This window comes from Telopea speciosissima, chromosome 1 (assembly GCF_018873765.1).
Source record: "Telopea speciosissima isolate NSW1024214 ecotype Mountain lineage chromosome 1, Tspe_v1, whole genome shotgun sequence".
NCBI classification, from domain to species: Eukaryota; Viridiplantae; Streptophyta; class Magnoliopsida; order Proteales; family Proteaceae; genus Telopea; species Telopea speciosissima.
The window spans coordinates 41,785,979-41,858,067 of NC_057916.1; the positions used below are offsets into that span (position 1 = coordinate 41,785,979).

Genomic DNA, 72,089 nt, shown 5'->3' on the forward strand with positions numbered 1-72,089 from the left:
AAGCACCCACCCACTTTTTCTTTCTCTTATTTTTTATTCCATTCGTTTTTTTTTTTCATTCAATTTTTCTATTTAATTCATTTTTTATTCATCAATTCATCCTCATCATTCTTCTTCGAACAGATCAATGGTTCTGAGTATCAGTATTGTATCGCCCGTATTGGACAATACATACCGGTTATGCTAGTCATCGATACCGATACTGTGTCGATACCGTATTGGTAGCATGGTACAAACAAGGGGTAAAATGGTCAGGAAACTCATTTTTTAAAGAAGATGAATGGGTAATTTTGTCCGATGCAGCCAATCTAAGCAGATACCGTAACGGTATTGTATCGGTTTTGTAGGTTATCGATACCCATTCCAATACCGTGCACTAAAACCATGGAGCAGATCGACTCTCTTCAAAGCACCCGACTTCTTCTCTCTCTTCCTCTTTTTATTCAATTTACCTTTCCGTGTTTTTTATTTTTTATTAACCTATAGTGCGATTCTTGAGTCATCACTCTTCTTCTCCCTCTTCATATTTGCAGAAGTAGAAGGCAACCCTGCCTCTCCATTACAATTGATCTCTACACAACCATCTTTATCTCTCCTCAACCTCGCAGCCATGAGATAGAACGGCACAAGATCAATCATCGAATTGTCTTTGCCTTCTTGGCGATTTCAGTTGAGAATCCATGAAAGATGGATTGGTTTCAGAGAAGGGAACACACTTGTAATGGAGACGAAGGAGAAGAACTGGATCACGATGAGGATCAGGTCGATCTGTTAGAAGAAGAACGATGAGGATGAAATATTGAATAAAAAATTAATTAAATAGAAAAATTGAAGAAAAAAAAAAACCGAAAGCAGTAAAAAACGGGAGAGAGAAGAAGCGGGTGGATGCTTTCGTTTTTTTATTATTTTAATGACAAAAATAGTGAAAAAAAAAAGAAAGAAGAATGGTAGGTTAAATAGATTTGCAGGTTACTAAGTGAAAATGAAGGGTAATCTGGGTATTTAAAGACATGAGGGTATAGGAAAAGATGTAAAAGTTTAAAAGCAGAGTAGTTTCAGAAAAAAAGTTTAAGATAAGGTAGTTTTAGTAAATATAGACTAAGTGTAGGATAATGATAGTACTTGTCCCTTTTTTTAAAGCTAAAAAGTTTCATGCATGACCGTGCATGGTCTACGGTCATACTGCAAAACCCTTGGGACAAAGTCCCTTTGAAATACTAAAACCACCATCCCTATAATATGAAATCATGGATGATACAAAGCCGGTGGTGCATGAATCCCTTCCCTTTTTGTAAATTTTAAGCTTTAGTGCGTAATAGTTTTTAAAAGGGAAAAGGTTTCCTCAATGGCACTACAAGGTGGTACATCGGATGAGATTTTGTGGACGTGTAGACACTAATATCCCTTGCCTACATATTAAGTTTCACGCCAAACTGATATCATGAAGTAGTAACATAAAATAATATTCAGGGGTTCTAAGTACTACAAGAGGGTGTGTGGGCATGCACAAAAAACTAAAAAAATATGAGGATACATGTGAATACATGGGAGGATATTTGACTGCATTAAGTTTGGGAATTTAACACAGTTAATTCAATTAAACCTAGACCTATATATCCAATGGTCAGAATCACCACATCATTCTACCACAGGCTATAAATGATGGACCATTGAAATGAGTTATAAAGACAAAATGAATTTTTGCCTTATTAGAATCAGACTAAAGGATTAATGATTTTTTGGGTTTAACCACCGAGTTGGGTCAGGTTTTAAAACAATTGCTTGCACATAGTATTCGGCTCTCCTCCAGCCATGGTGGGAGTTGGAGGATCCAACCCAACATAAACAGGGGTGTTTGGGTCATTTCATAGGCAAACCCCCCTATAAAATGAACAATCCCTCCCCTTCCCCCCTTGTTTTTGCTGGGCTGGATCCCGCAGCTCCCACCACGGCTGGAGGAGAGCCAGGTCCTTGCACACACCAGCCCGATGATAAATGGGCTGGGCTTGAGCATGCCCATTTTAGAATGGGCTTATGGCTCGAGAAACCCTTGTCAACACGATCGAACCAACCAATTACTTGTGCTGACATGCATGAAAATTAATAAGAATTGTAATTGCATTTCCCAAAAACGAAAAAGAAAAACAATTGTAATGGCCACTATCAAAACTTAAAGGGTACCTTCGTTGATTGTTTTTTCTTCTGTTGGGGGTTTTCCTAATAACATCCGAATGAAACTGTATAATAATAACCAAGAAACTATTTTGCAGTGGCTGTTGTTGTGCCTGCTACTATTAATTAAGCAAGCTTCCACGGATTCGTAACTGTACAACATCAAGAAGGCAAATAAATTGTGAGAGGAACCAAAACAGCAATCTATGGAGATGATAAGGAGGTCCCAAGAGATGTTTGTTTTAGACTTTATAGAGGCATTCTGTATCTGAACAGGTAAGCATGGTGAGGGATAAAATATCAAAAATGTTAGCAGGATTTTTATTTTATGGTGTGACAATGTGGGTGCAACTTACCTCACAGTCAACACAATTTTTCATGCCTGAACTAAACACGTTGAAATTGATTTTCGTTTTGTTCGGAATAAAGTCTCCAAAGGTGATCTTGATGTTAGGTTCATCTCCACCAAAGATGGTTTGCATAATCTCAAATCCCACCAAGATGGAAAGAAGATAAACGATGAGTTGGGAAAAGAGATAAGATGAGGTGTAATTGATATCTCTTTTCTTTGCAATGGCTATTAAACTTTTCTTGTAACCATTTCCTTTGATTCGAGTTCGGTTCCTCTGCATGGACATGCAGTTGCAGTTACATGTGAGAGGCAACCACTTGTTCTATTTTTTCCATTTACAAGGGGAGGGTATTTATAGAAACAAAATAAACATGTGATTGGCTCTGAGATGTACGTTCAACTGCACGTACATGCAGATGATCCATTCTCCTTTGATTCCCCTCTATCCTTTAAAAGAGAGTCATTTATTTTGAATATAGTGAAAAATCCTTTGTTGTGTGGACATAGACTCAAAAACAACTGAACCATGTTAAGCCTAGTGTTCATCTTATCTCTCCTCTTCTAATTCTTTCACAAGGAATTAATCCTTCTAGTTCTAAAATTCGTCAGAACTGAGATTCTTGTTCTGTTCCGGACTCAATAAGAAGGATAATCTAAGACCAGTAGCGTTAACAGTGGTGTTGTGCCTCCTTTTGTGAGTGAGAGATGCCTTGTGGTGAGGGAAATAATAATTGTCAACCGGAGTCTTAAAGGAAGTGCCTCTTGGTGCAGGGTGATTGCTAGCGTAGTAGAGCATTGGCCTAAGTCCAGGGAGAGATTGATTGTTCGACTCCTCCCCCCCCCCCAAAACAATCAAATGTACCTGTTATTCCCCTACCCTTCTTTCCCCAAGACCCAAGTGGTCTATGAGCCCTCAATAGGATTTGTCCAAAAAAATAAAAAAAATAAAAAAAATAAAAATTAGACTCTTGAGTGTTATTGTTTAAGAAGACATCAGTTTCTTTAGTCAGGTTTTTAGGAAACTCTTCATATAAGGAAAGATATATTGGTCTAATTGAATGACGAATAGGGGGTTAATTATATGCCTTTGTAAGAGAGATGGAAAGGATGGTGGAGGGTTTGATTTGTGAATCCTTTGTCTCAAAGTGAACTTAAAAGAAGAATAAAAATAAAATAAAGATGAAATCATATGATGGGATACTGGACAAATTGAGAGCTTTATATACTCGATCCCAATGCTCCAAGATATGGTAGCTAGCTACAATTAATATATCCCAATTAAGCATTCAATCAATCCAATTAAATGTCACCAGAAAGAAAGAAAGTAAGCAGGTGAGAGACAATAGGATATAGATCAGGTAGAATTATTTCTTCTTAATTAAACCTTTTAAATGATTACTTGTTTGTCAAAAGGATATGATCCTTAAGAATTACGCTTCTCGAGGAATCACGGGCATTGAGCCCTTCATTTGGGTTCCTGGCCTTATATTTTATTTGTTTTATTGAACTGTTTCTATTAGCTTAACATTCCTTTGTTATTAATTAAAGCCAAAGATTATTAGACAATTAAAGCAGATAAAGTTATTGGTCAAGGGTAAAGGAACATATCTTTAGAGAGAACTGTATCAGCTATAAACTTGAAATGAAGGATTTCCATTGGAAGGTGACAATCTCTCTCTCTCTCTCTCTCTTGGAAATAATTATTCAAAACTAGACATGATATCACATGTAAATAAAGGGGATAAAGTTCTCATCTTAATTGTAGATAAATCAAGGTTGATGCACTCCAATAAGTGAATGTACGTAGTAACTATTGGAGGGGCTCCAATAAGCGAGTATAGTGACTATTGGAGGGGCCTACATAGTTGTTTTATTTTTCAGGATGATTCGCAAGAATTTAGCTTGCACCATAAAGATGTCTACAGTCTTAAGAAAATTGTCTAGTGGAACAACTTAGTCCCACTGATTCCTTAAGTTTCTCCATACAATTTCAAGTTTGTGACACTATATTTGGTGCTTGAATTTGTTGACATCAACCTTGGTTTGTCTGCAATTCAGATAAATACTTTGTCCCCTTTATTTACGTATGATATCATGTGTAATTTGGATAATTATGCCCAATTCTCTCTCTCTCTCTCTCTCTCTCTCTCTCTCTCTCTCTTTCTTGTGTGATATGCATTTATGTTTCTCGTTCTTGATCTTTCACACATAAACACAGAGAGAGATGTTACTGATGAAGCCTAATCTCAACTTAATCTAGGAAATACTAGTGATTCTTCCCCATATTTGCGGTTCCGCTCACCGCTAAGTGGGTTGAGGGATCGGGGGCAGTGTGTTAAGAAAATAACGCCCAAAATGGCAATTTGCAGAAGAAAATACGAAAAACAAAGAAGAACAAAAATATACAAACACATAGGATTTACGTGGTTCACCCTCAAGATGGGAAACTACGTCCACGACTGAGCAACAGAATGAATTTTACTATGTCTCTGAAAATGTTACAAATCCTCAGATTTCGCTCTCTCATCTCTCAAAGAGATAAGGACACTTTATAGGAAAGCCCTAATCCAAGAAAATACAGAAATACCCCTAGACCCAAAAATTGCCAAACCGGTCGGGGTCAGACCAAAACATAACATATGTTGAAATACATATTGTTTCGAAAATCTCAACAAGTCCAACACAACTCATTGCTCTTGGCAGTGAAGTATCCGCTTTTTGGGCCATCCGAGCTTGTTTTGAGGCTGAAATGGCCCTCCGAAGATCCTTTGAACCACTTTCTAGGCAGAAATCAGGCTTCACCAATAACACAGAGCCCTCAAATTGAAATTTTTGGTAGTTGTTTATATTGGGGCAATTTTGTGCTTTTGGGGATTAGGGTTTCTATATATTGTATTAGGCGAGACGCTATATATAAGGGTTATCTTGTAAGGAGGTGTGTGAGAGTTCTGTAATTTTTTCATCAGAATAGTGAAAGCTCTGGTTATCGCTCGAACATGAATATAACCCATCTTATGTGAATCATATAAATCTGTGTTGAGAGTATGTGTGCTTTTTTTTGGCAGATCGCTGTTCTGTAACATTGTTAATTCTTAACAACCGGTAGAGAGAGTGAAGAGGAATGGATTGGGTAGGGATGGGTTTGGGTCGTCTTCCAAAGGATGCCCCTTAATGTGACCATTCCATGAAAAGCACAAAAGCATACCTGATAATTCCCTCATACGCATCTCTCTAATTTCGAATAAGAAAAAAAAAAAAAAAAAAAAAAACCCTAAAAGGAGAGGCAGTGGGCCGCCCTCTGACTTCCACTACCATATTCTTGACATATAAACAAATCAAAAGTTTTTTGATCCCCCAATCAAATGACCTCCACACACTCACTGCTGTTCCTGAATTCAATTATTCCTCTGATATCTTTTCTCTCTTTGGTGATCCATCTCTTTTTCTTTTAAAATAAAGGTGGTACCATGCCAGCCCTTATACAACATATATATAATTTTAGAAACAGGAACAAAACCCCTTTATCCCATCCCTTCTCTGCTAAATTCAGCTGTTAACAACAAATCTCCACTCCCCCTCAAATTTAATCTAAACTTGCACCAAATTTAGCACCTGTTCCCATCCCTAATCCAACTTTACTTTTATATATATATCTAGTACTTTGATTATTACAACTCTTTATTCTCTTCCAAGGGTCCCTTATCTTTGGCCATCCTTCATCATTCTGCTTGTAGCTGCTCCAACTTTGCTAGTCCATGAAGGGTCACTTCCTTTTCTTTCTCTTTTTCTTCCTTTTCTGTAATCTTCTTCTTTCTTTCTCTTCCTCATTCTTTTACCAGCACAGTGATCAGATGGCAGCATCCGTTTATTCATTTATTCTTTCTTTCCTTCAATGATCTTATCATTCCCAACTGGACTTGGGCTTTGTTGTCATCGATCCTACTTGCAGAGACTTATAAAAAGAAAAAGGAAAAAAAAAAAAAATTCAGTTCCTCTCAAGGCAACCTTCTGTTGGCTTGTCTCCCTCTACCTGTAAGTTCCTCCAAACGTAGGTGTCCAGAAATCAGCTGCAGTTTCATTTGTAACTGGAAACGTACTTGAAAGTGGAACCAAACATAATCCACGGCTCCTAAGATCTTGTTTGTGTCCTTCACCTTCATTTGATTTATCAGAATTCTGCATGGCAAGTAAATGCTTCGATTGCTTAGAAAAAATGAAGTAGTGAAAACTTAAAAAAAAAACCCAAAATTTTCTCTCTTAGAAGGAAAACAATTTGTACCTGTTGTTGGGTTTGTGTGGGAGCTCCATTCTTCATATATGGCGTACTCAAAAGCTGATATTATGTAAGAAAATTTTGTATTAATATGTTAAGTACTTGACTGATATATACGTCAAAAGCTCTAGAACTGATGGAACACATTAAATCAACATCTTTAACATATCTCATACTAAACTGGTCCAATCTAACATCCACGGAACCCCCATTAAGGCACATAACAAGGCGAGAATGCAACTTACGCTGACTTGCTCATGGAGGAACTTGATATACTCAATAGCTTCGAAGAGCACAGATGCCGTATCAGTCTGTAAAAAAGAATTGATTCAAGGTGAACGACCAGAAAGATTTTACAATACAAAATTCCAAGAGAAAAGTATTTCCAAAAATTCACCTTTCCAAAAGGTGAAACAAGTTGTTGTAGAGCAGTGATTCGGTCCCCTAATTTCTCTTTACGAACCTGAGAACGAAATTAAGCCAGAAATTTCAATTTCCCCAATCCATCTCTAATTATATGAATCCAAGAGCTCAAATTAAGCTCCCTCCACTGAAAAAAGTTGTTAGATTTTTATGGTACCTTAAAAGTTGGTAATGGCGATGGTGTCTCAATCCGAGGCCTTTTGTAAACCGGTTCACTACTGCTTTTCTTTGCCACTGACCCTGACCCTGAATCACGAACTTCTTCCGTACTAGACTGCTGAAATCCAACAAATATCATAAAACCTAGTTCAGGTCACTTAGCCCAAAACCCTAGCTCAGCTGAACCAGAAAGGAATAGAAATTAAGAGTAAATCAAAGCATTGGTAATTAATTTACCTTTGAGGTAGTGAGGGCTGTGATGCTGCTGCAACTGGGTTTCTCCTCGAAGGTTTGCGAAAGAAATTGTGTATGTGAAGAAGGGAAGAAGCTAGAACGAGCATCATTCATGGGAGCTGCAGAGGCATTCCAGTAAGGAGTATTGTTGGAGAAGTGTAACTGAGGTTGGTGTTGCAGCTGCTGCTGCTGCTGCTGCTGCTTCGGTGGCGAAGCTTTCAGGAAAGCCGGAAATTTAGCCCAAGAAGGCGACGGTGACAGCAACGGCGAAGCGAATTCACCGGTGTTAATGCCGTAGTTTGGAGATGGATTGTTAATGGATGGATGGGTCTCTTGAGGGTCGAACAGGCCTTGCAATAACGAAGCTGAATTGCATGTGAAAGAGGGAAAACTTGAGGGTATGCCTTGGCTGCTCACAGTACAGTCGCCGGAACTGGGATTTAACCGCTGCTGCTGATGATGGTCCAAAGGGAAGACCTGATTTATTTGCTTATTAAATGGATTTAAAGAGGTGGAATCTTCACCACCATCGGAGAAACTACTCTTGGGGCTCCACTCCTTCTGGACTTGATGTGTTGGAGGAGATTCCATCCCCGTTTCTGGCTTAAATTTGGGTCTTGAACTCAACTCATCTTGAATCATGGAATGGAAATTAGTCTCTCCATTTCTTCCATTACCTCGACTGCAGAATTATGTAATAACAATAAGACTCCAATCCAATTTGAAATGGTCTATCTCTCTCTCTCTCTCTCTAACTTGATTTATAATAAGTAGGTAGCTATTAATTAAAGGCTGCCAGTGGTAGCTAATTTGCAAAATATTGTAATAAGATATCTAAGCTGAGAATGAAATGGTGATGACTTACAGTAAAGTTTGGTTCCAATCCATTGTGAGAGATGAAGGTCCAAAACCCATCATTTGCAACGTAGTAGAATCCATCAGGATGCCATCCCCACCCCCACTGCCGCCACCATCACCGCCACCGCCACCGCCACCGCCATCGCCACCGACAGAATCCGGACCTTGCGACTGCTTCTGGGTATGTTGAAATACCATGGAGCTATCAGAAACTGAAGCTGTCGTCTCCTCACAAGATGATCTGGTTTCACTTGCCCATCCAAAGCTCCCAATATCATTGAGTGCCGTAGAACATGGTGATGAACACGAACCCACGCTCAGTCCACTTCTACTTGAATTCCACCAGTTTCCACTACAAATTCCTGCCTGAAATTCGTCTCCCATCACAAAACACACACACACACACACAAACTCTCTTGGCTCTGAAGAAGGAGAGAGTTAATAAGAGTTGGTCTGAGCTGAAACTGAGAGAGATGAATTCAGTGCTTCTCAACTTGGAGGTTTATTTATATAAAACCGTTTGGGTGTACGGACAGTAGAAACAACCGGAATCCGGTTGACATTTTCTTGGATGATTAGACAGATTGGAATTTCTTTACTGTCTTTCTTATATTTCATTCTTTCTATATATGATTAGATATTATACCCTAGTATTAATATAAAATGTATTTAAAATTTCGTTTTATTATTTTTTTTTTCCCTAAGGATCAGCAAAAATCAGATGAAATGAAAATTTTTTTATGCCTTCAGAACAAAGCGATATGATTTGACCAGTGGGTATTGATAGAGATGACACGTTATCAATCTCTCAAAAGAATAATTTCCTTCCTGGGCAATCCCATGGGATGAAATTCTGCTTTTTTTATCTGAAGTCACTATCTGAATGTTTGTTTCTTTCTACCTTTCTTTTTCCTTTTTTCTTTGATATTGCAAAAGGACGATCGACCTTACTAGAACTCAAGAGTTGAGAGACACATTTAAGGTACCTAATTCTATGTGGGTAGGGAGGGAAGATGAGAACCAGGAGGTCTTCGGTTGGGTTTGCCCTTCCTTTTGCTTCTTACTTTCAATTTAATTACAAACAAGCTACCCTTTCTATGTTTAATTACAAAAATGCCAATCCCTTCCTGGCTTCCATGAATCCATTTCATCTTTTTAGGGTTTTCGCTCATGTACGTCATTATGTCTTAGATACAGATTTTCTTAGTTCTCTTTGATCTTGTTGGTTGCTTTGTTTTTTTGCCGATGACTTTGTCGAAGATGGAACATTAATTCAATGGTCTGTATCCTCTCATTCTTTTTTCTTTTTTTAATCCAATTCATTTATTGATCATTAGCTAAAAAATTAAAAAATTGCTAAGTGAACTAAAACATTTCATTGTTTGTCATATGACAGTATATGAGTTAATCCATGTCATAGGATTATGGAAACATGTCATTGATACAATTTCAACTTAAAATGAGTAGAGGAAGTAACTAAAATTACAAAAGATTCGGTTTTATATTTTATATTCATATCAGATGGCAATTTAATAATTTTACTAAGACTTGGAATGAGTTTGACCAACTTTCTTTTGAACAAAAATTTAGCCATTAAGATGTATGTGGGATCCTCTGTCACATGGACTAACCAATTTAATGTCAGGTTGAAAATAGTGAAGCGTTATATTTCACTATGCATAGAAAGACCCTTTTTTTTAGGGAGATTAGAAACTCAGTCTCATACTACCAGCGAGAAAAGCATAGGCACAGGGGAAAATGCTCTATCTTTCTTTCCTGACCTTCTCCACTCTTCACCTATTATGATGAAAAAAAAAAAAAGTAAGAGAAAGGAGAATTCAAAACAATGTAGGTAGACAACCAAACTTCTACTTATACAATAAAAGAAAGCTCTATGAGGGCTATACGCTGCACCCGTCCAAAGTAATACGATCTCATTAAGAAAGCTAGAGATCTATTTGTTTCTCTCTTGGCAATAAAAACAAAAATTGAAACATGTTCAATTCTACTCAACGATTGTTATTTGCATGGTTCCAGTCCAGATGCAATTGATGATTAAACAATGCAATTGGGTTTGGGTTCTCATTACCCACTCAATAACTACTTGATTATATTTATGCAACGAAACATTAATATTGATTAATTTGAAGAATGTGATTATTTCAAATGTTAAAACCTTTTGATCGAGGAGGATCAAAATATCATGGGTCATATTAGCTTTTGCCAAATACCTAACTTTTGGCTCTAGATAGGTCAATAATAACCTAGTTTTTAAAAGTATAAATTATTCAAAACTATTTTCTTGTTTATTATAGAAGCAAAGGAGTTCATAGAAACTAATTATTTGCATAAACAGTAAAGTTTTGCTGACTTTTTCCATGTTTCATTATCAAGAGTCTTGAAGAAGGCCACGTTAGGTCATTCCCATGAGTTTTATTTTTCCCGAAAATGTAACTAGGGTTTTTTTGGATGTATTTTGGAATGCTTTCTTAGAAACACATTCCTAACATAGAGTAGGGTTGTGCTTGGTATGTATTCTTGGAATGCATTCTAGGTCAATTTCATATTCTCGGACGATAAAAACAACTAAATTTATCTTCTCAGAATGCGAAATGGACTTAGAACGCATTACAAGAATGCAAACCAAGTACTGTTTAAGAATGTCATTTGGAATGGATTATTCTTCCTAGACAGAATGTGAAATGGGCTTGTAGCGTCTCCCAAAATGGATTGAATCTCTAACAACTATAAACAAGAATGCAAACCAAACACTTTTTTTTCCCGCCTCAGAACGTGTTCATGACATAGAATGCGTACCAAACACAACTAGACAACTACTTATACTTTTAACTCGATCTTGCTAGCAGTTGGGGACTTTAATCAAACTAGTTGATTACATGATTGAGAAACATATAATTTTTCTATAGTGCTAAAAATGTGTGAGAACCTGCAAGCAAAAGTGAACTACATCATCATCCACTACAAATCCTATCACATATTAATTTGTTTTTGGCTCATCCATCAGTATAAATGCTCATCCTCTATATATATCTTAACACATCTTAGGTTATAGAAAATGACCCTTCAGTCAAGACTAGGTTATATAAATTATAAACTATTTATCTTTAGAATAGTTAATCATAAATTTTAAGTATGGTATTATTTTTATAGTTACTCCAAAATCAAAATTTAAAAAATTAATATAAAAATTACAAATACACTATAAAAATGCAATGCTAAGATGCTATTATTTTAACAACATAAAAAAGAAAAAAAAAGTAATTATCTCTTGTAATAATTGGGATGTGGAAAAAAAGAAAAAAAAAAAAAAATTTAAATAAAAGCATTATACGTTTTGAAATCAGATGTACCTATAATTACAAAGAAGAGAAGATTTATAGGAAAAGAAAGGAGAATTTTCTTATCAGAAGGGAATGTGCACTATAATCAGTTCCATTGGAATTTAAGAGATTATGTGTTTGGATATATTAGTATTTTAAAACATGTGATAGCTATCGGATGTCCTAAAGCTTTGGGATGTAAAAAAGAAAAACTTTTAGTTATTAATCTACTATCTTGTAAATGAACTTATAATGGAATAATTAGGAAGAGGTGCTCATGATCTATAATCAATAACATTATGGTGAAAGTTTTTCTTCACTTGTAGATAGGGCTGTAAATGGATAACCGAAAATCCGAATTCGATCCGCATCCGTATCCATTTAGGGGCATCCGTATTCGATTAGAGATATCCTGAAAAAAATCCAAATGCTCCAATAAAAATCCGAATCCGAATACTTAATTTTAAAAAATTAAGTAAATAACGATCTTGAGGGTTTTTGAAGATTCAATAGGTTCTAGAATATGAGGAAAAGAGAATCATGATCTAAAACTATGGATTGAGAGTGAATTGTATCCACTAGGGGGAGGAAGGTTCGGGTTACACAAGGTAGAGGTGTAAACGGATGGTCAAAAATCCAAATTCAATCCGCATCCGAATCCATCCGAATCCGTTTAGAGGTATCCGTATTCGACCAGAAAATATCCGAATCCGATTACATCCGATCCGTATCCGAGTCGAATCCGATCCGTTTACAGGCCTACAGTTGTAGAGTATGGTTCATTATTCTCCCTCCTATTGTATAAAGGTGACAATATGCCACACTATTCCCCGATCTCCACACCATCCAAATTCCTCAGTCAAGGGAGTCTCCCTTTACCGTAGGGTGGGAAAACTCAGTCCAACATTAGTTGAGTTTCACACTTTGCATTATATTGAATATGTTTCTAGAAACTTTCAATGACAATCCTTATACAAGAGAAAATCACTATATTGATTTCAATTTAACAAGATATGGTTTTCAATTGTTTCTAGAAACTTTCAATGGCACAATATCCTAAGGTTTTGGTATATGGTATTCTATTTCGGTTTGGTTTGGTTCGGTTTTGGTTTCATATCAAGACCCATCAGTTTGAACCGAAATCGAACCAAATAAACCACTTAATCTAAAGCCATATATCTTTTAAATTTTTTGGTAACCATATCTAACCAAATGACTTTAAATATTCCACTTTCCTATGTTTTCATTGTTTTTTTGGTAATTATCAAACGAAATGAAATTTATATGCCACTTTTCATAGGGGAAAATAAAAAACTCTATGAATTTTCTTTGTATTTTTGATAACCATCGAACCTGATGACTTTTCATATTCCACTTTCCAGGTTTTCTCTATTTCCCTTTGTCAGTTTCCCTTTTCAATTCTTCAGTGTGCAACCAAATTAGAACTGTAACCCGAAACTGAATTAGACCCGAATTGGAACCAATTTTGGAAATCGAATTAGAATCGTAACCAAACCAAATCGAGCAGATTCGGATTCGGTTGGTGGTCCCAGAACCGACTCGGTTTTTTGTTCGATTTCAAATCACATCCTCAAGTTATGAAACCAAGCCAAAACCGAACCGAATATTCAAAACCGAACCGTTTGACACCCTTACTATATTCATCTATTCCTATGTTGGTAAACTAATGCCAATTCAAAATTTTCTGCGAAATACCTTTCACATTGTTTAATTTGTGGAAAATGTTTCTCTTCATTCTTCATTCACGGTAAAGAGATTCCCTGTCAATTGATAGTCATAATCCTTCCTATTACGCAAAAGGCCAAAACTACGATTGTAAAAAATTTATGGGCGAAGAAATTATTATTAATTTTTTTGGATAAAAATGGGTGATAAAGAGAAATATTTTACATTGGAGGTCAAATGTCTTTCCGCCCAAGTTTCTAGTTAAATGGAAATCTTTGAGTTGTGGGCCATTGTCTTTCCGCCCCCAACTAAGAAGTATGAACGCAGAGAAAAATGGGGAGATAACCTCAAGGAAGGAAAGAGAGAAATAAAAAACACCGTCAATCTGTGACGAGGCGGCGCCAGGAGAGACTAGAGACAGAGAATGAGATGGTGGACGGAGTTGAGAGCCCTTAACGGCCAACGTCAAGCTTATGACCTTTGTAGAATTTGAATTGTAAAAGGTTTTTGAGTCAACGTTGGGTCCACGCGGCCTGCGCGCGTGCGGAAACACTTGGGCCTCTACCCTTCCATCGCAGAGATGAGTCGAAACCCGAAAGCGACAAGTTCTTCTTCTAAATCATTTGACGTACCATACACGTCCCAACCCCCCCCCCCCCCACCCCCACCTCCCCCTGCTTTTTTTTTTTGGGTTTCTTTTTCTCTCCTCCAACACTACAAATTTCCCAGTCCATCCTTTAATTTTGTGTTTTAGTTCCCCCGCCACCCCTTACACAGGGATCTTTATCACCTCCAGTTGGCTGCCGGGCTCAGTTTCCCAGTTCCTCTAACAAAGGGGGGCTGAAATGACCTCTCTACCCATGCCCAAACACCCTGCCCGGGTGGGATCCACCATCCCCCTATTAGAGGAACTGGGGAACTGGGCCGGTCAGCAAACTGGAGGTGATAATTTTCCCTTACACAGCCGTCAATCTTAGCATATATCCTTCCCCTATCTTCACCATGGTTTGATGCATCGGTGACCGATCCATCGGTTGATCTGTATCGGTTTCAGTACAAGCTAATCTCAAATCGATACAAACTCGAGGCAAAATTTAAAAAAAAATGCACATTTTTTAAAGAAAACTAAGGGCAAAATTATTTGATATTTTTGATATCGATATTACATTAATTTCCAAGATGGTCGATACCTAATTTGACACTGTTCCATGCTCCCATTCTCTCGTGTCGCTAGCTAGAAATTATTTTTTTGATAATAAAAATCTTTATTAAATTCAACATAAAACACACATGGAAGGAGAAGAGCACATCTCCTAAATTCATGGAATGAAATTAAGCTAAACTATCGTACATAATATCGTATTAATCTTTCATAGAACTTCAAGATTTAGGGTGTGGGATATATGTGCGTAAGAATGTCCTTGGGGATTAGAGTTGGTATCCATCTTAGAACCGACCACTAAATAAGCTGCTTCTGGAAATTGGCTTTGGGACAGATTTTCTAACGCAACAGGATGGGATGGTTTTGGAATGGGTTTTTTAATAGTCAAAACCAAAAGCCAAATAATGAACTGCTTGAAATTGAAAACGCTAGAACCCGTTTATGATGCTTATTTATTTATTTAAAATTAAATAATATATAATTAAAAATAATATTGTAATCACAAAGAAAAACTAATGGACATTTGTAAAAGAAATATTTTGAGTGTGAGACTTTGGGGGCTAGACCCATTACGAATTAAATAATGTCTTAATTACAAAAAGAATATTTGTATTTAAGTGTTGGCAGAAGTTTTGATATACGATTATGCATATACACGGCCTATATGAAGTACCGTTAAATGAATATAAATATTCATCCAAAATGATCATAAAACACCCTCATCCTCTATTAAATGCATTGATGCACGGAATCTACCGTATACCAATACCATCCGCTTAAGCGTTTTAGAGTATGAATTCCAAAACTGTTACAAGAAAGAGAGAGAGAGAGGTTAGCGTTTTTGAAGGGTAACGCAGGATTGTCGCTTTTGGTCACACCCAGGCCAAGACATCAGGTTACATCCCATCCACTCTCGTGTTTTTTCTGATTGTCTTCTTATGCTTCTGAAATGTTCTCCCCCTCAGTTGACAATTCTACCCCCTCTCTTGCCCATGTCATGCCTCATGACCGCTTGAGGTATGGTATGGTATGGTATGGTTACCAAAAAAGTATGGTTAGTTAAGCTGCTCAAAGCAATATGAATGTCAAAAAAGATTGAATATAAGAAGCTAGTCAAACCACACCCACCTCCCTCCTCCCTTAATAAGCTGGGATATCAATGCAATGGGGTTACCAAGTGATTCAAGCGTTGTTTACCGAAAAAAAAACACAAAAAACAAAAAACAAAAAGAGTGATGCAACCGAGGTTACAAGTCAAAATAAAAGTGATATAATTCTGGGTCAAAAGAGTAATACTACCACACCCAATCCTGACAAGTTAGAATACCAAGGTTGGCCAGATGGCAAATTGGTTTGCTGAAAAAATTTCACCATCTATCTATATTCGAGTTGGGCTCACGTTCACTTTCGTGAAGAACGGCTCCCAGTTGATTAGATGAAATTCACTCCATATGGGTCTCTTAAAGTGGATTTCATTTGAACAGTTGGGAACTATTCTTGTACGCTCACATATGTGAACTTGTGCTGAACTCTCTATATTCTAGGGGTTTCAAAATATAAAACCAAATCTTTGAAATCAGATTGAACCAGCCCGAACTAGCCCAAATCAAAACTTGTTGAATTGAGTTTCGGATTAGGATATTGTATATTGAAACTCAACCCCATCGAAATCAAGTGAAATCGAATTGAACATGGAAATTAAGCCGGACCAAAATTGAACCCAAACTGATATAAAATCGATAAGAAATTAATATCAACCCAAAAAATCATACTTTTATGTATGTATATATATGGCAAACCCAATTCAAATTAGACCAAATCCAATATCAAATTGATACGGAAAAATCGAAATAAATCAAATTTAAACCGAACCAAAACTGAAATCTAGTAAAAACGATTAAACCGAACCAACGAATTGACACAAACCACCAGGTCAGCTGATTGGTTTGGTCAGAGAATGACGAGGTTGGATGTCATGGTGATGCAAGTTCTGAGTTATGGAAGAAGACAAAACAGGGACACGAGAATGGTACCCTTTGTGAAAGGTAATAATGGGACAGACCGACAAAGAATAGTGCGAGCAGGGGTGAGTGACCAATCAATCCCCTACTCCTTAAGTCCTTATTATTCCTTAACCGGCCTAAATGAAAACCCCACCCGTTCCTCCGCGTAAATAGATAGAAGAGAAACTGAGAAAAGATCGACCACTTGTTTACGTGGAAGCTCAAAAGACACGTGGGGGAAGAGACACACAGAAAATAATAATAAAAGACAAAAATTGGGAATTGAACGGCCATGGAGTTGACCGAATGGGGGTTGATCGAATGAGAGATAATTTGAGTTACGATCCTTCTCCATACGAATGGACAAGAGGGGGAAAAAATCACGGAATGGATGAAATAATGAAAGTAAGTGTGGATGGAAAAATAAGATCGGATTAGATAGAAACGTTGTCGGCCACATAAAATTCATTATTATTTCTCATGTTGTGTTAGAATTTCTGTTGGAGAAATCCCTTGCTGTAAAACACAGTTCTCTATTTAGTATAGAAAATTAAAAGAAAATTGAGATCGAAAGAAAGAAGACAGAGAGAAGATAGCGAAGTAAAATCTTTTTTTTTATTGATTGTTGAATACAATCTGATCCCCTTACATGAGGGGCTAGTCCTATATTGAGATGGATCGAATCACCCATTCTTCGTCAGCCATGGTCTTTCCTAGCAGCATGGATTTTTAGCACTCCCATTCTTGATGTGGTCCCCTCTTTAATCCCGGGATTCTCGGTCCATGTGGGATTGATCGATCATGAGTGATTTTTTAACTGCCATGGGGGGAGTGAATTTTATAATTGTCGGGCACGTGAGATTCTCCAAACGTGTTTCTAAGCCTTATTTTTATATGAGTCTACCTGTACGATCATGATTTGAAGTAGAAATTATGGTGTATCACCTCACATAGATATAAATCCATTAATCCCTCCCTCCATCCCTCCCTGTCGTAGGTTTCACTCACTGCTTTAGTCAATAATCTCCCTTCTGTTTTTTCTATTTTAGAATTAATAAGTCAACCCAAAATTAGTAAAACAGGCACCTCTAACCGCCGCCCTTTATCCTTCACCCATTTATATCCATGCACCTATCTGTAGTTCTTGGTTGTGATGGATTTTTTTAGGCAGTATTTGGTATCCATTCTAAATCGATTTTGCATTTTTGGATAATAAAAATAATTGTTTTTATCCTCATAGAATGTGAAATTGACTTAGAATTCAAACTAAATTCTTAACATCTTATTTTATACCGAAAGCCTTAATGATCACTATATACAAAATTTAATGACTATCGGAACACAGACATCAGGAGGGAAATGACTGCCGCATCCCCTTAAAAAGATGGAAATGATCAGGAATGTGGTGGTCATTTCGTATACCCTTGTGTCTGGGTGCAAGGTGACGTACGTTGTGCAACCAAGTGGTGTTTTTTCTCCCTAAAATAGATCAAAGACTATTCTCTCTCTCTCTCTTTCTCATATATACACACATACATACGTGTACATTGCTAAACTAAACTGGCTCATTAAGGTAGATCGAGGTTAATTATTTTGGATAATTTTGATAGGTAGATGGCATTTGAGGTGGCTTGGCTTGCAGGCACGAAAGTGGTCCACATGTTCCTTGATTTATATCAACTCCATGTGGGAAGTTCTAATTCTATAATTTGCCGCCCCAAAAATAGAAGCACTGTTCAATCTTTTTTTCATACCGAGGAAATTCAGTAGTATTTACATACCCATTTGATGAGCAGAAATTCCATTTATAGAAAGTGATCATTATGGTGCTAATATTGACAATTAATCTGTGGGAAAACAGAAGCATACGCCGACAAAGTATAGATTTCAAAAAATAATTATATGCCCTCTTGTGGTTCACACTGACACTCTTATTTTTTATTATGTGGGTCTCATGGGAACCTTATATAAATTTTATCATTTTTGAGAGCATCATTAGTGTGGTATGCAGATTCCTTCTTATTATGCTGTTGTGGGAAACTCTCTCTTGCCATCTTTCTATCCTCGATCCAAAGAGTCTTCCATGATATAGATGGGCTTATTGTGATCTATCACGCAAGCTTTCATGTAGCATAAATTTTCATATCTTTGTTGTCACAAATTAGCAATCCACTTTGGAGCATGATTTTAGTAATCGGTACCGGTATTGATCACTCTCTACCAATAACAATACGTATTGGCATCAGCTTAGTATGGATTGAGCTATATCAGCTGATTTTGTCCCTTTTTTTTCAAAAAAATAAAAAATAAAAAATTAGACGAGTTTACCCTTGATTTGTACCATTTGGTATTAGCTACTACCTAGGAATCGGTATTGTTTTCTGCAGATACCGACACAGCTGATCCGATACCAATTACTTAAACCATGCTCTGAAGGCATTATCCTAACAAGGGTATTTAGTTTGGTTGTGCTAGTTGCTACAAAACTGAACACCTTCGATTCTAACCGCTAAATAAGCAAGAACCATTTTAATTTTAATCGATGTACTTTGAACACTGAAGCTAAGTAATTGTCTTAGTGTTGAGCATTATTATTCTTAGAACCTTAATTTACATGGTAACAACTGGACTTCAAATCTTCAAGGACTCAACACTGCAAACAGGGATGCACAGCAAGAAATAAACGGAGTGATTCAAAGAAGAGTTAAGAGTTTACTAAAATTTAAGCCTGATTCCAAAGGTGGAAAATGCTAATAAGGTGGGTCAGTTTCGGCCAATTTGGTTGGAAAATTTTTTCTTCAAATTAATCCTGAAATTCATGGCAACTCGTTTCTCTACTATTCATCACAAGTTGATCTCAGTTGAGCAAGAAACTTTCCGGAAGCGCAGAGTAATTTTTGAGAATATAGGTGGCCTTAGAATTAACTAATTCAATGTCTATAAAGTGCAGAGGCGGTGGATTAATGGGTATGAAGTTGGGCATTCAAAAAGCTTTTGATACTCTTGAATGGGATTTTCTTTTTGATGTCCTCAGTGCTTTCGGATTCTCCCAACTATGGATCTCTTGGGTGCATCAGATCCTACTATCTACGAGAATTCTATGTTGATAAATGGAGGACTAGTTTATTTTTTTGGGGTTGAAAGAGGTCTGAGCAAGGAGACCCACTGTCCCCTCTTTTATTTATTTTATCTGAAGAGGTTTTGTGCAGAGGTTTTAGTGTGCTGCGTGATAAGGGTTGGATCAATGCCTTACCAGGTCCTCAGCAGGTGAATACCCCCTCCAATCTTCTTTATGCTGATGATCTATTTATTTTTTATGAAGGCAGAGCTGAAATGTGTGAAGCGGGTAAAGCTTTTCCTTGACAACTATGGATCGTACTCAGGCCAAGTAATCAATCTTGCTAGGAGCAAGGTTTTCTTGGGGGGGATTTCAGTGAGTAGAAGACAGCGCTTGACTTCGGAGTTACAAATCCTAGTTTGTGGCTTTGTGCTTTCCCAACGAGATACTTGGGGATTCAACTGATGAAAGGCAGGGTGAATCGTGATGTGATTTTGCCTCTTGTTGATCAATTAAAAAACAGGCTTGTTGCATGGAAGGGACGCCTCCTATCTATAGCGAGGCGTGTTGAGCTGGTCCGATCAGTATTGAGAAGTATCCCGAGTCATAACTTTTCAGTTTACGTATGGCCGGCTGCGACAATAGAGATAATGGAGAGATGGATTTGTAATCTCATCTGGTTAGGGGAGGTTGATAGTACCAAGTCTATCACACTGCGATGGGACAGTCTTTGTAAGCCCAAAAAAGAAGGTTGCCTTGGGATCTGTTATCTATGGGATTTAAATATGGCGTTGTTAGCCAAATTTGCTTGGCAAATCAAGATGGATAATTTGGTTTTTGCAGCCTTTATGCGAGGGAGATTTGTTAAAGCCGATGGTTCACTTAAAAAATCAATTGGGTCGTCAACGGTCCTTCTAGGTCTTCGAAAGGTTTGGGAGTTTGTTCATTTTGCAGAGCATTGGGTGGTTGACAATGATTAACTCCATTCAATTTTGGTATGATAAATGGATTGGTGACCACAATATTGAGGATTTACTGCAGCCTACTCAGATTCCTCGCTCCCTTTCCACCTTGGTTTCTGATTTTTTGGAGGAGGGAATTTGGGCTTTTCCGGAGGTTATGGTTCCTGCTCTTCAAAATATTTTCTCTATTATCCAAGGCATGGATATCTCAATATCTAACGGGATGGATAGTCGAGTTTGGGCTCATACAAAATCTGGTATTTTCTCGGTGGCATCTGCTTGGAAAGCTTTGAGGGTGAAGGCGGCTCCTCCTGAATGGGGTTGGGCGATTGAGCAACGGAATTTACAACCTCGCACTTCTGTATTTGGGTGGCAGCTTGCGCATGGTGTGCTTCCTGTAGATGACAAAGTGCGTCGCAGGGCAGTGGTTCTGGTGTCCAGGTGTGAGCTCTGTGGTGTAGCTTGTAAATCCTGAAACCATATTTTTATGGACTGCGCTTTCTAGTGTCATGTTTGCAGGGAAGTTCTTTACTACTTCAATGAGAGTTGGTGTGGTTTTCCCTCTATTGAGCTTCTATTTTCTTGGTGGCGAAGAAAGTTTAAGGTGGTTCCTTTACCCAAAATCTGGGGGTCTCTTCTAATTATTATTTGCCAACATATTTGGTTGGAGCGTAACAGGCGGAGGCATGAAAATTTGCGAAGAGGCCCTACACAAATGGTAAACTTATGTTTCAGAGAAGTCTCGGACTGTACTCATATTGATGGGGTCAAGGTTAAATCAGTTCATGATCTGATCCTAGCTAGGAAGTTGCGAGTTACTATCTCCAGGTCGCCAACAAAAAATATAACGGAGGTGAGATGGGGGCAGCCACTGCCAGGTTGGTGGAAATTAAACATCGACGGCCTCGTTGGGAAATCCAGGGTCCTCAGGTGCTGGAGGGATTTTTCGGGACCATTTTGGTACAACTATTAGATGTTTTACCTTACCATGGAGTAGGAACTAATTTCATGGCGGAGATAACGGCTTTCTTTGTGGATATTAAGGAAGCTCAGGATTTATGTATTGATAATCTATGGATTGAGAGTGATTTTGTAGCCGTGGTCACCGCTATCCTCGCCCGCTAGATCCCCTGGAGTTTTCTACAGACATGGTGGTCGATCTCTACCTTCCTTGATTCTATTCAGTGGTGAATCACCCATTGTTACCTAGAAGCAAACACAGTAGTAGATGCCTTAGCTAATAAGGTGGCCAAAGCAAAAACTTCAAACATTTGGCACGTTACTCCTAAGTCATTGCTCAGGCTCTCTCGTGGGAAGCACTGCTATTACAGATTTCCTTAATTTAACCTTTTAGGGCTTTGGGAATTTTCCTAGTATGTGATTAGTTCTCCAGGGTTTGCCCTTTTCCTGATGGCAATGTCGAAGGTGAAAGGTCAGACTTTTGAGAAGGTTTTTTGGTAGTATTCCAGTCATTTTTGTAACAGCAGTTCATTTTCTTTAATATATACTTTGTTGACCTTTAGCAAAAAAAAAAAAAAAATAAAAAAATTAAAGGGTCCTCAAACTATAGTTAGAAAACTAGATTTTTTGCCTTAACTCGTCCTCTTCAAAACCTGGTGAGTCAAGTGAGTCAAACCTGGTGAAAAACGAATAATTTTTTTATATTTAATATAGTGAAATATCATAGTTGGAAAACCAAGGTTTTTTGACTCAACTCGTCTTTCAGAAAAACCTGATAACTTGGCCTTGTCAAACCTGGTCAAGACGAGTCACATTTTTTTTTAAGTTTTTACTATAATAAATATATATAAATTAGTTAAAAATCAGAAAAAAATAATATGGGAGAAAACCAGATAAAGCAATGAATCACATATCAATGCATTTTGAGTTTATAACATTGAACAAAAGAAGGGAGTCCAAGAGTTGAGGCTTACTAGTTTAGAATACAAATTTACTATTTTACGCAACTCAAATTCTAAGTGAACCGGCTTTATGGTTTTTTTAAAAAAATGACTAAACTAGTCGAGTTTGTCATGACTCGGGTAAAAATATTGACTCTTATTTGACTTAGACGATTTATGACCCAGTCTCATTGTTTTTTACCCAGACCTAGTCTACACAACTCTTGACCAGGTTTTCCAAAATTTTGACTTGACTTGGGCGACTCGTCCTAGTCAAATCCCGGTTTTCCAACTATGTGATTGAATATAAAAATAAAATTCAAAGTGAAGAATCATGATCCTTTTAATAATTAATACATTTAGTACAATATGGTTTAAATTAAATGTTGATGGGTGTTCATTTGGGAACCTAGGTCGAGCAGGTGCTGGCGGTGTCATTCGCGACTTTCAAGCAAAGGTGGTTGCCTCTTTTAGTGAGTTTTTCTGTATTTGCTCTAACTATGAGACTGAATTCCAAGCTGTAGTCAAGGGATTAAATATCGCAAGGGATTTAGGGATTCAAGCTTTATGGATCGAGTGTAATTCTATAGCAATAACAGTAGCAATATATGGGGGCTGCATGCCCTGGTACATCTACAAAGAGTGGCTTCTTCTCTAGCCATACCTTTCTTCCATTCGATGGAAACTTTCCCATTGTTATAGAGAAGCCAATCCGGTAGCAGATTTTTTAGCAAAGTTTGCTTGGAAGATCAGAAGGGAGAACTCTGGGTTTGCGAAATTCTTACGAGGAAGGTACTTGAAATCCGATGGCAACCTCAAAACCCACGTTGGGTCCTCCACGATTCTACTAGGCATACGTAAGGTATGGGCTTTTGTTCAAGATGCAGAACGCTGGGTGGTAGGCAGCGGCAGCACAATTAAATTCTGGTATGATAAGTGGGTAGGATATCAAAGCATAGAAGAGCTGTTGAGCCCCGCCTCTATACCCCTTGGTCTCTCAGCCACGGTGTCCGACTTTAGGGAGGAGAATAACTGGATTTTCCCGGATGTAGGAAGTCCTACCGTACAGACAGTGTTCAATGTTATTAAAGGCTTGAACATCTTGGTCACGGATAGACAGGACAAAAGCTTTTGGGTGCACACGCAATCAGGCTCCTTCACGGTTAAGTCAACATGGGATGCGATAAGGAAGAAGGCGAACCCCCCTGCATGGGGCTGGGCGATTTGGCATAAGCACTTGCTGCCACTCACATCACTGTTTGGATGGCGCATGGTGTAGTGCGCACTCCCTACAGACGACAAGGTTAGGCGCAAAACAATACCCATTGTGTCAAGATGTGAACTTTGTCCGGCTACTTGCGGAATAGATACACATCTCTTTCTGGAATGTGCTTTCACGACCCAAGTTTGGAGAGAATGCCTCTACTACTTCAATGAGAGTTGGGGAGGTTTTCCAACCATGGAACTCCTTTTTTCATGGTGGAGGAGAAAAGCAAAGGTAGTCTGCTTACCCAGGACTTGGGAAATTCTTCTGGTTATCTTATGTTACTAGGTATGGCTGGAGCGCAACAGGAGAAGGTATGAAAGCTCTGAGAAAAGCCCTAAGCAAGTGGTTAAATTGTGCTTTATTAAAGCCACGAACAGCAGCACTATCCATGGGGTGCAAATCAATTCGATTCAAGCTCTGGTTATGGCAAGAAGCATGCAGCTCTCCATCAAAAGACCAGCAGCAAGGAGAATCATTGAAGTTCATTGGAAGCAACCCCCCATGGGCTAGTGGAAACTCAACATAGATGGATCATCAAGGGGTAACCCAGGATCAGGAGGGGCAGGAGGAATTTTTTGCGATCACAGGGGTACAGTAGCAAGATGCTTTGCGACTTTCCAAGGAGTGGGTACCAATTATATGGCAGAAATGGAAGCGTTTTTTGTTGGGGTGAAGCAAGCTCAAGAAATGAATATTGATAGAATTTGGATCGAGAGCGACTCGGCTGCGATGGTTACTAGTATTCTTTCACGCAACATCCCTTGGAGTTTGCTGCAAAATTGGTGGTCAGTGTCCTCGTTCCTAGACGCTATCCATTGGCGCATAACTCACTGCTACAGAGAAGCGAATGTGGCTGCTGATAAGCTTGCGAACTATGCAGCAAAAGAGCATACAACCAACTTCTGGAGTTCTCCTCCAAGTTTCCTTGCTCATGCAATTTCCTAGGAAGCTTCTGGCCACCCTTATTATAGATTCATCTAGAACCTTCTTCTTTGGTTTTATTAGCAGGGGCGGCTTTATTGTATCAGCCAGGCTGAGTGCTCTTTAGCTCTCACCTTGGATTCAGTTTGGTTTTTATTCGCTACACTTGTATTTTGATTGTTTTAGACTTCATTTAATCAATACATTACTGACCTTTAGCAAAAAAAAAAACCTTGTTGTCTTCCTCTTCTCCGACTATGCTATCTTCAATTCGTGATGATCTTATGATGGATGCTCAATGTAGACCGAGATTCCGTATCCGGTGACTCTGATTTATCTTATTTGTAGGCTTTCCCTTTCCCTGCTGATGGCCATGTATAAGGTGGGGGATGAGGTATAGCATGTTTTATTTTTTCTTGGCTGGTTTTGTAATTCTTTTTTGATCTTTTTAATACAATTGATCCTTTAGAGAAAAAATAAACATAACAGGTTTTGTTATTTATCCAAACATAACAAGATGTCAATTACCCTCTTAAAACTGCAGTAGAGAGATATTAGAAATAAATTTTTGGGATAGTTAAGTAAAATCACATTCACGATTGGAAACATAAAAAAATTGAAGAAAACCAAGAACTTTAACGTGATTTCTTAGTAAAGGGTTAAATTATAATTTACCACAACCCATCTTCCCAAAAATCTATCCAACCTCTCTCTCCAATACTGGTGAATCTTTTGCTCACTCCCAATTTCTCTTTTCTCATTCTCTCTTGTTTTTCACCAAAAACCCTCTTCCCCATTTCTCTCTCGTTTCCGATAAGGGTATAGGTTGTTGATTCAATCTTGTATCAGAATGCTAGGTTTTGGCTACATCATTCCCTTTGATAGTAACTCTCATAGACGGTTTCTCTATGAAAACCCCATACTATAAGCCGTTTGGATGTTTTATTTTATATTTGTTCCACACTATTAACAATTTGTGTTCTGCAAATTTGCTCTTTTTGGTAAGGTTTTTCCAGACAATGAAGTATCGAGTGCTACATTTCCTCAAACCGCCATATTATAAAATCACTGCCTCTTTGGCCATCATTATGTGATTGATCAATATGAAAATGCAAGACAGTCTCATCGACTAAAATCACCCCTCTTCAGTGTTAAATTTCTGCCCTATCCTTCACCCCTAATGTTCTTGTTAGATCAATTGATTCAAGATCCAAATAAATTAGGGTTTGGATCATACTTGAATGTATATGGGAAGATAGCGGAAGAGAGATCAAGAACCAAGTTTTTTATTATGAGCACACGAATAAATCTTCTTTCTCTAGATATCTAAAAAGGCTTTTCCAATGAGAATTCCACACCACAAATCCTTGGAAAAAGATGGAATCCCATAGAGAACACAAATACTTGGAGAGCAGAGAGAAATTGGAAATTTGGTTTTCAATATCTTGGCCTTAGGGTTAGAGGTTCTCTATTTATAACCAAAACCCCAAGGCCCTCCTGTTTAGACTCACACTAGTAATAGATAGAAGAAGGGGGGGGGGAGAGTCAGCCACTTAAGTGGTCAGCCCTCTCTCCCCTTGCTCATGGGTTGGGCCGGCCTACCCATGTGGACGGCTTGGAATGGACTCTCAATTGTGTAACTCTTCATACAAGAAATGAGGTGTGCAACCTAATGAGATAATACAAGGTAGGAGTACTATATCAAGCTTCCATCTAACCAACATAGCACATCACTCACAAACAATCTCGAAATATCCCAGATAATCCAATAACACCAGATCTAGCACTCTCGATCTCTCATGATGAGCAGTGTTAACCCTTTTAATGTAATGTACTCATGACTTCGTCGATCACAAACACAATAAGTCGTCTGGACAATGAGTCACAAAACAAAGGTGTAATGTCGAATGGTTTTCCCTGAGCCCCTTATGTCAATTCGATTGTCCCCAATAGCTTTTCCAATCGTGTCCCACTGGACGGCATCATCCATGATCCTAGGAGTATGTCAAAGTAGCGTCATTGGGTGTCATCTTCATGACATTGGCTCATGTAATAAGGGTTTTGAGGGATTAATATAGTCCACGTGGCTCATACAGTGATGAAGTAGGGATCCATTCAGTCACTCTCACTATCGATCGGTACAGGCACATACAGTATGATATGTATGTTATGGCGAAACTCCCACTGAGGTAGGCATGTCACTCATGAAAACTTATAAAGGCCATACAGATCTTAGGCTAGCCGCTGTGCCAAGCGCCTAACCTGATCTGGCTTTTCACAGGTTACGTAGAAGTGTGGTATCTTCTAAGTTGGATCAGATAAGGTTTCATCTTATTTCTAACTAAGGGGTTATGAAGCACAAATGCTCATAGGCTCTTCTTGCTCTCTATCCACAATCGCCAAGGCGAGTCACCCATATGAGTGGGTCGACTCATTGCCTGATGACATCTTTACAATAACACATGGATGCGTACAATATCGCTCAAACAAATATATCTCATAAATAAATGTCCATCCATAAAAGTGTCCTAAAGTAAAATACATATCACATCTGTCTCAGTCCCAAGTTCCTAACGAGAACAAGGAAAACATCTTTGGTAATGGGCTTCGTCAAAGGATCAACCAACATACTGCCGGTGGAGTAATGCTTCAGAACAACTTCACCTTGTGCAACATGTCTCGAATGTAATGATATCGTATGTCAATGTTCTTGGCTCTCCCATAAAACTTGGGGTCCTTCACAAATGCCAGTGTTGCCATGCTATTATAATGTATAAGCACAACGTTGTTTGAGTAAGCAGAAACACCAAGTCTCTGCAAGAACCTTCTGAACCAAATGGCCTCCTGAACTGCGGCTGAACATGCGATATACTGCGACTCCATCATGTATAGGGCGATGCAGGTCTGTTTCTTGCTACTCCAAGTGACAATACCGTCTCTTAGGACAAATGCATACCTTGAAGTGGATTTGCGCTCATCTCTATCACTAGCCCAATCAGCATCACTATAGCCCCTCAGTCTCAAGTCTGAACCACTGAAGGTGAGCAAGACTTTTGTAGTCCCACGTAGGTATTGAAGAATCTTATTTACAGCTTGCCAATGAACTGGTTCTGGATTATTCTGATAACTGCTAAACATATGCCAATAGCGAAGCATATGTCTAGATGCGTACACATCATCGCATACATCAGACTGCCTACTGCATCCACATAGGGTACTTTGGACATTTGGTTTCTTTCTTCATCAGTTTAAGGCATTGGTTTTGGCTCAAAATGCATGCCTTATCTATTGGAGTTGTATGGGTTTCGAGTTGTTCATGGAATCACTCTAAGACTTACTTTATGTAAGTCTTTTGATACAAACTAAGAAATCTCCTAGGACAGTCCCTCACAATCTTCATGCCCAACACAAAATTGGCTTCACTCATGTCCTTCACCTCAAAAGTAGAGGACAACCACTCTTTAGTGGCAACATCTAACTCCATGTCATTTCCAGCCAGTAGAATGTCATCAACATACAAGGATAGGATAAGGAAACTTTCTTGGACCATTTTACATACACGCAATGGTCCTCTCAATCATTTTAAAAACCATAGATGGAACATTTGAGATATCATACTTTGCGCTCCTATCCCTTTACCTAAAAAATCCACGTGTTGAGCCATAAAGATCTCCTCATCCAGTTCTCTATTGAGAAAAGCAGTCTTAACTTCCATTGGTAAAGTTCCAAATCCAATTTTGCAACAATGGCTAGCATGAGGTGAATAAAGGCCATTTTTACCGCAGGGGAGAACATCTCATGATAGTCTATACCCTCTCCTTGGATATATCCCTTTGCCACAAGGTGTGCTTTATACTTGCCAATTGAACCATTTGCCTCACGCTTGACCTTCAGGACCGATTTGTTCTCGATGACTTTACATCCAGGAGGAAGGTCAACTAACTCCCAGACTTGGTTCTTACTCATAGAACTCAATTCATCTTCTATAGCAGCTTGCCAAAATTTCTTAGCTGGAGAGGAGAGCGTCTCTTTTATTGAGGCTGACTCATTCCCATCCCTTAGAACACAAACGAGGACATCTCCTTCAATCTCAAAACGACGCAAGGAACATTTCCATGTGTGCTCCTACGCACAAAAGGATCTTAAGTTTTGGGTTATGCGCTTTTACTAAGTGGCGCACTCCCACTGGGCTGATGATCACTCTCACCCTCTCTGGCAATCTCATGATGAGTTATTAATTCCCCACCTTCGCCAAGAGTAGCTGAGATGCTTTCATCAGTTTCTATCTCAAAGATGTCAAGATCTCTGCTAGCGTCTTTTATACTAGAAAATCGATCTCAAGAAAATCAACATTATGTGACTCAGTTTTTGACATTCCTCCATTTGGATGTTCACCGTGCATAACATAGCCTTTTGAGCTATCGGAGTATCTTATAAAAATATTCTTTTTAGCTCTAGAGCTAAGTTTTTCAAACTTATAGGATGTATTATGAACATATCCAGCACATCCCCATGGTCATCGATGCCCCAAAGTGGGCTTTGTGTCTTTCCAAACTTCACAGGGAGTAGAAGGAACTGACTGTGATGGTACTTGATTAAGGATGTAGGCAGCAGTTATAAAAACGTCCTCCCAGAAGGATATTGGGAGGTTGGCCTATGCCATCATCGACCTAATGATGTATACAAGAGTTCTATTCCTTCGCTCTACTACACCATTTTGTTGCGGTGTGTGGAAAATAGTCAAATGCACTGGTGATTCCTTTTTTCCTTGCACAATTCTTTAGAGTGATCTAATAGATAATCGCGGCCTTGGTCAGTGCGTAGAGTTTTTAAATTCTTGTCTTGTTTATTCTTAACCTTTGCTATAAAGCGTTTGAAGCAGTCTAATGCTTAGTAGTAGTGAGAGATCAAGAAGACATAATCATATCACGAATAATCGTCAATAAATGTAAGAAAATAAGAAGCACCATGACGTGCCTTCATATTCATTGGTTCGTAGATGTTCGAATGGACATGCACTAGGGTTTGGGTTGCTCGGATTGCCTTTCCAAAAGGCTTCTAATGGGCCTTACCGGCTAAATAGGGCTCACAAGTCGGTAGGTTGACTTTAGCTAGTGGGCTAAGAAAGCCTTCTCTAGCTAACCTGATCATCCTGTCACGACCCATGTGTCCTAGTCTAGCATTCCATGCATTTGAATCCGAATTATTATCAGTTTAATAACAAAAGATGAAGAAGAAGCGTCATGATTTACTAAATCTAATTAAAAAAAACCATTCTCAAATAAACATTGTCCAAATAAACCATCATCCAAATGTAACTCAAACAAATCATTATAAAAAATAAATGAATATCCCAAAGTTAAGAGTGTTGTAACTGAAAATAGATCATGCTGGACTTCCAGTGCATATAGCACATCATGAAGAAGTAAGGTGTGCCCAATGCGAAAGGTGAGCTGATAGGTACCAACTCCTTGAACTACTTCACTCGTGCCACTTCCCATATAGATGTTCTAGGAGCCATCCGAAATCTTCCTAAAATCTTCAAATCCCTCTCGATCACGAGCTATGTGTCTTGTCGCTCCTGTATCCATAATCCAATCAGATTGGGTATAGGCAACCGAAACATGCGTACATATAAAAGTATCAGGAGAGAGGGATGGAAATGGTACCTTCTTTGCATTAGTGCAATCACGAGTGAAGTGCCCCATCTTCTGATAGTTATAGCATTCGACCTTGGACAGATATCTTTTTTTCACCTCGCTTGCCACATTTGCGCTTAAAGGGTTTGCCTCCACTTGGTGCTTGGTTCTGTGCTTGCACTTGATTCCCTATTTTTCTTTGTCTTTTGAGCTTAGACCCAGAGGTCGTACGCCGAATCAATATGTGGGAGACATAGAAAACCTTAACAGGGATTCGATAAACAAAAGTATGTATACCGTACGGGAGCACGGGATGAAAGGTCAGAAATTAGAGAACGCATTTGGGTCAAGACTATAACCCGCTATCCGGATTCCACTACCTAGACACCCTCGCTCGCTTCTCGAGATAGAAGATTGGAACAGAGGAAGAAGGCCCCACTTGGGAGACAAGGGCTTAAGCGTGGGTCGCTTCTTGGCGCTCCGCCTCTAGTTCCACATGAGCGACGATCTCATTAAAAGTCTTGACACCGTTGTTATGTGTAAGAACTATTTTCATTTGGGCCTAGGAATCAGGTAAAGTCCTTATGACGGCTTGAACTTGTTGCTCATCGGTAAGGTTTACCCCAACATCATCTAATTTTCTTATCATGTCCTTCACAATCCTAAGGTATTCAGTCATGGTGTGCTTAGGGTCCTTACGGTACATCTCAAACTTCAAGGTCATGGCCTGCAACCTTGTAGTTGATGTACAACCACAGTCTAACTTAACCTAGTCCCATATAGACTTGGCAGTTTCACATCTCTCATATTGGTCGATAAGATTGTCGTGCATACAGCTCAACATAATAAAACGTGCACTACTATCTTTTTTAAACCAAGCATCATAGGCCTCTTTGTCTTGATGGTGATGGGTGGTAGTACCTTCATCGGGTTTTGCCATTTCAGTGGTCAAGTGTTCAAGGCATTCTTACTCATTCAGTAAGAACTGAATCTTACGATGTCAGATATCAGAATTGGTTCCATCCAACTTATTGCCTTGGTTAAGTTCATCAACAACGGTCTTGGTGGCCATCACTACATTCCATAATGTGCAAGGGAAGACATTTAGTACGCATTCAAAATTTTGTTTAAGAAACCTTGATTAAAATTAATGGTTCCTTTTCCACACAGTTAGACAAAAAATTTCACTAAACTCATAATCAAATTTCACATGTGTGTGGATTTGAGAACATATGATTTTAACCGATTTTGAACAAAAGAAAATCAAGGAGGAAAGGACATCTCCAAACCACATGATAATGTGTCATACAATGGGTACGCAAGGATCTCACACAAGGGACCCAATTTGGTACTTGAAGTGATATGCCGAATAAATATAAGAAAGTGGTACACATTGCAAAGGCTTCCATTTACATGACTTCTCAAAAAATTAAATTTAAATTACAACCATCTCTTTACATTGTGGAATCTTACTACATCACTAATCAGGACTTACTCCAACTCAACATTGGATTATCTAATTAAACTATGTTATGAAAAAAAAAATCAAAACTTAAAAATAAAACAAAATAAAAACAGGGTAAACTAAGTTGAATTGGCTAGTTTTTAGAAATCAAATAGTTTTATGAAAACCACCTAGTTCTATTTGCAATTTTCATTCAATGCATATTGATTTTTTTTTAAAACCACTCAATTCGGTTCCAATTTTTGTTCTAAGAAATTTTGTGTCCCCAGATTAAACTGCAACCGTAACTGGGCCAATCTGCTTTTTAAAACTGTGTGTAAGTAACTACCTATCAAATGCAAATCCACTAGTGCTTGATATATATGGGAGATGACTAGCATATAGAAAAGGGTGCAATTTGTTGTCACCAAAATGGTGAATAAAAAACCTGTAAACTTCTTTTAAATGCTTATTGTCTTATTCTAAAAATTATTTAATGTAGTATTTAATGCTATGGTAAAAAAGAGTTTTTAAAAAAATTGAAAGTTATTTAATGTTATTTACTGTTTATGTGAAATGATTGAATTTACCCTCATGGAAAAAAAGAAAGTGTGTTATCTTAAAAGGGTAGAAAGATAAACCACTTTAGTTACAATAAAATTTTCTCTATATAAAAACAATTTGAATTATGGAACAATATAAGTAGCCACTATCATGAATGAGGGGGACCACACCCATTTATAATAGTCTCTTTAATGGATAGTAAAAATCAATTTAATTCATTGATGCTTTCATCAGTGTATAAAGGAGTGAAATCCAATCATCTATTATAGTAAAAGCTGCCTAGGAATATTATTTACTTTTTCTTGTCACAGGAGTATATACCAAGAGATGCCATCAAAGCTATCTTAAAGATGAACAGCCTAAGCTACTCTAAGTTCTAATTTTGAACATCTAACTTCACTTTTGTTAAATAAAACTTTCAGATTATGCTCACCAAGGTATTCAATTCCATTTCTATCCAAAAAAATAAAAATAAAAATAAAGTATCCAACTCAAATCAATGACACATTTTTGCGAGTTATGCTACGTATCTTTTTTGCTTAAAAAATATAAGAAGGAAGCATGCGCTGTCCTTGTACAGATTCCTTTATATCCTTCTCATATAAAAAAATATTGAGGTCTACACAGACTCTCTATCTCTCTTATTCTACCCATGTGAGCGCCATATGGATTATACCATCTTCCAAGCTCTCATTGGTGTAGCATACTGCAAAGAAAACTCCCCTCGACCTTGTCTAAAAAGACAATATATCTTTCATTTTCAAAATCCCAACATAGGGCATCTTCTTCTAGTGATCAGATCGAATGAACTGATTAAAGAATTGGAGAAACCATTGTAAAAATTAAACCCCATGAAATATGATCAGTTCTCAATTCTCATCATTTTTTTTTCCATTTCCCTCATTGGTTGCAGAATCCTTACCATTGAACTTGTTGACTTTCTATCAGATTTTTTTTTTCTTTGATGGTGACTCTTAGTAGAGGCTTGTAACACGATGTGGTGGCTCAATGTAATATGTGAAAGGCAAATGTCTCCAGTTTTTGCTTGTATTTTTCTTTCATTCTTTAATACACATGATCTTTTAATGGAAAAAAAAATTTCCTTCTATTATTGAACTACCAACTACATTTAGACAAAGGTGATCATCTTCTTCCACCTTTTAAAAAGCTGAGTCTTTGTTAAATGAACCCCTGGGTTGGTTAAGATGTTTGATCAATTAAAAAATAATAAAAAAATTTAAACCATAATATGGCTAAAAAGAAAGAGATTTGTTTAGTTTCTTATCTCATTAGGATAAAGACTACTAGAAAAACAAGAGTCCTAATATAATAAGAAGACCAGCAACTGGTTTAATGACACACCAAAACACTTTAAACTTGATTTTTGGATAGAGCATGATTGTTCATTAAAGAATAATAAAGAGGAAAATAAGTCCAAACTTGCTTCTGCCGGCCTAATTAGACATTGATGATTGTATAGGTCTCTTCTGCTCTCTTGAGTAATGTGTCAAAATCCTACTTCTCTTTAACGACTCTGCTTACCTCTTATTGCTGCAAAATACATTCCTTTCAGATTTAGGGTTGTTTACTTTAGGGTTGTTTACCCTATGGCCATCTCTCTTTAGATTGACTTTGTGTCAAATGCTCCAGGGGTTCTCTTTTCTTTTTATTATTTTTTTCTTGTTCTTCTATATTCTACTCTTTCAAGAATAGATAAGAGTCAATAATTATTGGATTTGTGGACTTAGAATACGTCATTGAATTAGTCTTTCTACCCCGCGAGTGGGTTTGACATCGATAATTGACTCTTGTTTATGAAAAATTCCGTCGGGTCATAATTGGGTCCCGCGCATTTAATTATCCCTTAAAATCTTGAAGCCTTCGAGGACATGGCGGATTGAAATTTCCTATCTTTTCTTGTCTTCTTAGGTCTTCACCATGACCCCTCTTATGTTTTTCTATGTGATCATAATGGAATACACTGGGGTCCATGACAATGGCTCTGGACCTCAATCAAATATCGTTGTTTTCCTCTCTCTCTCTCTCTCTCTTCCTTGTGTGTGTCTCTTCCTAAGAATGATAATCCATCCTGTTATTGTTGAGATCTTCCTTCCACTATCTGATCTGATCTGATCTTACACAAAATAGAATCAAAAGGTAGAGTGGGTGAGAGCCCCGGAGACGGAAAACTTGGTTTTAGAGCCTTTTGATCTCAACCAATGGAACAGTCATAAGGGTCTTACCTCCTTCTTTCTTTCTCCTCTTATTTATATGACTTTGTTTTAATTGTCCTTTCTCTCCTTAGAGGGTTGCGTATTATTCAAGTTAATCGGGAGATCCAAGGGGGAACCGTTTATCAAATTTGTCAGTGATCATGCCTTTGGTAGGCCATGTGTAAAGTTCCTTGCTATGAATACCAGATCGAACTGCGAGGGGGGGGGTGAATCAGTTCCCTTAATTTTGACGTTTTCTGCAAACCACACAGTCGCTTATAGTCTCACCTTGCACTAGAATGTGGCCAGGTCTACCAAGACTGTAAACCCACTTTGTAAAATAGGGTTAGTCTCCAACAAATAACAGTAAACAAAGACACAAGATATACGTGGTTCACCTCATAGTATGTGAAGGTTACGTCCATGGAGCAATACGCCTCGGGGTTTCGTATATGCCAAATACTCAACTCCAATACAATTAGTTGCTCCTATGGCCAGGATACCCCTTACCCTACTTCAACCTCTCACCTGAGTGAGGGCAAGGACCTCAATCCCAATACGAAAATGGCCTTAGCCTTACAATCAATCAACCTAATTAACAGATTCAATCACAAACCCAACCCATAACAGATTACACTCTAGGTTCTATCCAAAACATTCAAGAATAAAGAAATAAACCTAGAACAGAGAAGCAATGGTTTGTGAACACGTTTATGTTCTCAAAGGCAAACTCCCAACTCCAAACGAATGCTATTAGATCTTCAATAGAATGTATCAAGCACTCGAAGCCATCGCCAACAACCAAACTGATGTTTTCTTTAGATTTCCTTCGTGCCTATACTCTCGAATCACGCCGGAATGGTAGAAGATGACTTCTCCTCGATTTCCTTCTTCTCTAGGGCTCCAGAGATGCATTTTCAATACTCTCACGAGAATATATATATATATATTATTCCAAGAGATACCTTTCGGACCAATAAGAAAGAAGTAAAAAAACGCAAGCCCAAAAAATTTGTCTCGGGGGCTGCTGTCCCCAAACCCCCGTACCTATAGTGGAGATACACCCTACGGACCAACTGAATTGTCACACACCAAACCCACCCCCTGGGAGGATCCGACATGTGATCCGGATACCCACAGTATCCAACCACCTTCAGGATCTCAGAAGCAGTAAGTACACATCACAAACCATGAACAAGGATAAGAAAACTAAGAAATATATATATAGGGAAAAAGATCTTTGTCCGGGAGTGTGGCCTACACCAGCACTCCCATGAGTCTATCTCTCTCCTCTCCGTGTGAAAAGACACCTCTGCCCCCTTGTTTTAAGGAGGAGAGAGACACATGAGAGTGCTGGCATAGGCCACACTCTGGTACAGAAAAGTGCTTCCCATATATATTAGAGTGCAACGGAAGACTAGAATTACTGCAAAGGATTTATATTTACGACTTACATCTTGTTCTCACAACCTGTATTATATCATCTGCATAACCTTTCTGTAGGGTAACTTAAGTTTTACAGAAGTACCTAAATAAGCTTTACATAGTATATACAATAGGAAACCTATCTATTCAAAGGTAAGTATCTAAAACACCAAAAAAAAGAAGGAAATGTTCAATCCATCAGGTTAATCATAAAGAAGCATAGTAATCACATCCATAAGAGGGATCATGCCCCTCGGGCTCCATCTCCGCATAGTCGCAGTCGTTATCATTTTCGGGTACAACATCATCCTCCCGCATAGGGATATCTCCACCTACAAAATCAACTAAAAGGGGGCTTCCGCGGAGATGAGCTCCATTGAGCCCAATGAATGAAATAAACCATGCAAGCAAGTGCAACAACTATGAATCCTATATGCATGAGATTCAATTTTTAATATTTAATCTACCTAACAACAGTGTTTAAGTCACTAGGTAAGAATGTACTACTACAATCCCCAATACCTATATCCCTGGTGTGGGTTTGGAGCCCTTTCCCGCGATACACCCATTGAGTTGTTGGGAAGATCAATCAGCTCTGGCATCCCTTCCCAAGGTCAACCCGACCAGCCTTCAATGTTACCACTGTGCTACAACCAGTCCTATTGACTGATGGGACAATCGACACCACCTATCCTAATGACCCGATGAGTCTTCTGACTGACCAATGCCCCTTCAGGACATTGACCTCACACAATTATGGTATCCAACACCTTAACCCCTGCTGGTAAGGGTTTGTAGGACGGGTGATGATAATCCCTAGCCACATGTACACTACATGGCATAGTACGAAGTGTACAGTGCTCCCGCATCCCATACTATGGCGCACCATACCCTTCATTTCCTAGCTGGCTACGGCATCTATTCTATCAAACATCAACATGCATTCCCATTCTTACCAATAACTCAACAACATTTTAAAGTAAATCCATATCCAAGACAAAATATAGTTATTCATAAAGAACTTCGCTAAGCACGTATAACACGAAGATGAGTTATCAAGCATAATTTAATTTTAATTAAGCAAATCATGGATGAGTGGCATACAAACAAACAAGTAAACACTCCATAAAATAAATCAATGTCTATTCCACTCACCTTATTGTGTAAGCGATAGCGTAATCGAATTAGTCCTTGAGATAGTTGCCGATAGGTTTCACCGATCAAGTGGTTCTATCCTATTGTTGGCAAGTCATACACAAGTGTCAAAATATGTTTGAAAAAAGGTGGGCCCCTTGGGTGACCATGGGTTAAAGCTAGGTTGAGTTACAGTTTCAATTTAAGCTTGACAGCAACTCTGATCGTTGGGAGTAGTCGACCAGAGACACCGACCAGAGACTGGCAGCATTTAAAGTATTTTTAGGCTTTTAAAGGTCATTCTTTGGTCGATAGGAGTGGTCAACCACAGACATTGACTAGAGATTTTACAACAGCAAAATCAAAGTCAAAAATAGGTTTTTGGCATGGTTTTGACCAATTGTTCACTGGGACGGTGTTCACACATGGAATTGAGTCTTTATGACTGAAATTGGCTTGGGGAAATGGGTAATTTGATGTTTTGATGCGGGGATTGGGGGCATGCATGGGGTTTGGGTTCCTAATACATGGATTCAGCCATGCATGGTTGGAATTGGTTTCCAATTGCTACAAACTAGAATATAAGACATGTAATGGTTAGGTATTAACTTAGAAATAGAATCAAATTGAGTTATCAGGTTTGATTCAAACTTCCATGAAGAAACTGGGTTCCAATAACCCAAATTCAACATGAAAGATGGTAAATTGATAAATTTTCTATTATAAAACAGAATTTCAGCATGATTCTTAGGCTAGGGAGAAGGCATTTAGATAGGGTTTAGGTTAGGGGTTTGGATTGTACATGGATGGAAAGAGTTGGGTCTCAATTTCATGATTTCTAAACTAAAATCAAATATTGGCATGATTAGGTAGCCAAATCATGGTTCAAATCTGATTTACATGGTAGTTCTATGGCTAGGAGTAGACTAGAAGAGGCGAATTTGGTTAGGTTTAGAGGTTTACCTCAATTGGGAACCAAGCTTAGGCTTCCTCTCCTTCTTGTTCTTCTTTCCTCTTCCAACGTTTGCAACAGTAGAGAAAGGAATAGTGAAATGGGTTTTAGAGTTTATGTGGGTCATATATATAATGGACCTAAGGTCTGTTTGGCTAACGCCCAATAGCTCTTAAACAGATTTTTAAGCCGAATTCGCATACTTGGATCAATACGTAGGTCCTGCGTACCAACCTTGTTGGGGAAATACTCCAACTAGGTAATTGGGATGCAGCGGCGAGATCCCCGACTAGAGATTTGTTATGATAGCAGCTTTGGTCGATGAGAGTAGTCGACCAGAGTGACCGACCACTGTGTGGTTTTTTGTTGTCCATGTGTCGAAACATCTCGAGTGTCGGTGTTTCCGCATACTAACACAGTCCCATTATAATTTATCAGTTTAAAACATTAATTCTATGGTTTGGGTTTGCTAGCTAGTGGTAATTACCATGATCCATACATCTAGTGGTGGACCTGGTAGTTGCACGGGGATGGTGTTTGCCTCCTCACTGGTATGTAGGTCCTCACCAGCGGGGTTACCTCGTTAAATTCAACCACCGGGTCAATACACCACAAGGTATCGATGGATATGGCTTTGGGTTCCAGACCCACAACCAAAATTTTAAATTAGCTAGGGTTTTTGGGCACGGGTATAACATTCCTCCCACCTTCGTCCTTGAAATTCGACGCATCTGGGGATCCGAATAGGTGAGGATACTTCGATCACCTTTGATCTTCTCGTTACCCATATGCTCCATGATCCGGATGATAAAAGCCACCAAACCCAGCAATCTCTACCTTGGCTTTTATCGTGGTCACCTTGAAGACTTGTTGAAAAAACTCTTCAACCCCATCTTCACTTTACACATGTCTAGTGCTAGTCCCTCGAATTATTGAATATTCATCATCTCAATCTCATTCTTCACCCTATACATCTCTAGTGCAAGTACCTCGAATGGTTGAACACTCATCATTACGGTCTCATTCGTCACCTTGCACATCTCTAGTACTAGTACCTCGAATAGAGAACCCTCATTACTTCGGCCCATTCTTCACTTGGCACATCTCTAGTGCTAGTACCTCGAATGACCAATAACTCATCATTTCAGCCACATTCTTCACCTAACACATTTCTAGTGTTAGTACCTTGAATGGTTGAACCTTCATCACACATGCCCCTCTAGTCTCTCGATCTTCGTCTTCACCCTGAGGAAGCATTATTGATGAGCACATTTATGTGTGAAATCTTAGGGCATAAAGCATATATTTTACCACATTGGATAGAGTTACTTTGGTGCTTTCTTGTGTTTTTCAGGTTTTAGGTGAATTCTTGTGAAAATGGAGCAAAAGATGCTAAGAATAGTCGGAAGCGCCCAGGAGTCGAAAAAATAAAGTTTGGATTGAGCACTGAAAGAATCACGCCAATCAATCAAATTTGAATGTGATTACAGTGGGCCCCTAAGCATAATTTTGAGGTGTTAATCATATGGATGCGTAGCCCGTCGAGTCAGCTTCGCAACGGTTCAAACCGTACTTGATTCCAAGTTGAAACGAAAAAGTTACGGCCGTTTCCGTGGATAGGGGTTTATTTGTAATTATTGACAGTCAGCCGGGGATAAAGTAAAGTAGAAGTTCGGATTCCAGGGGCCTTAGCATAATTATCAGAAGTTATCTTTCTGTCAGCCGAAAGATTCCATTTGGAAGGCTCTGGAGTAGTCCAACTTCAACTTGAGATATCTTGGGCTCCCGAACTCCAAATTGGACGAAATTTGGGTCTATTTTGGGTGATTTTTCGTAAGGAATACAACAGTGAGGCCCATATAAGAATCCAATGCTCCACGTTTTTTGAAGGACAGATTTGATATTTCATTAATTGTGAGTGGAATCCTAATCATCACCTTTGCTCTCTCTCTCTCCTCCAACTCTTCAAGGGCACTTTTAGAATTCTACTTGGGATAGATTTTTTTTGAAAGATATTCTCTCATCTATGGAAGGTTGAAAAGTTAAAGATGTCTTGATCTCATTGCTTGGAGAAGACACCTACAAAGAAAATTAAAGGAAGCACAAGTTAGAATTAGAAAATTACTTTTTAATAAATAGAAGGTTTATGTAACTAGGATTCTTTTCTCCCCCTCTTTCTATTATTTTTCTTTTTTCTTGGGGTTTAAGTTTTATTGTAAAGGAAGGAGAAGGGAATCTTTCTCCTACCTCTTCCCTCTTCCTTCTGATCTCTTCTCCTCTCCTTCCCCCTATAAATACCTCTTGCCCTTTAGGTTGTAATAAGTTAGTTCTAGTTCAGTTTTTTAAGTTAGTTTTAGTTTACTTTTAATTCAGTTTTTAGTTCAATTAATTAGTGAAATTTCGTTTTCTCTTCTTCTAATTTTTGCCTTTCTAAGTTCTAGTTTGATTTCATGCTTTCAATTCCATGGCTGTAATGCTTTTGATTCATGCTTTAATTTTATGTCTTCAATATGGTTGTAATAATTCTAGTTTAGTTTCAAGCTTTCTAGTCTAAGTTTTTAAGTTGATGACAAGACTTGGAGATTTATAAGAGGAAGCCATGCAAGGTTTGTTCAAGTATCCAGGTTTTTACTCTCTAAACTCTTATTCTCATTCTCCCTCTCTTCTATCTTATTCTCTCTTCTTCTATCTCATTCTCCCTCTATTTCTTTTGTTTTTTTTATGTGGTTGTGGTGTGTGACTGTAATTTATCCCTTCCAATCTGCTTTAGTTTGATAGGTTAGATGGATATGTGTTAGGATGCCAATTTAATTCATTAGATGCTTGTGAGTTAGGACGTCTTAGTTTAATCATCATTAGTTTAATTTAGTACTTTAATTAATTTGGTTCACTTTGCATTGCTTTAAAGTTAGTGAAATAGAGTGGCGTACATCTCCTCGTGTTCAACCCGTAGCTACGATTGACCCATATGCTTGCGGTATTATTTTAACTCAAATAAGTTTTTGGCGCTATTGCCGGGGAGATTATTGTCTACTTTATTTTTTTTATTTTTAAGTAATTCAAAGTGTTTTCTTTTATTTTACCTTTTCTTCTAATAAAAAATCAGTTTTTGAGAACTTCATCTTGTTTCTCTTCTGTTTCAAAGACTGTGTGTCCAATCTAAAGTCCTTCTTATTCTCAAACCCAACTTCTTTTGGTGTCCCTCATAGGATTAAGTTACCTATGACGCTGCATCTTGACTTGGTTGGGTGGAATGGCATATAACTTATCTTTGGAGGTGACCAACTTTGATAACAGGAAAGCGAAATAGTGAGTGCATTGGAAACAGAAACGTATAGTAGTCCTCCACTCTACATTAGAATCCAATTGGAGTCGCCCGTAGGTGGCTCTTGAAGACTATACAGGTTCCCTTATTGTCAACCTATATGGCAACCTTACAGCTTTGGAGTCATTGTTTCGATTTTTTAGGGCAATGCACCAACTGTCTATTTATTCCCTCATGTTTTTAGTGAATTTTTTCTAGTCTTTTATTTTTCTTTAATTTTTCTAAGGGAGACCTCAATTTGGGATAGGTGGTTAGTTTAGAATGATGGGAGATACACTTCCACATATGACTTTGGGGGAAAGATGGAATTATGCTAAGGCAACCATGACTTTGGGGGAAATGTTTAAACAGGCTAGGGAAGTCAAAAGTAGTGAGATAGAGAACAATTTTGCATCACCACAGTACAATTTTGCTCCCAAACCCAACTATGGGCTTTCAGAAAATTTTGATTGGTTAAATCGTCAGACTATCCATGTTGTGGAAGGATGCCCTAATCTTTATGGGGGTAGCGTTGGTGATGAGAATATGAGTCCTCTATTTCAGTACAATTATTTTGGCACTCACAATCAGGGGTGGAGTGATCATCCCGATTTCTCATGGGATCAATGGAATAACCAAGCTAGACCACCCAATTTCCAATGTCATGATTAGTTTGGTCCTCCAATGCCCAACCCTCCAATGAATTTCACAAGCATGAGTGGGATGGGGAGCAAGTCACCTAGATTGTCATAATCTTACAAGAGGAGGAAACGGGTAAATTACCTAGTCAGCCTAAACCTAATCTCTGTTACCAGATTCCAGTTCCGAATGAACCACCCCATCCCCCGCCTATTGATGTTGAAAGTCCACCACCCGAGTTTGAGGTTAATGAGAGTCACTCCCAACATGATGATTTTGATGATGATTTATTTGTTGAGATTGAGTCCCCTAAATATGTTAATGAAGCAGAGTTTGATGAGCTACCTAGGGACGTCCAACTTTTGCCTGAAATTTTAGATCTTAGTGAGCCTAGTGTTTCTAATGATTTAGAATCAGATTTTTATGATAGCATAGAAACTCTGGAAATTCGATCTCCCCCTCTCTCTTTGGATAACCCAGATGATTGTCATTTTGAGGATTCAATTATCTCACATGTTGATTTGTCCAAACCTCCTAGGTTTAATGATTTTATTGAGGAGGACAATGTTAGTCCTGATGCTCTTCAAGCATTTTATCGCGATCCTTATTTGGAAAACCAAGTTATGCAAAGAGCGGATAGTTGTATTGCTAGGATTGATTTGAGTAAACCTTCCATTTTTTATGATTATTTTGATGAGGTTACTGACATTCATGATATTTTTTATGCTTACTGCGATCCGTTTTTGGTTGGTTTTCAAAGAATGACATGTGTTTTACATTGCAAACGGGAGAGAAGGGGAGGATTTATGGCATGAGTTTTAATGCCTTCATTTTCCACTGTCCCATGAGGACAGATTTTTCTATTGGATATTTCTCAGTTGTGCTTAACTTCTATATTATTTCTCGCTTTACTAAAATTCATGGTCGAGTGTTTTCTGGTTCTGAAGCCCTTTCTACATTTGCCGGCCATGAAGTGAGATTTCTTTTGATGCTCCAAGTACTTGTTGTAGAGCTTATGACTCGTCATGATCCTCTTTTTTATTATATCTAGTAAGCCCCTTCATCTCCTCCCTTGTCCTTCTTCTTTATTTTCTGCATGCATTGAGGACATTGCATGAATAAAGTGTGTGTGTGGGGGGGTGTGAGCTTGCTTATTTGGTGAATTTTGATTGTGGCGGTAGTTTGGTTTTGTGCATACGTTTCTTTGATTGCGAAGCGAGAGAGAGAGAGAGGGAATTAGGTGCCCTAGCATGCGAAATAATAAAAAAATCCCTTTTCAAGGACGGTAATTGGTATGTATCCGGTGATGGGGATTGAGTTAGAAAATATGAGTACTATTTCATTTGATGGCTAGATTCCTCTATGTATTTTATGGACCCTTTGATCTTTTGGCTAGTAGTTGAGATCAATTTGTTTGTGGCAAGACAAGATATGAAAGTGGAAGTGAATGAAAAAAAAAAAAAAAAAAGAAAAAAAGAAAAAAAAGAAAAAAAAGAAAAAAACAAGGAACAGAAAAGAAAGTGGAATTCCTTGAGACTAGACAGGGCACTGTGCCTCATGAAGTAGGGTGACTTGATCGAAATTCCTTGGAAGGAAACTCAAATAAAAAAACTCTTGCATCAATGTCTCAATGTAGTTATGGATATATGCAAAAAGCGAAGCTACCAAGTATTTGGGTGTCTGGTGTATGCTCCACCATGTCACTCAAAGAACAGTAGTGGAGTAGAAATAGAGTTTACTATTGTGAAAGAAAAGCTTTTGCCTTAATGCCTGAAAAGAAAATGTGGTAAAAAATACTCAAAGCCTAAGTCTTTGGTTCCATTGATATTATGAGTGGTTTACCTGAATGTGAGTAGTGTTCAGAAAATATGAGGAGATCTCTTAATCTTGATGCATGCTTGTTACTTGAATTGATGTGGGGTGATAAAATTCAAGTGTGGGGGAACCTTTGGCTCCTTGTTCTTTAGTTGAGCACTTTTTGGAATTATGTGCACTATCCTACTTATGCCATGATTAAAATTTGCAGCATTCATTTACAATTGAATTTTGGGTGTATATTCACTGCAAACACCCACGAGACACAACTCATCCATTAGGGGTAACCTAGGGGTTTAAAGGCTTGTTGCACATGGTAAGTGCAACTGTGATTCTTACGAAAGTGAGTTAGGATTTTTGTATTCTAGATTAGTTTTTCTTTTGCTTTACTTGAGGACAAGTAACGTTCAAAGTGTTGGGGAATCTGATGAGCACATTTATGTGTGAAATCTTAGGGCATAAAGCATACATTTTGCCACATTGGACAGAGTTACTTTGGTGCTTTCTTGTGCTTTTCAGGTTTTAGGTGAATTCTTGTGAAAATGGAGCAAAAGATGCTAAGAATAGCCAGAAACGCCCAAAAGTCGAGAAAATCAAATTTGGATTGAGCACTAAAAGAATCACGCCAATCAATCAAATTTGAATATGATTACAGTGGGCCCCTTAGCATATTTTTGAGGTGTTAATCATACGGATGCGTAGCCTGTCGAGTCAGCTTCGCAACGGTTCAAACGACACTTGATTCCGAGTTGAAACGAAGAAGTTACGGCAGTTTCTGTGGACATGGGTTTATTTATAATTATTGATAGTCGGTCGGTGACAAAGTAAAGTGGAAGTTCGGATTCCAGGAGCCTTAGCGCAATTATCAAAAGTTATCTTTCTGTCAGCTGAAAGATTCTATTTGGAAGGCTCTGGAGTAGTCCAACTTCAACTTGAGATATCTTAGGCTCCCAAACTCCAAATTGGACGAAATTTGGATCTATTTTGGGTGATTTTTCATAAGGAATACAACAGTGAGGCCCATATAAGCATCCCATACTCCATGTTTTTTGAAGGACAGATTTGATATTTCATTAATTGTGAGTGGAATCCTAGTCATCACCCATGCTCTTTCTCTCCTCCAACTTTTCAAGGGCACTTTTGAAATTCTACTTGGGATAGATTTCGTTTGAAAGATATTCTCTCATCTATGACAGGTTGAAAAGTCAAAGATGCCTTGATCTCATTGCTTGGAGAAGACACCTAGAAAGAAAAGGAAACACAAGTTAGAATTAGAAAGTTCCTTTTTAATAAATAGAAGGTTTATGTATCTAGGATTCTTTTCTCCCCCTCTTTCTATTTTTTTTCTTTTTTCTTGGGGTTCAAGTTATATTGTAAAGGAAGGAGAAGGGAATCTTTCTCCTACCTCTTCCCTATTCCTTCTTATCTCTTCTCCTCTCCTTCCCGCTATAAATACTCCTTGCCCTTTGGGTTGTAATAAGTTAGTTCTAGTTCAGTTTTTTAAGTTAGTTTTAATTTAGTTTTTAGTTCAATTAATTAGGAAAATTTATTCTTCTAGTTTTTGGCTTTCTAAGTTCTAGTTTGATTTCATGCTTTCAATTCCATGGTTGTAATGCTTTTGATTCATGCTTTAATTTTATGTCTTCAATATGGTTGTAATAATTCTAGTTTAGTTTCAAGCTTTCTAGTCTAAGTTCCTAAGTTGATGACAAGACTTGGAGACTTAGAAGAGGAAGCCATGCAAGGTTTGTTCAAGTATCCAGGTTTTTACTCTCTAAACTCTTAATCTCATTCTCCATCTTTTCTATCTTATTTTCTCTTCTTCTATCTCATTCTCCCTCTATTTCTTTTGTTTTTGTTTTATGTGGTTGTGGTGTGTGGCTGCAATTTATCTTTTCCAATCCGCGTTAGTTTGATAGGTTAGATGGATATGTGTTAGGATGCCAATTTAATTCATGCCAATTTAATTCGTTAAATGCTTGTGAGTTAGGACGTGTTAGTTTAATCATCATTAGTTTAATTCAGTACTTTAATTAATTTGGTTCACTTTGCATTGCTTTAAAGTTAGTGAAATAGAGTGGCGTATATCTCTTTGTGTTCAACCCGTACCTACGATTGACCCTTACGCTTGCGGTATTATTTTAACTCAAACAATTATTGTCCCTCAAACCATGTTGTAGGAGTGCCCACTGCACCTTTCCTATCTCGCAACATGCAACCTTCCCTTGACGATCCAAGGTGACTCGCTTAATTTTGTTTCCAATAAATCTCATCTACCACTCTCTACAACACCGTGCTTTCTCACCATCGATCCACTCCATCAACCCAAACTCGATCACCAACCATTGGCTCTGATACCACTTGTTGTGATTGAGAAAATAAATTTTCAACTTTCTCTTTGCAATGAGAGCAACGCAAGAAATGACATGTATAAGATCAACAAAACACAAAAAGAAAATAAGCAACAACAACAACAAACTTAGCCTTATCCCAACTTAAGGGGGTCGGCTACATTGATCCAAACAATACAAAGTGTGGAAAACATAGTTTAAGGAAAAAAAAATGTAAGATAGTAAGAGGAAAGAGGCATAGCCCAACCCGTTAGGAGAATCTTTGCTAAATGGGGTCTGTAACATGGATCTTTGATCTCCAGTTGGCTCTTTCCGAGGTCATACTAGGAACTAGCCCTAGCCTATGCATGTCCTTCCTCACCACTTCTTCTATTTTCATTTCATGTCTACTCCTAGCTCTTTTAGCTCCTTCAATTAGAATCATATCACTCCTCCTTACTGGGATATCACTAGGCCTCCGTTGAATATGACAATACTACCTTAAACGACTCTCTCGTAGTTTGTCATCGATCGGGGCTACTCCCAAGTCCGATCTAATATGTTTATTCGGTACTTTATCCTTCTTTATTTTTTCACACATCCATCTTAACATCCTCATCTCTGCTATACAAAGCTTATCAATATGACACTTTTTAACAACCCAACATTCTGCCCCATACATCATAGCCGGTCGAACAACAGTCCTATAGAATTTTTCTTTAAGCTTTAAAGGAATACGTCGGTCACACAACACTCTAGACGCGCCTCTCCACTTCATCCATTCAACTTTAATTCTCTGTGAAACATCATCCTCTATGTCCCCTTCTTTACTTATGATAGACCCCATATATCTAAAATAGTCACTTTATGGTATCTCTCTATTCTCAATTCGCACCATATCAGTATCCATAGTAGTGTGACTAAAATTACACATCATATATTCCGTCTTCGTTCTACTAATCTTAAGGCCTCTTATTTCCAAGGTTGATGTCCAAAGCTCTAACTTAGCATTAATCCTTTCTTTTGTCTCATCTACTAAAACGATATCATCAGTGAAGAGCATACACCACGGGACCTCGTCTTGAATGCTCTTGGTTATTTCATCCATGATAAGCACAAATAGACAAGGGGATCCCTGATGTAACCCAATCATAATTGGGAATTCTTTACCTTGCCCTCCCACTGATCTAACACTAGTTACTACGCCTTCATAGATATCTTTAATTACCTGCACATATTTACTTGGCACTCCTCTCTTCACTAGAGTATGGTGGATTAAATCTCTAGGGACTCGGTCATAGGATTTTTCCAGGTCAATGAAGACCATATGGAGATCCTCTTTACTATCTCTATATCTTTCCATGAGCTTCCTCAATAAGTAGATAGCCTCTGTTGTGGATCTACCTGGCATGAAGCCAAACTGGTTCACCGAGATAAGAGTCTCCTTTCTCAAACGGGCTTCAATAACCTTCTCCCAAAGTTTCATAGTGTGACTCAGTAGCTTTATACTTCTATAGTTATTGCAGCTCTAAATATCACCTTTATTTTTGTAAACTGGGACTCCAATGCTTCTCCTTCAATCATCTGACATCCTCTTTGTGTTCATAATCCTATTAGAAAGCTTGGTGAACCAATAAATCCCATAACCACCTAGGTCTTTCCACACTTCTATTGGAATATCATCAGGGCTTCTAGTCTTGCCAGCTTTCATCTTTCTTAAATCTTCTGTAACTTTTGCCACACTAACCTTTTTTACATAGCTACGATGAGTAGTATCATGTTGACTAGAGTACTCGATTGGGTCATTACTACTCGGCCCAGCTCCATTAAGTAGGTTATAGATATACTCATCCCATCTCTTCACAATGTCCTCATTCCTAACCAACACTCTTCCATCCTCGCCCTTGATACACCTCACTTGGTCGAAATCTCTACTCTTCCTTTCTCTCATCTTAGTTATCTTATATGTAGCTTTTCCCCCTTCTTTTGTGTTTAGGCTGATATAGAGATCCTCAAATTTCTTTGCCCTAGCCATTCCCATAATCTTCCTAGCTTCATTTCGGGCCTCAAAATACCTCTTTTTATCCTCCATCGCCGTAGTCTTTTGCCAAATCTTAAAACAATCTTTCTTGGTCTTAATGGCTACTTGGACCTCATCGTTCCACCACCAAGTTTCCCTAGGGGCTTGACTATTACCCTTTACTTCCCCTAGCACATCTTGGGCCACCTTCTTAATACAAGTCATCATCTCATTCCACATCACATTGGTGTTTCCCTCACAGTCCCATTTTCCTTGTTTTACTACTATATCAGTAAAAGTATTAAGGGAGTCCCCTTTTAGTTTCCACCATCTTATCTTAGACCGCAAAGGTTCCCTTCTTCTATAAAAAGAGGCAAAATAAGCATATACACAAAAAAGAGGCCGGAGATTTACGTGGTTCGATAAAATCGTCTACGTCCATGGAGTGAGATCTAACTTCTGCTATAAATCAAGAGAAGAGAAATACAACCCTTGTGATTTGATACCCAAACCCAAGCCCCCATGTACACCCTTCTCTCATCTCCCATTCACTCAACATCTTCACATTGGCTCCTTGCTTAGTCCTTGTACACATATTGCACCCACATTGTAAATCTTGGAATCTCACTTGAATCCTCATATTTTGACTCCTCACTTGGATCAACACTACTGTCTTTGCTAATAGTGAAGCTCAGGTGATTTTTTCCTTCAGCGAATTTTTGGGATTCGCGATAAATTTTGAAGAAAAAATCCAGGCTTTAGTGTTGGATCTGGAATTCGCTAGGGAACAAGGCTTGTCTAAAATTTGGATTGAGTGTGATTCAGTAGCTATTTTCTTACTCATCACTTGAAATAGAATTCCTTGGTTTGCTTGGCAATGTTTGAGTGTGCTACACCCTTTTTTGCAGTCGTTTGAGTGGAAAATCTTCCACTGTTCCCAGGAAGCTAACCCAATTGCAGATATTTTAGCAAAGTCAGCGGCTTCTCTGCAAGTTTTGTCGGTGATGGTTTCTTTTCCCCATTTGGTTCAGGATGACCAGTCTTTGGATGCGTTGGATAGGCCAAGGTTTCAGTTATTTTATCCTTGATTTGTTCTTTGGTTTCCCTCTTTTTGCAGTTTCCATTTTTGGCTATTTGTTTTTTCCTGCTGATGGCTTGGCCGAAGGTGGGGAGGTTTGGTGGTGTAGGCCCCCAAAGGGATGGATTAAGCTTAATGCTGATGGGTGCTCCTTTGGAAATCCAGACAGGGCGGGTGCAGGTGGGATTTTCAGGGATGAGCATGCGGTTCCTTTTGCAGCCTTTAGTATTTTTATTGGTATTAAGACCAACTATGTGGTGGAGTTTTGGGTGGATATGCGTGGCCTTCTCAGGGCTAAGGAGATGGGGGTGAGGCGGTTATGGATCGAGTGTGACTCGATGGCTGTGGTTGGTGCTTGTGCATCTGGCGATATTCCCTGGTTCGTGAGGTAGGTTTGGATTGGTCTCCAACCTTTTCTTCATTCCATTTGTTGGAAGATTTCCCATTATTTTAGGAAGGCTAACCCTGTGGCAGATTCTCTTGCTAAATCTATTCCGAAAGATCGGGTATCTTCTTGGTCAGCCTCTGAGTTCCCTTTTGGTGTTAATTTGGCTTTGCTTGATGATGCATTAGGCCGGCCTCGATATAGATTCTGTTAGGGGGTGTTTGCCTTATTAGGTGTTTCCCTATTTGGGAAGGGGTGTCCTCCCTTTTTTTGTGTTTTTGTAATCGCCTGGGTATGCCTGGACGTTAATTAGTTGTTTCTTTTTTTCTTTCTACTTTAATATATTCATTGCTAACCTTTAGCCAAAATAAGAAGGTGGGGGATTCCATTTTTTGAGTTTTTTTGGGTTTAAGCTGGCTTGTTATTTCTTTGGGATTCGTAATTGCTTTTTTCAATTTTTTTTTTCTGGCAATATACATGATGTTCTAGCCAAAAAAAAAAAAAAAAAAAACATTACTGTCTTTGTTAAACACCTCTATCCTTTTACAAGTTCCTTCTCTACTTGTTTTTCTCTCCTTAGAGAAAACCCATTAACTCTCTAGATCTCCTCTTATCTTGTTGGACAAGATTTAACTTTCGTTCTCTTTAAAGAAAACCCACTAACTCTCTCTCCTTCAAGTTGTCTCTTGGGAGACTTCACTTTGCTTAATGTCTCCAACCACTTTCACTCTTTTGGAAGACCCAATCTTGTTGAAGTCTTCACTCTTCCACTTATTTGGAAGACTCTAAATTCTTGAAAACTTTACCCCATTGAAGATTCCACCTCCTTGGAAAACTCCACCTCTTCCATTCTCTTGGAATACCCAATCTTGTTGAAGTCTTCACTCTTCCACTTATTTGGAAAACTCCACCTCTACCTTATTGGACAAAATTTAACTTTCTCTCTCCTTAGAGAAAACCCACTAACTCTCTCTCCTCCAAGCTGTCTCTTGGGAGACTTCACTTTGCTTAATGTCTCCAACCACTTCCACTCTTTTGGAAGACCCAATCTTGTTGAAGTCTTCACTCTTCCACTTATTTGGAAGACTCTAAATTCTTGAAAACCTTACCTCATTGAAGATTCCACCTCCTTGGAAAACTCCACCTCTTCCACTCTCTTGGAAGACTTATCTTTGTTGAAGGCTCCAACTTCTCCACTAGCTCATCTAGACCATTAAGCCGAACAAAATCGTGCTTAATGGACCAACATAACTTACTCAACAAGGCCATATTCATATCTCGCAGACGACGAATGTCTAGCCCACGCTCCTTCTTAGGCTTTCACACCAAACTCCATTTAGTAGTGATTGCTTTGTCCGCAATAGGTCTCCCGATCAAATAAAAATCTTCATCCATTTCTCTATAATATTGATAAGAGACGCCAGCCACCAATAAATGAAGAAATTATGAATTGGGATGCTTGAAATTAATCACCGATTTCAAGAGAAGAATATACCCTACTAAAATAAAAATACCCTTCCACCTTTCTAATTTAGATTTTACCTTATCCACCATGAGTAATACCAACTCTTTCTTAACATGGCCGCAAAAAATCTACACCCCCAAATACCAAGTAGGCAGTTTGCAAACCGAAAACCCAAGCACCCTTTTGATTCTCTCTATCCTGGCCGCAGAAACCTTACCAAATAATACTTTATTCTTCTCTTTGTGAATCTTCTGGCTCGAGTAAATCTGATATTTGTTAAGAAAAAGTTTTAGATTTTTCACATATCGTAGAAATGCATTAATAAAGATAAACACATCATCTGCAAACATTACATGAGTTGGCACAAACACATTCCTTAGACCTTGTTGCACAAAGAATGATGCTCGAGGAATGATCCTCAAACACTGCAACTTTCAAGCTAGTCTGGGCTAGAAAAGATTATGAAGAACGAAGACTACTCTTTAGTGTTTCTTGATTTCTCTATTGATCAAAGAATGAATTTATATGGGTGCAAGGACCCATATTTATATAGGTTTCTTCCCCATCCCTTTACTCTGATCCTCCTTGGATCCACCAGAGGGCTTTCCTTTCTAGTTAAGTGGTCCCCCTATGCTCGGATTAGGAAACCCTTCCAAAAAGGGGGATCCTCGATGTTCTTGCGATTGAATTATGGTTATCAGCCTTCACCCACATGGAAGTTCTCAACTGACCTTGCTGACATGTCTAGACCTGTATAACTGTTCCGTTTATGGTCTCCTCTTTTCTGGCCGCGGGCCAGTTACTAATGATCCAAGTCGTTCCACGTGTCAAGCAGGGAGTGGATAGGTAAAATGTGGTGTATCATTTGCTCCTACTCCCCTTACTTGGAGTGAGGTATGGGGAGAATTATCCATTTTTCACGTGTGGAGGCGCCTTAGCTCGTATGCTCGGTTATCAGCAATCTTTGCTCGTTTATTATGTCTCGATGGTGATCAGTTTTAATGCTTGGCAGAGCCAGGTACCGATCACGATTCATTTTCCTTTTTGAATTACATTTATCATTTGGATAATTGTACCCTTGAGAGTGTTTATAATCGCGCTGCCATTCGCCGTTGTTTGTACGTGGATCCGAAATATCTTCCAAATTTCACATCTTTTGAGGGAAGTTCAAGGGACGTCACAAAGTTCAAATTTAAATTTCTTGCTTTCCCGGTGTTTTTCCTTGTCGAGGTAGCTTACCTCAATCTCGAAACACGTGCTATTTTTTCATCTTTTTCTTGTATCTTAGCTGTTCAAACAAAATTGCTAGTTATTCTCCCCCAAGGGTATAAAGTGTTTAAACTTCCCGTGGCTTATGTTCTTCATCGTCTTTGAATTCCCTTGCTTGAAAATCTCTAGACTTTCTGACTTCGCTCTGTCTCTGAAGCTATCCCGCTCAGCGTCTCTTTTTTCTCAACTACATTTCTTTTGCTCAAGTAAGTTCCTTTTCCTTTACCTCCTTAGTTGATTTCTTTCTCTTCTTTCCTTTTTTTATTTTTATTTTGAGAGATGACGAGATCTAAGAAAACCCTTGTTCTTGAACCCGACCGGGAGGTAGATTCCCTATTGAAAGAAGCTAGGAGTTATACCATGGGGAAGGTGTTAGGAGACCCAGGGGGATTCCTCCTAGGTTATCTGTGGAGGGCGTCGCAGCTCCTAGGGCTTCCGTGTTAGTCCAGCAGAGTACATCTGGCGTTTCCACCGGTACCTTCGGTCCTGCCTCTCCCAAGAAATCTTTAGTTTCTCGGGGGAAAAAGGCTTACCATATCCGCCAACCCCAGCTTGATCCTACCATTGGGAAAGGGGTGGATGAGATTCCTTTAGTGTTGTCAGTGTCTAACCTTGTGGAGATCTGAGAAGTTTACTCAATCCCGGAGTCCGTTGACCTCAGGGCCGCCTCTTCTGAGGATATGTTAAATACTGAGCATCCTAATGAGGTTGGCCTCATCCTGGATGCCTTTGAGGCCAGGCTCTGCTATCCTCTTCTGGTATTTATTTCTTGTCTCCTTAAACATTATGGAGTTGCCACCCGCCAATTGGTTCTGAACTGCTGCAGATGTGTCAGAGCCTTCATAGTTAGATGTACTCGGTTAGGTAGATATCCCTTTCCTGCTTTGTTCATTAGCTGTTTCCTATTGAACTCGAACAGTGGTCACCTCGGGTGGTATTACTTTCGTCAGCACAACATTCCTATTATGGACAGAATCCCCACCTCTATCTATGGTTGGAAACAGAGATTCTTTTGGGCTTCATATGTGGGACCTATGTTTCCTAATACATGGGGTTTCCCAAGCACCTCTGCTTGAAACAAGGTCCCAATCCTTGATGCCGAGGACCTATCCACCTTGAAAATGATGGTGAGCAACCGGGGACCTGTGGAACTAGACACTATTGATGCTTTGGACATGTTCGAGTTGGAGAGGGGTGAGCACCCCTAGATTTCATCTCTATTTACTGTCCTCTTCTTGTTGGTTTTCATTTTATGCTAACCTCTTCTTTTCTGTTCGGTGCAGTGTATTTTGATTTGAGTTCCCTTACCAATTTCATAGAGATGAAAAATTTCCAGGTTACCGGTGATATAGTCCTCTCCCCCTTGGACAAGAAGAAGAAAAGAAAGGAAGCTCCAACTGAAAATGACAAGGATCTTCTGAGAAAAGAACCCAAGAAGAGTATCCTTCCCCCGTCTTCTGGGGGTCACAAAAATCAGGGCCAGCTTTCGAGCAAGAATAAAGTACCCTCCTCCTTCGACCATACTGCACGGGAGCAGAGCTCTCTCATAGTCTTTAAGGATGCCCCCTTGTTGGAAGTTGCTAATAAGGATAAGGGTAAGGAGAAGGTGATCTCAGACTTGATTATCCCTAAGTGGTCGGTGTGAACCAAATAAAAGGTGATTGGGGATGCGAAGACTGCTGAGCATTTGGCTTTGACCTTTATTCCCCCAGCTGATCAGGATGTCCTCTTGGATATGGAGAATGATGCACTGAAGAGTACTGCCCTTGCGCGGGCCTATGAGATGACGCTTTCTTCTATTGTAGATTTGGTGATTTTAGTTTATCTTTATTGACTTTTCCTTATTGCAGGCTTTGGCTTCTGCTTCTGGTTTGGTACAGCGGAAGAGAAAGATTGCCTCCATATACAGCCAACTAGAGAAGGAATGTAGGGAGCTGAAGAGAACCTATCTTGACATAAACGATCAGATCCATTCTCTGGTTACAGAGGTGAAATTGTTGACAGAGGGAAAGAGTGGTGCGGAGAAGGCCCATGCTGCGGCGGACAGTAGTCTGGCAGCCACTAAGAAGCGTATTAAGGACCTCAACCTATCTAATAAAAGGGCCGAGGAAGACCTGAGTAAGAATGGACAAGTTGGTGAAGAACCAGGAAAAGGAGATTACGAGCTTGAAGTCCAAATTGGGGGACTCTAGTGCCAAGGCCGTGGAGGCCTATCTTTGCTTGGATGCCAATACCAGGGAGCATCTGAAGACTGCTTCGAAGATTTTTCTACAGGTGGCCCACTCTATCTGGGAGCTGGTGAAGGAGAAGCAGCCTGATTTTGGCTTTCAGAGTATACCCGAGGTGCAATATATGCTCGTCCGGTTGAACTCGGGGGCGTATGTCCCTACTTCAACTAGGGGACAATTGGTGATTCCGCTGTTGCGTCCTCCTTCCATGACTCCCGAAGTGGTAGGTACTGAGGCCGGGGGGGTCCACCTCAGCGGTGGTGGTTGAGGAGACCGGGACTGGGGCTACCAAGCAAATTGAGGTGATTGAGAAGGTTTCCATGCGAGGCACCGAGCAGGGCGCTGACCCGACGGATGGAAGTTCATCTCCGTTACCAGAAGATGAAGCAATGCCTACTCTGGACGCTCAGGATCCAAAAGATTCCGCCTTGGTTTAGCTCTTCTCCTATTTTCTTTCTAGTTTTTGGGCACGTTCTTTTGTTTAGTTTGCAATTGTAATTAGCCTCGTATGTCTTTAATGAAGAACAATTATTTTTTGAACCTCTTTGTTCTATGCTCATCTTCAGATTTATATTACCCGATCATGATCTTTGTGTTTTGCCTATAGGGTTGTTTCTCCATGTCCGGTATCCCACAACCTGATGCTATGGAGCAAGAGAAGGAATTACAAGCTCGGATAACGATGTATGCGAATGCAAATGCTACCCTGCGGAGACTCAACTCTCTCCTTGAGAAAGAACTAGACTACTATAAGTCAGTTGAGAGTTGGGAGAAGGATATACTAAAAAGATTGGACTTTGCTTAGGATATTGTAGATGATGTCGCTGACTATCTCTGGGTGGAGAAATATGCTGCGGCGCCTCACCATTGAATATCTCATAAAATCAGCAGTCTTCCAGCGCTTTTATGAAGACAAGGCTTTAGAGGGTGCCCAACGCCTTTATGATAAATTAAGGAAGGCTGCCCCTCACTTTAAGGGGGGGGGGGGGGAAAGATCAACTTGGGGTTTGATCCTAGAATTCCCATGCAAAAGGTGAGGTTGGACCCATCTTCTATCTCGGTACCCTTCTTTCCTCCTCCCAAGAATGTTCCAGGACCATTGCCCCCCAATCCTCAACGTCCCAAGTGCCTATACTTGTAACCGATTCATTATATCTGGCCAGGCAGTAATAACTGACATACTTTATTTATGGAATTTTTATCCCTTTGGTGCTCGGTACTTGTCTGGCTCATAATGCTTAGTTCTCCACCTTAGTTAGGTGGAAATCATTTCTTCTTGCGGTGCTTGTCCCCCTTATGGTTAGGAGATCTTTTAGATGATCCTGTTTGTAATTTCCAATGTAGAACATTTATTGCCTGAGCCCCTTTTAATGCTTCGTTTACTGCGCCATTAATGGGACTTAAGTAGAAGCTGAATTGTCGCCTCCCTTCTTAAACCTTTTCGCAGTTTTTAAAAGTGTAGGTACAATGGGGGCCTGCCGCGTGGCCTCTGGTAGTTACTTCTCTTGAATCCGAGATATTGCCTTTTAGGATTCTCTTTTGATCTGGGCCGTCCATCCCTCCATAAATAATATTTCTTCCCTGTTTCTTCCTTACCATTCTCTTCTTCTTCCCTTTGGAACGGAGCTATGGACTTTCTCTGTGGATTTCTTCCCTGCATTTCTCTTGAAGTGCTCTTACTTCTTTGGTGCTTTGTCTACCGTTGCCTCTATGACTACATTGGATGCCTATTTTTGGATGCTGACCTTCTGCTTGGTGAAGTTGCTTTCGGCTCCGACCTTTAATCGACATTTGCCCTTATAGCTTCGACCTTCAATCGACACACAGTGTCTTTTGTTGTTCCAAGCTGGTGGGATACCTCTCTGTGTGGTGTGCCCTTGCCAATGCTTGGGGTCATGGTACCCCAGAGAGGATGGAGTTTTGAGGGGGTTGTTTCCTGCCTTCCCTAACATCCTCAGAGTTCAAGGATGGGAGATTTTGCACAAGCAGTGTGCTGGAGGACCTAAACCGACGTCTTCCTTGTCATCTTCAACCTTCTTGTCTCTGGCAAGGGTAGGAGGCCGCCCATGGGATTCATTCTATCTTCAAAGGAGCTCAATGATGTTGGTATGGTGATTCCCAATTGGTAAAGCAGTCCCCTAAGGCTTCTCGGGGTCGCTTTAGGCCACGGGGTATTGCATCATGAATGTCAGGGTTGATCATAATTGGCCTGGCGTTCTTGTTATAGCTACACTTATCTCACGATTCTTGGTCCCTGCTCCCCTCATCCCCCAGATCTCCTCTCTGGTGCACCTCGCTCTTGTTTCATTTTTGTTGCACGGGAGAAGCATTCATCTATAGTTGAGCACGCTCTATATCTTGTACATCTTATTTGTAAAAATCATCATGTATTTGTTGTACACCTCAGTATTTGTCAATAAAGAACTCCTACTTGACTTGTCGCTTCTGTTTTTCTTTTACTTTTGTATCTCTTGTCGTAACTTCTCGGTGTGGTCGGCTAATCATGTCATCCATACTAGTGATACCCTTCAGCTTATAGTTGGCACACCTGTTAGCTTTGAAGCGCCACCATGTTGTAACTTGCAATTGCGGTCGGAGGATCACTGATTGTTTTTTTTTGGAACGCCATTATGGTGCAACTCATCATTATGGTCGGATGACGATTGATTATTTTTGTGGAACGCCACTATGGTGCAACTCACCATTATGGTCGGATGACCATTGATTATTTTTGTGGAACGCCACTATGGTGCTACTCACTATTATGGTCGGATGACCATTGATTATTTTTGTAGAACGCCACTATGGTGCTACTCACTATTATGGTCGGATGATCATTGATTATTTTTGTAGAACGCCACTATGGTGTAACTCACCATTATGGTCGGATGGCCATGGAGTATTTTTGTGGAACGTCACTAAATGTGCAACTCATCATTATGGTCGGATGACCATGGATTATTTTTGTGGAACACCACTATGATGCAACTCACCATTATGGTCGGATGACCATGAATCATTTTTGCGGAACGCCACTATGGTGCAACTCACCATTATGGTCGGATGACCATTGATTATTTTTGCACATCATCAGTAATAACATGTAGGATTTGCTTATAAAAATGAATCATTGCTCCCCAAAAATGACAAACAAATATTGATGCCTTTATTGATCGTAGTAATACGAGCATTTGAAACAATCCCAAGTTGATTCAAAATAAATGAGGATTTAAAACAAACGAGGACTGACCTTTATTGATAGAAATTTTCTCAAATTTTTTGAATTCCAAGATCGTGATAGGGGTATTCCCTCCAAAGTCTCCAAATGGTAAGCTCATGGCGCCACTTGTTTGTAGATTCTGTATGGTCCTTCCCAATTGGGTGCTAGCTTTCCCATGACTCTTGCATCAGAGGCTTCTACTTTGAAAAGTACAAAGTCTCCTTGGTGAAACATTCTTGGTTTCACCTTAGCATTATAATGGTGTGCTGTCCATTGTTGGTGCGTGGCATTTCTTACACGTGTAGTTTCTCGGATTTCCTCCCATAGGTCCAAATTTGCTCTTAATTCTTCTGCATTAGTTTCTTGATGATGGAGTTGTATCCTTAGTGAAGTCTCCCCTATTTCCACAGGGATCACTACCTCGGTTTCATATGTCAACATAAATGGTGTTTCACTTGTTACGAGTCTTGTGGTTGTTCGGCATGCCCATAAAATGCTCGGTAGCTCCTCAGCCCATAACCCTTTGGCTGTCTCCAACTTCTTTTTGATCCCATCTAGTAGAATTTTGTTCATGACTTCTGCCAAGTGGTTAGATTGGTGATGTGCCACCGAGGTCTTATGAAGCTGAATCTCATACTAATCACTGAATTTCCTTAAACTTTTGCTCAAATTGCTTTCCATTATCCGTGATAAGGGTTCTCGGAATGCCATATCTATATATGACGGATTGGAGGAAGAACCTCCATACCTTTGAACCTGAGATTAATGCCAAGGCCTCTGCCTCCACCCATTTGGTGAAGTAATCAACTGCCATTACCACAAATTGTCTACCTCCAGATGCCTTTGGGAATGGACCTAGAATGTCCATCCCCCACTGTACGAAAGGTAATGGACTAGAGATGGAAGTGAGCTCCATGGTCGGTTGATGCATGATCGGTGTGAAGGTTTGGCATTTGATGCATTTGCACACAAAACTCATTGCTTCCTTTCGTAGATATGGCCAAAATTACCCTTGTCTGATGACCTTGTGAGCCAGTGCTATGCCCCCCAAGTGTTATCCACAAATGCATGTGTGGATTTCCCTAAAAACATATTCTTCTTCGGATGGCCTGAGGCATTTCTAGTAGGGCATGGCGTAGGCCTTCTTGTATAGTACTCCTCCGCTCATTGTGTGCCGCGATGCTCTCATTGTTGTCTTTTTAGCTTCTTCTTTATTTGTTGGGAGTGTGCCCCCTTGGAGATAGGCTATGAGGGGGTCCATCTAGCAAGGCTCAATTTCAATGGGTAGTATGTCCTCGGTTTCTTCTATACTCGGTGCGCCGAGAACGTCTATGTACACCGTTCGGCCTAGGTCTTGAAACTCCAAGGTGGCTAGCCTAGAGAGCGCATCTGCGGAGGCGTTCTGTGCTCAGTGCACCTGTAATATTTGAAAGTAAGTAAATCCATTAATTAGGTTGCGTACCTTTCCCAGATATTGCGCTATGCGCGGTTCCTTCGCTTCATATTCTTCATTCACTTGATTAACCACTAACTGAGAGTCACTGTGCACGGTGATGTTCTTTATCATCAGACTCTTTGCCAGATTCAAACTAGCAATTAGGGCCTCATACTTTGCTCCGTTATTTGTGGTCTGGAACTCAAATCTTAGTGCGTACTGGGCCAAGAATCCCCTTGGACTTGTCAATATTAGGCCTGTGCCGCATCCGTTGTTACTGGACAAACCGTACACATACAGAGTCCAGGATTCTGCTAACTTCCTAGCACCGTCCTCTAGTGTTATCTCATCGTTTAGCAAAGTGCATTCGATGATGAAATCTGTGAGGGCCTGAGCCTTGATGGTGGTGCGGGGCTTGTACTGGATGTCAAATTCTCCAAGTTCTACCAACCATACTACTAGTCGTTCAAAATGGTCATGTTTGGCTAGAATTTTCTTTGAAGGCTAGTTTATTATTACCTCTATGCTATAGGCTTGAAAGTAGGGTCTTAGCTTCCGTGCGGCCATTACCAGAGCATAAGCATGCTTCTCGACATTGGTATATCTTATTTCTGCCTCTAAGAGCACCTTGTTGACATAGTAGATTGGTCTTTGCACCCGACCATCTCCTCGGATTAATACCGCGCTTACCGCTACTGCAGTAATGGCTAAACAGAGCTGAAGAGTGTCCCCTGGTTCTGGCTTGGTAAAGAGTGGTGGGTTGGTCAAATACTTTTCAATTCTGCGAACGCTGTCTGACATTCTTTTGTCCATTCGAAAGTTAGCCTAGTTCCTTTTGCATGTTTCTCCCGGGCTCTATTTTTCAACGCCTTAAAGAAAGGGAGGCAACGGTCCCCAAAAGCTGAGACAAACCTTCCTAGTGCTACCACTCTTCCTGTCAGCTCTTGTAGGTCCTTGACTCTGCCCGGTGGGTGCATTTCTAGTATAGCCTTAATTTTGGCCGGATTAGCCTTTATTCCCCTTCTCGAGTCCATGAAACCGAGGAACTTCCCTGAGGTTACCCCAAAGGCACACCTGACCAGGTTCAACTTCATTTTACTTTCCCTCAAAATTTTGAATGCCTCTCCTAGGTCGGCGACATGATTTGCTGCCTTCAAGTTTTTTACCAGCTTATCGTCTATATAGACTTCCATATTGTGCCCTATTTGACCTTTAAAGATGTGATTCACCAATCGTTGATAGGTAGCTCCTGCGTTTTTTGACCCAAAGGGCATATGGGTATAACAGTATGTATCCCTTCCGGCGATGAAGGAAGTCTTCAAGATATCCGATTCATACATTATAATTTGATTATATCTGGAATAGGCATCCATGAAACTTAACATTTTATGGCCGACAGTTGCATCTATTAATAAATCAATACGAGGCAAAGGGTAGTAGTCTTTAGGGCATGCTTTTTTTAAATCAGTGAAATCGATATACATCCACCATTTTTCGTTAGGCTTGGACACCATTACATCATTGGAAAGCCACTCTGGGTAGATGGTCTTTTTTATGAACCCCGCTTCCAGCAGCTTGATCACCTCTTTAATCACTTTCTCTTGTGACTCTGGGGAAAAGGTTCTCTTCTTCTGAAAAACCGGCTTAGAGGTAGGATATACACTGAGCCTGTGTTCGACCAACTCCCGATCTACTCCAGGCATGTCTGATGTCGACCATGCGAATATATCAGCATTGATCCTCAAGAAATCCACAAGCTTGTTCCTCTACTCACCGCTCAGGCCTGCTCCGATTTACACGGTATGGCTCCCATCTCCTTTAATGATTTCTATGGGGACTAAATCCTCCGCTGGTTCCGTTCTTTCATGTGCGGGATTATCCCGATCATCTTCCAAGTTAATTAAGAGCATCTAAGGTTCCTGACCTTTGGCCCTCAAGTAACCCTCTTAGCATTTTCGAGAGGTTATCTGCCTTCCTCGGCATTCCCCGATTCCCTAATCGATAGGGAACTTCATCACCAGGTGGGGGATGGAGACCACGGCCTGGAGAGCGTTGAGCCCTGGTCGTCCTAGTATCCCATTGTGGGTGGAGTTCACCTTCACCACCAAAAAGTTCATCATCACTGTGGAGAGTTTGGGTTCTGTCCCCACCATTACCAACAATTCAATTGACCCTTCTACGTGTACTAGGGCTCTGTTGAATCCATATAGAGGAGATTCTACCCTTTTTAACATCTCGGGTTTCTAGTACATTTTCTCAAATGTGTCATAGTACAAGATGTCAACCGAGCTTCCATTATCCACAAGGATCTTGGCCTCAGTACAGTTGGCAATAGTCGTTTTGATTACCAAGGCATCATCATGGGGAGATTGTATGTCGGATAAATCTTCATCCGAGAACATGATTTGATGCTCGATCCTTCTTCTCTTGTCGGGCACTTCTGTTTGGAACATGCTCCAAGCATGATTCTTTTTGAAATTGGAGGACTCACCTCCCAGCCCTGGGCCCCCATATATTATGGCAATTTCTTTAAGCGGTACGTTCTCGGTATGTCATTTCCCCCTTGCCCGGTCTTCCCTATCCAACCGAGCAAGTGATTCGGAATTTTCCTCGGACTCCTGGGGACGATACTCCTGCCTCCTTTCATTACTATCTTTCTTGACAAATCGGCTCAGACGGCCCCTCTAGATGAGAGCCTCGATCTCATCCTGCAACTGCCTACAGTCCTCGGTATCGTGACCATGGTCTTGATGAAATCGGTAGTATTTGCTCTTGTTACATTCATATGCGGGTTTGACCATCTTGGTAGGCCAACACAAGGTCACCTGATCCTTTATCTCATTGAAGATATATGGCCAATTATGTGTGAGGGCTGTGTAAACTGGCTTTGGCTTTGGTAGGCCTTGTCGTCTCTCTTTCTCTTCCCCTCCTTCTGTTCTCTGCCGTGCTTCAGGCCGTTCTCTCCAACCTGGACATCTTTCTTTTCTTGACTTTTCTTCTCGGGTTTGCCTTCTTTTTCTTGTTCAGCTGCAAGAACTTTGGCCAAGTTGATGTGCTTTTTGCAATGTGAGAAAGTTCATACATGTCTGCCAGTTCATCCATGATCAGGGATCTCTTTAACTCGACATCCCTGATACCGCTATGTAGAGCCTACAACTTCACGATCTAGCCTAAGTTTCGCACCTCCAGTGCCTCCTTGTTGAATCTTGTGAGAAAGTCTCTGATAGACTCATCGGGGCGCTGCTTTATGACCAAAAGATTGGCGGCTGTCTTCTTGTAGACCCTACTACTCACGAAGTGGACAAGAAAAGCCCATCCAAGCTCCACGAAGTTGGTCAGGGAGCGTGGCCGGAGGCGCGAGAACCATTGTCTCATCGCCCCCTTCAAGGTAGAGGGGAATGCTCTACACATTATTGCGTCTAAGGCGCCTTAAAAGAACATTAATGACTTAAAAGTTTCCAGGTGATCTTCTGGTCGTCGTGCTTGCATATTGCTTAATCGCAGGCATCTTGAATCCCTTCGGCAGAGGTTCCGCCCAGATCTCGTCGGTGAAGGCCAGATCGATAGTGAAGCGAAAGTCATAATTTAGGGCCAGGTTCTTTCCTTTCATGACCTCCTGAATCTGATCCTGCAGCTCCAATATTTTGTCGTTTAAAGCTTGTTCGACCCTAGTCATCTGGGAACCTTGGCGCTTGCTGTTCCCTTGAGCTTCTTTATCCTTCCGCAGGGCATTATTCGCATTGCTGTGGTTCTCGCTGTGCTCGAGGGAAGGGGTTCTCTCCCTAGCCTGCGGTGGACGTGGTGGTGTCTAGATCCCTTGCAAGAAATCGCGTTGCAATTCTACCATCTAAATATCTAATCCATCTTATCCTGCCACCAAGTCTGGAGCGCATCGAATTGTTCAACCGTTGTGTACGACGGCGGGTTTCCGAGGAGTCTTGATTGAGACTCCTCTTGTTGAGATTCATTCACTTCTAGGATTGGATCATCTGCTTCATGGTGAGAGCCTGCAGGTCCGTCCAGAGCTCCTACCTGAGTGATGCTAGGAGTAGCGGCTGCGGTAGCGGCGGCGCGGCCCTAGTAATCTTCGATTGATTTTGGGTGTTTGTCATGGTGGAATCCTCGTAGGTTTCTGTTCTTCGTTTCCACAGACAACGCCAAAGAATGTTGCACAAAGAATGATGCTCAAGGAATGATCCTCAAACACTGCAACTTTCAAGCTAGCTTGTGCTAGAAAAGATTATGGAGAATGAATTTACATGGGTGCAAGGACACTTATTTATGCAGGTTTCTTCCCTATCCCTTTAGTCTGATCCTCGTTGGATCCGCCAGAGGGCTTTCCTTTCTAGATAAGTGGTCTCCCTATGCTCGGATTAGGAATCCCTTCCAAAAAGAAGGGGGATCCTCTCCTCAGATTTCGGGATCCTCGATCTTCTTGCTCGTGAATTACCGTTATCAGCCTTCACCCACATTGAAGTTCTCAATTGACCTTGTTGACGTATCTAGACCTATATAACCATTCTGTTTGTGGTCTCTTTTCTGGCCACGGGCCAGTTACTTATGATCCAAGTCGTTCCACGTGTCAAGCAGGGATTGAATAGGTAAAACGCGGTGTATCAAACCTTACATAGCTTTAATCAATCCTTTTCAATGAAGGTCAGATATACCTCTACATAATGCCTCCTCAGCCAAAATGAAAAGTAAAGGAGACACGGGGTCCCATTGCCATAGACCTCTTTCCACTCCAAAGAAACCTACCGGTCCTCAGCCAATAATCTTTGTATAATGCTATACCGCCATTGATGCCAAGAATTCCAAACAGAAATTGCAAGGCATTAGGTTATGTCAATCCTTTGATAGAAGCAGTAGAAGGAAGAAGAAGAGGATTGGTAACATATGATCAAGGTAGGGAAGTAATACAATATGTACCATTGATCTCATGAAAGCTAGATCTGATGATTTTATGACAAGTGGATCTGTTCTAGGTAACCAATTACTCAACTTGCCATCACCATTGTGTCATAAAAAGGAATTATGAGGTGGGTTTTCTCACTTCCTTTTTTTTTTATTTTTTCTCTGTTCCGCCTAAATAATTCTATTATTAGATATTAAAAAGCATTGACTCCATGAATTATGTAAAAGGATTTTTGTTGTTGGTTTCATGATGGTATAGAGGATAGAGACGAGAGATGGGTTGGACCTACTCTTTATATTTTGTTCCTCTCTTGTCATCATTGTGTTTGAAAGAATGAAAGAATGAAAGAATGAAAGAATGAAAGAACGAAAGAAAGAAATTAAGAAAAGAAGGGGAAAAGTGAGCCTATATATTCAAATCTGTCTCTTTTATTTGTTATTCAGCTCAGAACCTCTCGATGATGGGCCATACACGACTCCACACGCACATCTGGTTATCCATTTGCCACTTGCTACGTGACAAAAGGCAAGTTCATCACATTTTACACTTTTAAACGTAAACAGATCCTTTCGGCTGAGGCTGGAAATCTCTCATAGCCTTCGTTTGTGTTTTCAGGATTTGGGTTTGATTACTTTGATAGATAAAAAAAAAACAAATAGTTTTCTATCCTGAAGTGCGGCTTATCCTGACACTCCCATGTGTCTATCTCTCTTTCTCAAAATAAGGAGGCTGAAGTGTATTTTCATATGGAAAGAAACGAAATAGATTCATGGGAGTTCTGACACAGGCCACACTTCCAGACTGAAAACTTTCTCTCATAAAAGAATTTCAGAACACATTAGATATTAATTCTGAACGTGGTTCAAAGGTTTGATTCACAATAAATATATATCTATTTTTTTGATGCTTTTGGTTTTTCAAGTTGAAATTTTGCTTTAGCTCAACCTAAACTTTAGTTCCTCATCTTCTGTAGGGATCATTTTTTTTTATATTTATAATAACTGTTTATGTACTTTAAAGATGTTTGTTAGAATAAAAGAAATTTCACCTAACAACTGTTTGATCTAGGATCCCATTGACATTCTATTTGTCAACCCACTATGTATGAGGTTCTTCCCTTATTTTTTTTTACAATTCTTGATCATCTCATATTAAATTAAGGGGGAGGTTTTAAGAAGGAATTGTACATTACAAATGAGGGGTTAGAAAATGATATCATTGATATGGGGCACATGTAAGGATGTCAAAACCAAACTGAAACCGTTTATCGTAATTGAACCGAACCGTTTAAGCTGAAACCGGCAGATCGTTTAATAAATGGTCCGTTTATGGTTTTAGAAATGACAACATTTATTTAACCGGTTTAGTTCAGTTTAGACCATTTAATCCAACGGTTTCAAACCGTGTAATTCAATTAAAACCGATTATAACTAGACCTTCTAACCGTTTAAAAACCTAACAACTTTTTTTTATAAACAAAGTGTCAAAACCTAACAAGTAGCAACTACTAACTACTAAGTAAATGATTTCCTTTTTCCAAAAAAAAAAAAACTAATAACTTAATAAATAATAACTAATAACTAATAAGTAGTTATTAATTAAGGGGGATGCTGATTTCTGTATCTACTATTGGTTGGTAGATACACGACCAACGTCAACATGGCTCATTCATGCGAAAGAGAGGAGATCAGGCAAGAGGATGAATGGGCCATGTTGATTTCCCATTGGAACTTTGTAAATTGGTTAAGGGGGATGTTGATTTCTGTATCTACTATTGATTGTAACTTGTTTTTGGCACCTTGGTTGATGCGGGGCTGTCCCGTTTTAGTTAGGGGCCTCCCATTTCCCTCTTTAAGCCTATTTTAAAAGGTTTATCTGTGGTTTCCTGTTTTTCTGTATATTTATTTTTTCTTTATTTTTTTTTTTAATATAATTTATTATAAAAAAAAAAAACTAATAAGTAGTATTAGTAAATAGAGTAATAAATGTAAATCGGTAAATAATTTTCTACCAAAAAAATAAAACGAAAAATGGTAAAACAGTAAACCCTAACAACCAAACTTCTTATGGAGAACAGGAGAGGAGAGGAAACCAATGTAAATTAATCGAAACCGTTTAAAAACCATCTAACCGAAACCGTGTAAAATCGTATAGAACCATTTAACCGAAACCCTGGCAATACCAAATAGTCCAGATTTTTTTTTTTTTCGCTTAAGATCAGCAGCTATAAGTATATTAATGAGGAAGAGAGAAAGATACAAAGGAAAAAAACAAACATATAGGGGATCCAAACCACCTACGACAATGCCATCAGAATATTGGATCACCCTACCAATAGGATTACATAGACCATAAGGGTGAGCTCCCCTCCCCACCTTCGGCATTGCCATCAACAGGGAGGGGTAGCATAAGACCGTTCAAGTGAATCTATAGCGAGGTCGACACGATCAGTCCTAAACAATCCAAGTTTTGATTATGAGACCATTTAGTTAAACGGTCTGATTACGATTTCTACCATCAAGTAGCCTAAACCGAGCCGAACTAAACTGTTTAACCGGACCGTTTAACACCCTTAGGCACATGTGTGATCAGAATAGAAGAGAGAAATGTTAGGATGGACCCTATAATCTATTATGCAAGGAGGATATAAAGGAATATGTACAAAAGCAGTGTAACAATCTTTTCCCTTTGAAGGAGAACTAATTTTTTTGATTTCTTCAAACTTTGATTTAAAAAAAAAACGTGCTTTCAGGTGAAGGTGGGAAGAGTAAGTAATAACTTGCCGACTTGCATGCCCTATATGTAATGGAAACAAAGACAAACCACCATATCTTATGTGATTGTGAGCTAATGAATAGTGGTTATAATTAAGGGAACATTCCTAGAAATTGCTGTCACAACCTCAGAAATACATTTCCATTATGATTAGAAAGATAACCCAAAGTACTTATCCTTTTGACCTTATGTGAGAGTCAATACTACATTGCTAATCCCCTCCAAAAAAATATATCCAAAACAAATCTCACTGGGTTTGGTTTAGTTTTAACTGCTCTAAAGAATTAATTAGTCCAGCAAATACATATCTTATCATACATTTTATGAAATGGCCTTTTTATTCCAACCCAATGGTCTGCTTAAGAATGACCCATTCCTTGACGTTAAGTCTTATTCTATTATTTCCTGTGGGGCCAGGGACAAAACAGATGGTTCCAAAATTTTAGTTAGGGCTTAGTGTTCTGTTCCATCAAGATTCAAGACTTAGAACTTTCTCTGAAGAATTACTAATTCTTCAATAGTTTTATTAACTAAAACAAATTTTGATTGGTTCATGAGGTTCAGTTTCTGAAGCGTTGACATACACCAATGATCAATAAGGTTCGTTTGGTCCTTTTCACGAAAGCTGCCTATTTGGCCATTTCCCATTATCTGGTCTCTTCTTTTCAGATTCTATTCGTCTTCTCTCTATCTTCTAAACAGAAAAAAATAAATAACTAAATAAACACGTTTGGTTGAAATTGGTGATTTGAAATAGAATTTGGTAGCTGTGGAATTGCCATGACGTGTGTAGTTAGGTTTTCTTCAGATTTTGTTGGACTGATTAGTCTTTGAGTGTGATACTTCTGGTGAAGTATTTGGGCACCTAATCTTTAGGTACTACTCCATATCTATGAATGAAATTGATTAATAAATATAAGCTAAGTCAAAGCATGAACACATTAGAATCTCTAAACTTCATATTTACTATTAGTAGCTATCTTCTATATCATTCAAAAAAAAAAAAAAAAAAAAAAAAAAAAAAAAAAATCTAGAGTAGAGTTACTTATAGATTGTGTAAGCGAAATTATCAATAATAGATGAGTGTGATTATGGTTGACTAATACCTTATAAGGAGGCTGGTTCTGTAGAGATTATTGAAGAAAGAACATAAAGGGAAGTCTTAAACCGGTATTTTCGCGTCAAATTCAATGGTACGTAGTCAACGGGTTCTTGGTGAGGCATCTACCAACTACTGATGTTAATTTTCATGCCAAGTTTTAAGGGCAGTTAATGAGTAGTTTAGTCTGGTAGCTACCAATTTTTGACCTCTTAATTCTGTATTAAGGGGACTATAATCAACACTTGAAGCTGACTAGCCTGCTAATACTGTAAAGAATCAAGACCCAAATTTTTGGGTAGTCAGAAAAAAAAATAAAAAAATCCAAGTTAGTAGTGGAAATTATGTACCATGAACATTAAAAAAACAAACTTAGAAGAGGATTTGCATGGTTACAATGCTAAAGTGTTAGAATGTTGCTCTGAGCTAACCTTTGAACTGATTTGTTTATGATATGATTTAGTCTATTTTATGAATTGGTTCTGTTAGATCAATTGATTAATGATCCAAATAGATACGGTTTATGTTAGATAGATTGTAATAAGTGGGCATAAAGGAGAGAGTTTTGAACAGCCATGACTTTTGGAATAGTCATGACCATGAAGGGTTTCAATGAATGGATTCCAGTGAAGGGTTTCCACAAAATGGATTTCATTGAATGGGTTTTCAATGAATGGGTTCCATTGAATGGGTTTCTTTGAAAGGGTTCCAATGAATGGCCATTGAATGGGTTTCTTTGAAAGGATTCCATTGAATGGGTTTCCAATGAATGGGTGCCAATGGGTCTATATAAACCAAGGCAATTAAGCTATTCTACACAACGTTTTTTGAACTCTCTCTCTCTTGCAATAAGAATTTCTCTAGAATTCTAAGTGAATTCTTTTGTGCTTTGTTGTATCTTGAAGGTGAATTTGCTTCAACCGTGTGGAAGTAATTTCTTTTAAGGCAGCGAGTACGCGTTAAAAACAGTTTATAGTTTTCTTCTCTAAATGCATTTTTATCTATCAATTTAAAATTTTACCTAAACGGATATGGGAAGACAACGGAAGAAAGATCAAGAACCAAGCTTTTGATTACAAGCACCACGAACAATCTTCTACAATCTCTAAATATCTTGAAAGGCTTCTCCAAAGAGAATTTCACACCACAAATCCTTGGGAACAGATGGAATCCCACAGAGTCCACTTAAAGTGACCAGCCTTTTTTCCCCCTCTTCTCGCGGGTTGAGCAACTGCCCCTGGTGGGCGCCATGGACAGGATCCATGACCCGGTTCCGTTTTACAGGTATTACTGATCTTCACAGGCAGACCATGAAGCTAGGGGTGCAGGGAACATTATGGGCTCTAAAAAATAAATTCGAAGCCCAATCCTCTTAATTTTAACCAAATTAATGAGGTACTTATTTACTATACATTCCCAACAGAAAATTAGACCCTGCACAGCTCATTTAACTATGGGCCACAACTTTGGCCCCAGACCTCTTCTCTCTCTATCTCTCTTGCACACACGTCTCTCTCATTCACTCCATGCGTTTATCCCCTAATCAAGATTTTCTCCAACAAATAGGATTTTATCTCTTCAAACTATAACATATCCAATAGAAAACCTTCCTATTTTCCAAACTCGAACCAAAGCTTCAGCTCAGGCCAGCTCGACTTGACCCTGAGCCTGGAAATTCCAACCTATTGGAGCCCAGAATCTGAAATTTTTGGATGGAATTCGGTCCAATTTGGGCTCACTGGGACTAATTTGTATTTCCTACCTCCTCTTCCCGTCCTCCATGGCCTTATCTTGGTGGAATCGGTTACCAATTTCTTGTCCGGAAACCTTAAAATAAGCGAAGGAGGAAGGGCAAAAAAGAAGTTGTAGTCCATGTCAATGGAAAAACCCAGTTCATATTGTTCTGGACCGGCGGGGATGGGCCTAACTCATGTGGATGCAAGTACTGTACTGTGGGCCTAATAATAATAGAGCAAGCCCACAATCCAAAGAAGTCAACCATGACTAGCTTACACACTGTCACTGTGTATTTCCCTCTCATAGTCATCTACATCTGATTAGCTTTGGAACTAAAAAGAGAGATGATAAACGGTTGAATCCACAACCCCACTAAGGTTAATGTTGAAGTATTATATTTGAAATTAAATAAGTGTTCTTATAAATTAGTTATGAAAAGTTATATTAAAAGAAGAAGCAAAATACAATCAGCCAAGCACGCTAGCAAACAAACATAAGTATCAACAAAGAGAATAAAGCAAACAATAAAGGTCAAGAATGATTTTATGAGAAACACAACATTGAGTTTTCCCAATTGATATGGCCTCTTTGGCCCTGTGTGGTCAAGGTAAAATTGGTTATGTTAATGGAAAAATTGTTCCAGTGGCTTTCGATGATCCAAAGTTTGATGATTGGCAAGCCAATGATCAAATGGTAATATCATGGATCTTAAATTCCATTGAACCTAGTGTTGCTGAGATGTTTATATATATGCTGACAATGCCAAGGAGTTCTTGCATTGGATTCTTTCAAGGTAAGAGAATGAGGAAAGATAACAATGAGATTACAATGAATATGGAAATAACTAAAGAAGGAAACTTAGCCAATAAGGGAGTTGCCATTCTTAGATGGATTTGATATCATATGTGAGGATCTCTTGAGCAACTACCAATACAGTTTCCATAGCTGGAAAATCCCAAATCGTAAGAGGGAGAGAGACTGTAATATCCTCAATACACCCCCTCAAGGTGGAGATTTTGGAACGCAAATCTTCAACTTGTCTCGCAAGAAATGGAAATGGCCTGTAAGAGGGAGAGAAAGACTGTAATATCCTCAATAATGGGATTCAATAAAAACCATGTATGGTCAGTAGACTAGTGTTTCAAGGATTTTTCAAATAAAACAAGAAATATCTCTAATCACACAAGGTGATATGTCCTTCATTGATCTCTTTAGTCTTTCAAAACGAAAGTTGGAAGAATTGTGTATCTATCGTCCTCCCACAATAGACTTAAAAGTTTTACAGACTAAAGAAGATCAGGACAAAATATTTTAATTAGTTGCTTGCATGGAATCAAAACTCAGTTGAAACCTGTCGAAACCGCTGAGACAACTCGGTTTCGACAGGTTTCGAGACGAGTTGGACCTAAACTTTAAAAAATCCATTAATTCGACTGGTTTCGACGGTTTTCGACTGGTTTCGTACTGGTTTCAAACGGTCGAAACCAGTGCAAAACCTGTCGAAACCAAGGCTATGTCATAAACATGGAATCCAATTTTCAAAGTACATCATTTCTTAATTACCTGGAAAATAGAACTATTGCAGATCTACTTTTCTGCTTTGAAAGATGCATATTTTCCAGCTTGCCTTTATGTATTGAAGCTCCAAGGCTATGTCATTTACTTTTTCAATGGTTTTTGAAGACAAAGCATGATAATAGTACACAGAGTCACAGACTACTTTTGCAGATCATGTCTTTTCTTCTTTTTTGCTTTCAAACCAATTATTGTAGTCTATCACATGCAATCTCTTGAAGATGGGCCATAAGCTTAATCTCCCTATCCATCCGAGCCATCTCTTGCTTCCTCCATGGTTCTTCTCTAGCAATCTTTTCTTCTTCTCTCCTCTCCAAGTCTTGGAGAAGCTTGTTTTGCAGCTCCTCTTGCTGGACCATGATCTTGTTCACTATTTCTCCACAGAAACTTTTGTAATGCCTTTTCCTCTTCTTAGTCCTTGAGTTCTTGCTCACATATTCCTTTTCCACAGGAGGATTTGAAAGAATACACTTGTAACTGTCCATCCCTTCCATTCCACACTTGTAGCTTGCAACCAGCGGCTTCGATTCGAACGGTTCCTGCAAAAAACAAGGTAGCAATTTTACAAACCCTTCTTCTCCAAATGGTCATGATGAATAAGTAAAGCAGGTTATTATTTATTTTTTTTTCGGTGAACCCTTCCCTAGATTGGGATAT

The 72,089-nt window shown here is 39.2% G+C and overlaps 1 protein-coding gene across 1 annotated transcript; it reads right to left on the reverse strand.

Moving 5' to 3' along the window:
- Positions 1-5,740: 5,740 nt before the first annotated feature.
- LOC122658642 (transcription factor bHLH112-like) lies at positions 5,741-8,943 on the reverse strand. Its single transcript, XM_043853686.1, has 7 exons — positions 8,479-8,943; positions 7,617-8,295; positions 7,378-7,494; positions 7,195-7,260; positions 7,043-7,108; positions 6,804-6,857; positions 5,741-6,700 (listed from the first exon to the last, which is right to left on the reverse strand). The coding sequence occupies exons 1-7, from the start codon at positions 8,853-8,855 to the stop codon at positions 6,551-6,553; spliced, it is 1,509 nt and encodes a 502-aa protein (XP_043709621.1). The 5' UTR covers positions 8,856-8,943; the 3' UTR covers positions 5,741-6,550.
- Between the last annotated feature and the right edge of the window lie 63,146 nt (positions 8,944-72,089).

Excerpts from the sequence above, each read along its gene's own strand:
- LOC122658642 (XM_043853686.1), bottom strand. The coding sequence starts at position 8,855 with ATGGGAGACGAATTTCAGGCAGGAATTTGTAGTGGAAACTGGTGGAAT. Across the intron at positions 7,495-7,616 it reads CAGCCCTCACTACCTCAAAG|TCTAGTACGGAAGAAGTTCG; the intron begins GTAAATTAATTA and ends GGATTTCAGCAG. Across the intron at positions 7,261-7,377 it reads CGCCATTACCAACTTTTAAG|GTTCGTAAAGAGAAATTAGG; the intron begins GTACCATAAAAA and ends TTTCGTTCTCAG.